The sequence below is a fragment of the Salarias fasciatus genome, chromosome 5 (assembly GCF_902148845.1).
Source record: "Salarias fasciatus chromosome 5, fSalaFa1.1, whole genome shotgun sequence".
Lineage (NCBI taxonomy): Eukaryota > Metazoa > Chordata > Actinopteri > Blenniiformes > Blenniidae > Salarias > Salarias fasciatus.
Window position 1 is genome coordinate 1724295 of NC_043749.1, and position 72089 is coordinate 1796383.

Below are 72089 nucleotides of genomic sequence, written 5' to 3' on the forward strand. Positions count from 1 at the left end.
TTGCAGTCAAATAAGAAATATAGGGTCATACAGGGAATATTCAGGAAAATAGTGTTCTTTTTTTTGATAAACCTTATTTAAAAATCATTGCATGTGTTTCTCATGTTTTTGTCAAATTCCTACAGAAATATATTCCAACAGAAACAGTTTTAAAAACAGAAAATATATTAACAAAAAAAATTATCTCTAAATATACATTTTAAATAGAAATCGTCAGTAAAAGAATTATTATTCTGTGATGAGTGTGAATCAGGAAGTAAAAGTAGTTTTGCAGAGTTTGTTTGTTTCACAGTCAGAGAGTGGTGTCTCTCTACAGTCAGAGGTTTTTGTACAGCGGCTCAATGAGTTTGTATCACTGTGGTACACGTTCGGTGGAGGAACCAGACTGGATGTTGGAAGTAAGTTGATTCTACTTTTAATACTAACAGATAAATATCTAAAATTCATACATTAAACCTTTTTTAAATGACTTGAGATGCGAAAGATGTGTTTTTCTTTATTTCACTGATGATGATCAAGTTTTAATCTCAATTGATTTCATGTAGTGGAGCTCAGATCTGTTCCACTTTAATTTTATCACCAGGAAAAATGTTTAATTTAGAAATTTACACCAGATTGAAATTGCTTCACAATTAAATTACAAATAAGAAAAGATGTTACAATATAAATTTATTCATTCAGAGACTGATGGCTGTGTAACACACTGTTTTAACTCTACCAGTCTCATGTTGAATGTGTTTTTAGACTGACCTATGTATTTATTGACAGTTTTGGTGCACTGGTCTGTCTTTGGACTGAGTTTTAGTTTACATGTTCACTGTTTGAAATGTGTTTGTGTTGTAATGTGTGCAGGCTTTATTCTTCTAGTTTTATTGAGAGTCTCTTCATCAAAGCTGGATTTGTTTTTAGTGCTATATAATGTTTCTACATTCTCTTTCTGTTACTCATTTAATATTCAGGTTAATTTACTAACATCTTTATCGACTCCTGTTTCATATTTTGCTCTCAATTAAATTGAAGAATTAAGCGTAATGTGAAGCTCATTTCGTTAAAGTTTCCTCTCATAAGTTATAAAGTGTAACTTTCTGATCACGTTGATGCAAATCTTTGCCAGTAAAGGTTGAGACATGTGCTTGTGTTCCTTCCAGTGTAGTTTGAGGTGTTTCAGGTCAAACTGTTGGATGATTCTCTCTGTGCTGATGTGCATGAGAGGCTTCTTAAAGGGAAGTGAAACAATGTGTGAGTGAGTGACTGCTGGAGCAGAAAAAGCATCTGGCAGCAACTTGTTGAAGGACAAAATGATGTGTGTCCCACTGAAGCTGTCCAGGTGTGTGCTGTTTGATTGACAGCTGGCTGCTCCCTGTCCTCTCATCTGATTGGTGTCTCCTAGGTGACAGGCCCCCCACCCTGACGGTGCTGCCCCCCTCCAGAGAGGAGCTGCAGCAGGGGAAGGCCACGCTCATGTGCCTGGCCAACAAGGGCTTCCCCTCAGGCTGGAGTCTGAGCTGGAAGGTGGAGGACAGCAGCAGCAGCAGCAGCTGGGAGGAGAGCAGGAGCCCCGGGGTGCTGCAGAAGGACGGCCTCTACAGCTGGAGCAGCACCCTGAGGCTCCCTGCAGACCAGTGGAGGAAGGTGGGCTCTGTGACCTGTGAGGCCACCCAGGGCTCCCAGACTCCCCTCAGAGAGACACTGAGGAGAGACCAGTGTTCCCAGTCCTGACCGGACTCACTGGGACTCTCACACTGCTTTGACTCTCACACTCATCTCACCTCTGTCATTCACTCTCTTTCACTTTCTTCTATCATCAAACCAAACTCTCTTCATCAATATTCATCTTCTTTCATCATGATTTTCTTCCAGCTTTGACAAAATAAACACTCTTTTCATGTCAACTCTTTGGTCTTGGATGAGTTTTTTCCAGCAATCAAATCATCATAACACCTTGTTTGGAGCAGAAATGTCACTTGATAGATATTCTCAGTATTCCACCTCTTGTTGCTGAATTACTTTCATATCAAACAGAGTTAAAACACACAGGTAGTGAAAAGCCCCTCAAATTGTCTATCGATGTGAATATTTTTGATGAAAAAGACGAGCAACAGCAGAGATTCAGAAGTTATTCACTTCTTTCGTGGAGCCAGTTTTTATGATTCACTAAAAACAGTTGGTTCTTCCACCTGCTCACAATTTTTTTTCTGCCAACAATGATTAAACAGCAAAACATGGAGGCCTCCTCTCCTGACACTGTCACCAATCAAATGAAGCTACAAAGTCATGTGACTGAAAACAAACTCCCCACAGAGTCAGGAAGAGAAAACACCAACAATAATTCCTGAGTGATTCTTTTTGTAGTGATGAGGATAAAATTCCTGCTGCAGCCTCACATTCAGTTCATCATGTTCTCCACTGATTTATATTCAGTGTTACAAGTAGTTTTTCTCAGTTTCCTCAAAGATCCGTCCTTTAACCTTCTGGCCTGCTTCATCCTGTTGAGGCTTCCTGGAGTCGATCCCAGTTGACTCTGAACTTTGAAGGCCAACAAGTCCTCCAACTCAAACCACCACAGTGATCATAAATTCATGTCTTAAGTTTGACCAGAAGGTACGTTTTAAAAGCATGCACCCCTTAGTGGCCATGTAAATAATGTCACAGACACCACAGACTGAGGGAGTTTTTTTTTTTTTTCTTTTTTCAGCGGAGCAACTTAATAGTTACATTTGACCACAAATACAGTTCTCTGCATTGAACAATGACTTCAGTTTGATTTTCAAATGGAACAAAATCTTTGAAATAGTTTTTGAAACAGATAAAAGGAAGAACCACAATGAAAAATATAGAATGGAAAAATCTCTGTGTTGAAATTTACACAACGCTTCTCCAGTTTCCACTGAGTTTACGGATGTGATCTACAGTTTTTTTTTGTTTCTATGTGCATTCCTACAACTCTCTCTGCAGAAGTATCACCCCACTGGTTGCTATGCTGGTTGCTAAGGACTCTGACCTTCGACCCTGAACGGAGTAGGTGTGTGTCATAAACTGGATTTTTTTTCTTTAGGTACGTAGTTCTGCTTTTTAACGAATGATATTTTTTCAACAAACACTCTTCTGTATATTCAATAACAGCTTGTCTTCTTATTTTCTAAATAATATTCAATTATTTGTTTCTGATTCAGTAGTCTATTCATACTGCTGGAACACACCGATTCCTCTTTTGTTGTAAATCAAGTAATAAATCAATCAATCTGTCTGCATTTATATATTATATCACAAAATTAAGATCATACCTTTTCAAAGGTTTTAATTGTATTTCTGAAGATTATGAAGTATTGATGCAACAACAACAAAACCAAAAATACAGGATGATTTATCATTTATTTTAAAAAAATGAAGAAATAGAGAAGCAGCTTTCACAGATCTGGTTTCAATTTTTACAGTGTGGGTTGAATACTGTGTGTGTGTGTGTGTGTGTGTGTGTGTGTGTGTGTGTGTGTGTGTGTGTGTGTGTGTGTGCGTGTCTGTGTGTGTGTACTCGTTTTTCTATCCTTGTGGGGACCAAATGTCTCCACAAGGATAGGATAACCTGGCACGATGTGTCTTTTGGGGACCTTTTTCCAGTCCTAATGAGGAGAAACAGTGTTTTCTTGACCATGTTGTTGTTACTGAGAAAAGTGAAAGTGCAAAAACATTTCTTTAGGGTCAGCCTTTGTTGCGGTTTGGGTTCGGGTAAGGGTCAGGGTTCGGAGTTCGGCATGAATTGGAGTCAATGGACGGTCCCCACAAGGATAGAAATACAAGACTGTGTGTGTGTGTGTGTGTGTGTGTGTGTGTGTGTGTGTGTGTGTGTTTTTGTGTGTGTGTGTGTGTGTGTGTGTGTGTGTGTGTGTGTTCATTAAGCAGCAGTCAGTTCAGTTTCTGTTCAGTTTGACTGAGGGAGGTTTTTGTACGACGGTTTTTCACTGTGTGAACGTGTACCCACCATGATCACTCTGACAGTAATAAACTGCAGCATCTTCAGCTTGAACTCCACTGATGGTCAGAGTGAAGTCAGAGTTTGATCCACTGCCTGTAAAACGACTTGGAATCCCTGAATCTCGATACTTGCTCCAGTAAATGAGCCTTTTAGGAGGCTGTCCATCTTTCTGTTGGTACCAGGCTAAATTGTGCTTCGTATTGTCATAAACATAGACATCCTGACTGATCCTACATGTGATGGTGATGGTTTGTCCCACAGCAGAGCTGACTGCTGCAGACTGAGTCACTGTGACCTGGCCTCTGGACTCTGAGGAGACACAGACAGAAAGAGAAAGCAGCCTCATGGTTTTGTGGGCTTCATTTCAGAGGGACGGATGTTCATAGAGGAGAGGAGTTGGATTCTCTGGACTTTACCTGTGAAGCAGCAGCAGAGGAGAGTCCAGATGAGGACGCAGATCACACTCATGTTTGTGATGAGGAGGATTTCTCTGTCTTCTGTTGTCCTGAAGGACAGCTGTCAGTCATCCAGTCTTCAACTGTCAGGACTATAAACTCTCCCAGAGCACTGGAGCATGGTGCTGCTGATGCAAACTGGCCCTCTATGGAAATGCTCTGACTGACTCCCTTTGCAGCCATGATCTGAATTGATGAACCTTGCTTCTGATTACCCCTCCCCCAAACTCTTGTTTACCTTTTCAAGACAAGGCGCTACAGATGACTGCCTGGGTGTCTCTCCGCCGCATCAAATTCCTTGTATGGGCAACTGTACTTGGCCAATAAAAATGATTCTGATTGTGATTCTAATTCTGTAACTTGGTTCACCAGTGATGTATTTCTGTTATCTTGGTTACAGTGTTCATTTCAAAGCAGTTTCATTCAATCTTAGAACAAACTGAAGGAAGTAGAAGTTTCTTCAGCTCCAGGCTGCAGGTGTCAGGATTCTGCTCTGGGAGGCTGCGGGCAGTCCCAGGCCGTTTCTCAATTCATAGTTCGCTAGTGCGTACTCGTGGACTTAGCAAGACCACACTTGTAAGTCGGACTCCGAGTCCAGACTTTTGACGAGGCGAGAACGCATCGAAGTTAATGCGCACTTGGAACCAGCGTACTTGATGGTGTCATCGTGTGTTTACAGCGCCAATATCTGATAGTTTTCATTCATTCATACATTAAAACATTGATCAAAAAGCAACATGAGATGAGTGTTTAAAGCAGGGCAGTGATCAGGAAGTATTCGAGGAGGAGAGTAATTGGTGTGGAACAAGTTTAGATCGCAAGTTGCTGCATTAAATATTGGAAAAAGGTTAAAATGACAGTACAGGATGATCTACACTGCAGAAAAATGTGGCAAAACTGCTTGTACCTATTTCTGTCACATAAATGCTGTGTGTAATACCGTGTTTTTCTTACTTCTAGCCTACCTACCCTCCCATACAGCTTTTCAATTACTGTTTTACTACTTGGAGCTAATCTCAGAAGAAAAGCAGGTGATCAGACATTTCTACAAATACAATTATTTTACTTTATTTTACTGCCTGTCATACCTGTGTGCCTTCTGTCATCCGTCTGCGCCGGTCTTCATGATGCACAGATTTACATGAGTCTGATATACACATCATTATCACTGTTCATTTCTCTCTTCATTAAATACATCAACGTTTTAAACTATTAAGCAAAGAGAGATGTTAATCATGAATATATGTCTAACAAAGTTTGGAGTTCAAGGAAAATGTATTAAACAAACTTCACCAGCACCTTCAAGAGTAAAAGCTAAAATAAGTGAAAACATCAGGAAAGTTTAAAAAAATGACATGTTTTTAAAAGTTCTGCAGTTCTTTCTTTTATTTACCAGGAACAACAACAATATGCACAGGTCAATGATATGCAATAAGGAGGTGATGTGACTCCAGTCTTCAGTGTTTCCTGGGAGAACAGATTCTACAGATTCTGCTCCAGGAAAAAGCTCCTGGATGGAGTGAGGAGCTTCGGTCTGGTTCCGGCAGGGTTCTGCTGGACCGTCCGCAGTGTTGTGGATGAGCTGATGAACATCATCTCAACAACTGTTAGAACAGAAACTCCAACCACCCAACCCACTTCAACCCCTGTGGCTGCCGATGCATCTGAGAAGAATAGCATACAAACCATAGATACCTTTTGGAGATTACGCCCGGTCAGGGGGAGACACATTTGTGTAGCATGTAACAGGACAAACAGGAATGACCGAGAGTGCGCACCGCGGTGGCCGCGAGTAGGCGAAGTGTGTCTGTGATTGGAAGTGTCCGAGCCGTGTGGATGAACGAGTGTCTGTGTTACCATGCTTCACTGTCGAGCAACCGAGTAGGCGAAGTGCGTTTGTTATTGGTAGTATGCCAGCAGTGTGGAAGAGTGAGTGCCTATGGTGTCATGTTTCACTGCGTAGCGAAGTTGGTTTCAGAAACGTGATATTGTTAGACGTGTGTTGGAATGAGAGCACCTAATAAAAGGGAAATACTGTGTTGTTTGAAGGATGTAAGGATGTAAAACAGTTCAGGAAACAAAATATGTTTAGAAAGAACAGAAAAAGGTTGGAATTGTACATTTTTATTTACTATTTTCTTTATTTTCTATTTTGTTTATTCTTTGTTTAATGCACATGCAGGCTTTTGTTTGCTTTCACGTAGCATTAGTATTTGATCTGTGTAGTTGAGGACCAGCACGAATAGCATTGGAAGCTGTGTTAGCGAGCTGTCTGCGTGATGCTGTGTTTCTGTGCTTTGCAGAATAAAAATGGATCCTCATGCCACCACACACTGAAGACTTCTTGTTGCCTTTGTCTAAGTGTGTAACAAATACTTTATTGAAAGTGCACAAACCTGAAACATGAACATGTTTTTTTGTTTCTGTTTCATTGGCTTTACAATACAGAAATTGGTGTATAACAGACAATGTATGAAATGCATACTGATGCACAGGGTTGGGGAGTAACGGATTACATGTAACGGCGTTACGTAATCAGGATACCAAAAAATTGTAACTGTAATCCGTTACAGTACGCCCAAAAAATATGTAATCTCATTACAGTTACTTCTGATAAAAACACGGATTACTGAGCGGGATTACTTTTGAAAATCAGACGGAATATACCAGCAACAACTGACATCCGCGCCGTATACAGACATTGTGACACTTTACAGCACCTTACAGTACTTTACGGCACAAACCGCCATATTGTAGATCTATAAAGAGTAGACACCGTACATATATAAATGATAGACGCCGCATCGACCGCTGTCTTGGAGCAGCCTCCCGCTCTACTGATATGTTTAACCGTGAATAAACAACCTGCGTTGCCACGGATTTTACCACCTGCTGCTGGATTCATGGCTGTTCCCAGGGAGAGAAACTCATTCTTTGGCTGGAAACGCAGACATTTTGTATTTAAGTCAGATGAGGCCCAGAACTTCTCTGTACAATGTAAATTCTGCCTCCAGCTGTGAAAATGCTCTCAACATCCAGGGACTCATCAAACCTGAAGACACATCTGCAGGTATGAAACACACCTGAACTCACAGTGAAGCTAAAGTGTTGTTATCCTGCTAACCTGTCAGGAACCTGCTGCTGAGAACCACAGCCTCACCAGGCTGAACTCAGAAGAATCTGATGGAGGCAATAATATCTTCAGCCTGGATGGAGGATTTATTGGAGACTACATGTTTCCTTCTGTCACTGAGGAATGAATCAACTCTGAACTCTTGAAAAAATACTTTGCATGGCATACTTGAACACAAAGCACTGCTCCTCACTGCAGCAGTACAGCTACACAGCAGACTGAGTATATAATATAAATGTGTGTTAACACTGTCAATGTGGCTCGTGGTGCTGCTGCTGGACTGTAGAGCTACTAGAGGAACACAGTCTGAACGGATGGTTCTGATCCTGAGTCAGAAAGAAAGAAAGTCAGATTCTCAGTAGGTTTAGAGGATGTCATGTTGTTGGTATTAATTGGAGCTGAACACACAGAGTTCAGCAGAGTTAAGAACACTCGGAGCATTTAGTGTTTTCTGTGTAGAGTTGTCAATACACTGTGAGGACGACACATTGTATTTGTCTTTATTTTTTATGTTTGCTGTTGAAGTGATCTTACAGTAACTAAAAGTAATCTGGTACGTTACTTTTTAATTGAAGTAATTAGAGTAAGTTACTGATTACATTTTTTGACAAGTAACTTGTAATTGTACTGGATTACAATTTAAAAGTAACCCTCCCAACCCTGCTGATGCATAACACCACATGCATATCAATACAGAAATAGCCAATTATACCACAGGAAAACAAAAAAATCCCCTTCGCAATAAGTAAACAAGAATATCTGCAAAATTCACATCAAGGAAAAAACAAAAACAATGTGCAATGTGCTGTAGAAACGCACAATGAAGATAAATGTGCATGTTTCATAATAAAAAAAAAATTGCCAAATATCACAGAAATAGTAACTATTTGCCATTCGCATGCCTCTTTCTAACAGCACTGTGCGGTTATGCTCAAAGATGTCTCCCAGCTGGATGATGCCTCAGTCACGTGTAACATATCGTTTGAAAGCTTGCGAGACGTAGAACGTCAACAAATTTTATTTAAACTCCCAAAATTAACGACAGGCCCACAAGATGGCGACAAGGGGCAGCACATCTAATTGAGGTGCATGACGCTCTTTCACTACTCCAGAGGGTTATGACGTTAGTTTTGGTCAGAGAAGAGCGCAGATAGATGGAAAATGACCACAAAACGGAAAGGAAATAAAACATGTTGTGTTTGTTGTGAATAGCTTTGAGATTTGTTGAAGAAGTGTGTGAGAAACATGCGATCTGAGGTGCTGGCTGTGAAATGTGAAGATCGGTTTTGGGTTTGTTTTGCCACTGACGGGAGCTGGTCGGCTCAGAGAATATCCTGCCTGGTATCATCTTAAAGTGTAGATTTTCTAGTTTCATTTGATATCCAATATGTTGGGGTGGGGCAGACGGATCTTGCGTTCTGTTGCGTTTTGTGTAGAGAGGTGCGGGTGAGAGGGGCGTGTCGAATCGTTGCATCTGGATTTTAAAGTTGTTGTAGTTTTAAAGTTTAAAACAAACACTCGGTCGTCAAAGTGCAGCTGAAGCATTCAGTTAGTGAGATTAAGGCTTCTGGTTTGAGACACAATTGAAAGAAAAAAATCCATGCAGCACTTTAGTTACTTTTTACACTTGGTGAAGTCGTGCACAGCTGTTGGTCTGTTGGGCCGAACGGGATAAATAAATGAATTAGTCGTGAATACATGACCCGGCGTTTTGTCCCCCCCTCGGAAAACATGACATGCGACGTCACTCCCAAATGCAAGAGAAAAATTTTCTCTTAGAAATTCACTTATACATATATTATGAGGCAGTAACACACAGTCACTTAGGAAACTAACTTTAATCAGATTACTGGTTTGGAAAGATGAACGCGTTAGATTGCTCGTTAGTGAGAGAAAGTAATCAGATTAAAATAACCCGTTAATTAGTAGTGCGTTAGTGACAACACTGACCATCACATACATCAAACACACAAAAATTTTCTTCACTATAGGCATTATTACAGACAGTTATTAATCCCCTCTAGAACGATATTAACGAGCCGTTGGAAAGTCGCTGGTGCATTACACATGCTAAATGCCATAACGGTGTACTGTATAAACTGATCAGGAGTGGAGGGATTTGGTCAAGGAGTATGTTTCTCACTTCGGGTGTGAGAGGTCCCGGGTTCAATTCTCGGACGAGCCCCCAATTATGTTACGTCCGCGGCTCTTAATAGAAGAGGTTTTGCATTCGTGTGGCTGAGCTGGAATGCAGGGCAGAGAGAGGGGGTCTGGGCAGCCTGGGGAGAGGAATGTGGGGAGGGATAGTTCAATTCAGCTGTGGTGATTGTTGATTATCTCTTCCTTCTCGTAGCTCTGAAAGGGAGAAACTCTGGGAAGGAGGTGTTCGGGTGATCTTGTTGGACTGATTTCTTTGTGAAGACTTGAGACCTTCTAGAATTCCTGGACAGATGAATAGATCCATGATGGTTTCTCTGAGTCTGTAATTGATTCATGGCTGGTGTGAATTAAGGTGATCTAGCTCCAGGGTTACATGTTCATGGTGCGACAGAGCAGGCCTGATCCCCGCCCCCCGACGTGCCTTTTGTTTGGTGCCTAATGACAGTAGTGATGGAACCGTCATGCTGAGTGACCACAGACTGCAGCCGGGCGGCCCGGCCTCGTCTCCATCCAGGTCAAACAGCCTGCTCACCCCCCCCATCACCTCTGATCCCAGGTGGTACCACATCAAATCTCATTTCAGAGCAGATCTGCTCTGTTTTCTCGATATGCATGTGTGTACGCTCACGTATACGTTAGCACGCTGGAAACAGGGAGGCCCACTGGCTAAGTGTGTCATTTTCGCTGGCCTGGAATCGTCTGGAGGGTTCATTGGAAACTTGTGCAGCTGGGTGTGTTTCTGGCTATTCGCTTGAACACATACCCCTCATTCAGAGATGGTGAGCAGCTCTGCCTATTAAAGGAGGATTGGAGGCAACATAAAACCCAGATGTTACGGGTGAAAGAGGTGATTGATGAATAAAAAGGATTATATAGCAAACTAAGGAACACCATAAACCGTGTCAAGACAGGCATTGCAAACGTTCACCTGAAAGTGATTCTCTGCATCAGTGAGGCGACCATCTTCAAAGTGACGCTTAACTTTTCTGGTCCTGGTTGACTCAAACTGTACGAGGGGGAACCGGAAAGAAACCGGACTGTGGTTATAACTTTTTATTTTTTTATTTTCACATTTAATCAAAACTGTCACCTTCAAAGTCCTCTCCTTCGGCTTGAATACAGCGCTGCAGCCGGGATTTCCATTGCTCGATACAGTCACCAGGCTGCTGCATAATGGTCTCTTTAAGAGCTTTCTTCGATTTTTTTTTCACCTCTTCTGCGTCATCAAATCTCCGCCCCTTCAGTGCCGTGTTCATTCTTGTGAAGAGACAGAAGTCGCAAGGTGCTAAATCGAGGGGATATGGCGGATGGAGCAGCAGGGCCATGCCGTTTTTCATCAGGAACTGTTTTACGCGCAGAGCCCTGTGCGTAAGACACTTCCCACTCTCCCACAGCGCCGGCCGCTTCAGCCTGACCGCCTCCCGGAGCGCCGCAGCAGTGCTGATCTTCCCAAACAGCCTCCATCGTCCTCCAGCTGCCTTTTCAGCTCCTGGCACATGTCCACGCCAGCCTGTTTCTGCTCCGTGGTTAAGAGGCGAGGGACCATTTCCGCATTTTTCGAAGAAGGGGGCGGGACTGCAGTAACATAAACACTGCCTGTAAGCTGCCTGTGTGTCTTTGGGAGGTGAAATTTTTCACAGTTATGCTTAAGGCTATGCTATAGCGACATATAACGGCCAAGAGTCTGAAATCATTCTTGTTTTAAATTTATAAACACAGTCTGGTTACTTTTACGGTTCCCCCTCGTATTTAACTTTCCTGTTTGGTAGCTGGAGCAAGAACATCAGACTTGGCCTCATCACCGTTCTCCCTGAACCCCGTCAAAACACTAACAGTGTTTTGCAGCAGAGTCGATGCTTTGAGGAAATCCTGCAATGAATGTGAGGCAGCATTTATACTTTCTAGAATCTTGGTTTGTATGTTGAGCAAGAAAATAAAGGAAAATCTGGTTCTGACATTCTTAAGCAGTCTTGCTTCATCATGCTCCTCTATGTTGTCACTGGTGAGGAATATTTAGATGAGGGCTTTCATAACGTCTCCATATCTGTGCTTCAACACAAAAACACTGTCATGTCAAAATCAATCTGCCCTCCATCAGTGATGTTGTGAAATGTTAATAAGTCATGCCACGTATCAGAAATGTTCACCCTCCACGACAATCCGAAGTCTGTTGTGAAAGGAAATACTGCTTTTCGTTCCATGGTGTACTGCAGTTCACCAGCACAGTGATCTGCAGACCTCAGAACTCAGAAAGTCAGTGTGAAAGGGGCAGAAAGGAACTTGGTCACCAGTTAACGTGGCGACCACTTGACATGAAACACCAGGCTCCCCCGGCTGTGTTACAATGGCACGTCTCACCTCAGCTCAGGAGAGATTTTTTTTTCTGAACAAGCCTCTTTCTATGAACCATGTCTTAAAAAAGGTGTTCAAATTAAGGCTGTCAATCGATTTAAATATTTAATGGCAATTATTCTCATGATTGTCCATTGTGAACACTCAGTTTTTCGCACATTGACAGCACTTTACTTTTACGCTAAATGGTGGCAAAGAAGACAAGCAGGAAAATGATATTATCTGGTGGTGACACTGGAATCACTCATAACAGAAAAAGGAGTGAGCAGCAGCATGTGGTCAGCTGTAAACACTGAGAGAGCCACAGAGAGATGTGTGGCAGAGGTGGAGAAGTGGCATGGCACCGTCAGATTCTGCCCCAGGTGGAGGCCAGCCTACACCCAAACCCACACCACTGTTCACCAAAACAGCCTCCATCTTTGGGACGGCCAGCGTGTTTGACAAAGTGTCCGAGCACTCTTTCTCCTCTGCTCCTCGACATAACAAAACATTTGTGAATGAAAATACAATAAAACCAAAAGTTCTTGAAAAAATGTAAACATAAACACTGATTTAGCTTTTTCCATTTTCATCCCAGTCAAACTGTGAACACGGGTCGAAGACAGATGACGCTTCAGACACATTCTGTGTTGTAAATCTCGGTCTCCTACTCTTTACATGCGAACGCATTGGAAGTGTGTTTCTAAATCTGCAATGTGGCCAGAGTTTTCAGGTTTTTTTTTTACATGTAGTTGAATTTACGTGTAAATGCAAGGGCCAAACAATTTCAAATGTCACCGTTTTCACTCATCTCTGGTGTCGTGTAATTGTATAGTACCGGCAAGAATTTAAAACTACTTTCAGCCCTGAATGTAACGTCATACATTGGAGCCTCTTGATGGCCTGTTTTGGGCTGCAGATCTCATATTTAACAAACCCGAATCTGTACGACCTGATCTGTGGAAGACTGCACTGACATGGAGGTACCTGCATGCTACAAGGACCAGAAGCAGGATGTGACCCTGGTTGGATTTCCAGTTCTTGAAAGGAGCAGGTTTTAACTTCTCCTCACATGAGCAGAGTTGGGTATGTAACGACAAGTAACGAGCGTTACAAGTAGTTAAATTACTTTTGATGGGAACGAGTAGTGTAACGGCGCTACTCCGTCTAGATTGGTAGTTAAACTAGCGTTACAAATGAAACGCGACGATCGTTGTTTTTACAATGACTGCAAATAGAGCAACCAAATTATTATTATTTAAGTGGAGTTCTTTTTATTACCACCAGTAGATGGAACGGTGGCCATACGAGCAACTACTCGCTATCTCTTCACGGTCAGGGCTGATGGAACCGTCAAAGTAAAATTGGTTACCTGATATAAATGTGTGCCCCACTGACAACACTGCACTCCCTCCTACTGTAAATGCCCCTTTTAAAGGAATACTCTGAAGATTAGGGACCCACGCCCTTTCCCTAACCCATTGACAAAGTTAGACAAGCTCATAAATACCTTTTTTGTGTCTCTGGTCCAGCGGCTGGTTCCCAGCTGTTAGCATCGTAGTTAGCTTAGCTCGAAGCTAAGCTGGAAGTCAATCAGAGCCGGACTACGAAAGTGGACAAAATCCTCCTTCCAGTGGTCCAGGGGACGGCGTATTAGCACGTGAAGTAAATCCGAATGGCTATAAAACATTTTAAAAGATGCGTTTTCTTTTCAATCAGTTAAAATAACGTTCTGATACACACAGATCTGGCAGTGCTCCGCGGAAGGATATACCAGAGCACAGCTCTGTGGAGCACTATGCAGTAACGAGTAGTGTAACTTCTTTACTATTTCGATGAAGTAATCAATTAGTGTAAGGCACTACTTTTTTCAAAAGTAATGAGTAACGGGTCACTCTTTACTTTTTTGAGTAACGGACCCCAACTCTGCACATGAGTGAGGTTTCGCCTTCAATGCAAACATTATTTTATGATCATTCTTATGATAGTTGAGAAAATTTCCACACAGTGTTGATGGAGGAACGCAGATGTTTTGCTGATATAATTGTGCATCCCGAAATAAAATACAATGAGCTAATATAATTCAATATCATATAAGTCAGAGGCAGAGTCTATTCCTGCCAGGAAATGATTCTTTATGATTATTCTATTGACACAATAACAGTGAGGATGATTACAAGAATAGACATGACCGTCCTGAAATCATGACCATCTGTGTGTCCCTGAACAAAACACTATAGTTTATCGTTACTTTTATTTAGAGACAATAAAACATGTTCTGCGATGGATCTGTTCTCACCCACAGTGAGCAGGGATTGGCTTCAACACCCTGAACAGGATTAAGAGAGATGGATGGATGGAAAACCCCAAATTCAGCATTTAAAACAGCAGACAAAGCACTCCCATGAATATTCCAACAATGAGAAAACTCATTTCAATGCTGTGAGTCTGTACATGTGTTCAGAGCCAAAGAACAACAGGCATTTAAAAACCAGAGTGAACAAGTATTAAAGAGTCAACTTTAATCAATTATTCTGTTGAACTGACGATGATCTGAAACTTGATCAGCCTCTGTAGATGTTCTAGAAATCTGATGACAGAAGCTGTTAAAGTGAATCAGATGAGTTTGTTTTGCTGTATGTTGTACTTCTCTAACGTGAAAATCAATATGATGAGAATCTGATGAGAAATGACAGAAAATGCAGCCTGGGTTATAAAGGAAATCATTTTCATGTGCTGAATGTGAGTTGTGACCTCACATGCAGAGAAGTGATCTATTTAAAGATATCCATAAGTGCAGTTTAAATAGAATAAGTCTGGTGTGTGTGTGTGTGTGTGTGTGTGTGTGTGTGTGTGTGTGTGTGTGTGTGTGTGTGTGTGTATGTGTGTAGTGAAGTGTATCAGTGAGCAGCAGTCAGTTCAGTTTCTGTTCAGTCTGACTGAGGGAGGTTTTTGTACGACAGTTTTTCACTGTGTGAACACCCACTGACTGTTGGGATAATGATAACTCTGACAGTAATAAACTGCAGCATCTTCAGCTTGAACTCCACTGATGGTCAGAGAGAAGTCAGAGTTTGATCCACTGCCTGTAAAACGATCTGGAGTCCCTGAATCTCGAGTGATAATGCTGTAAATAAGCCTTTTAGGAGGTTGTCCATCTTTCTGTTGGTACCAGGCTAAAGAGTCGGAGTTGTAGATGTCTTGACTGGTCCTACATGTGATGGTGACGGTTTGTCCCACAGCAGAGCTGACTGCTGCAGACTGAGTCACTGTGACCTGGCCTCTGGACTCTGAGGAGACACAGACAGAAAGAGAAAGCAGCCTCATGGTTTTGTGGGCTTCATTTCAGAGGGACGGATGTTCATAGAGGAGAGGAGTTGGATTCTCTGGACTTTACCTGTGAAGCAGCAGCAGAGGAGAGTCCAGATGAGGACGCAGATCACACTCATGTTTGTGATGAGGAGGATTTCTCTGTCTTCTGTTGTCCTGAAGGACAGCTGTCAGTCATCCAGTCTTCAACTGTCAGGACTATAAACTCTCCCAGAGCACTGGAGCATGGTGCTGCTGATGCAAAGTGGCTCTCTATGGAAATGCTCTGACTGACTCCAACAGGGACTTGGATCACTTTGATCAATGAGTGTCACACTGCAAGGTTATCTTAAATGAAACCTCTACTTTCATCATGTTGACTTGCATTAAATAAGACAATGTGGTGCTTCTTCGATGTTTTACTTGAAACTAGAACCATTCTACTTTGGACAACCATTATTTCACTGGGTTTTTGGAGAAAGTGTGATGAATGATGCCGCTTCTGCTCACTGTTTAGAGTTTGAAGTCTGAAGTACAAAGTTTTCTCCTTTCCCCTTTTGCAGTGAAACCTGTCTGTTCCATGGTTCACCAGTGATGTCTATCTGTTGACTTGGTTACAGTGTTCAGAGACGGAAGTGAAACATTTCAAGTCAGTTTCATTCAATCTTAGAACAAACTGGAGGAAATGGAAGCTTCTTCAGCTGCAGGCTGCAGGAGGGAGTTTGACTTCCTCAATAAAAGAGGAGGAGGACTTCCTGTCAGACTGGATTCTGCCTTGGAGGATATATTTCAATCTTTCAATCCTGTCTCAAAGCCACCTTTAGAGATGATGAAACAGCATCCTTGAATTAGTTACTCAGAAGAACAAATTTTATTCCTTATGACGTTTGTCAGGAACAGATTTTCATTGTGTTGTGGATCAGAATTACCCTGTTATTTGTTTTTTAAGATATCTTCTCATAAAAATTGGTGATCTATTTGGGGGGGGGACTGGGCCTGGACCTTGGCCTGGGCCTGGGCCCGCTGTTCTGCCTGCCCTTGGTGCCCGGTGGGGTCGGCCCCTGCCAGTCCTGGCTCTCTGGGGCCCGTGTCTGTCGGGGTTTCCAGCTGAGGACTTCCTCAGTCCCCTTCTGGACCGGTGCATGGATGTCTTCCATGGGGCTGGCTGGGATCTGAGCTCTGGGATCGCTGCCGATTGTCTGGACCTTGAGGGCCTTTCTGGCCTGCTTCTCATGTTCTCAGAGGTCAGAGGTCATATTTGCATGATCACGTTCATCTTTAATCACTCTGAACTCCTCATGTTCTGCATGTGGACTCAGTCACTGTGTTGGGAACGACAGCTGTCACTCGGTTTTCTCCGCTTTATTATCTCTTGGGCGGCAACAAAAGTAGCAGCAGTAGTGGAGTTTGGAGATGCAATCCACTTCCTAAATCTATCTTTAGGTTTCTCTAATTTCTCCAGAGGTTCTGCAATCGCACTTTTTCTCTCGCTCCCAACTGGTTGGACAGCTGCAATTTTCGCAAGTCTTCCCTGGAAATGTCTTTCCAAATTAGTCTTTTTGTTATTTGACAACTTCTCATTGCAAAGCAAACATGAAGGCATTCCTGCTGCACTGGCAATGAAAGCAAATGATTCAGTCCATTCTTCCTTGAATCCTCTGTTCTCATCAGTTGTTTTTCTCTTTTTCCCTTTGGGATCCATGACCCATGACACACCTGCTGGTTGATTTCCAACAGCCACCTGCCTGGCACCGTGGCACTGAAGTGTGTGTCGCAAATCTCCGTTGACAGAAATGTTGAAATGTAATATTTTTATACACATTTTGACAGTATTGCAAAATGTTCAGGATGTTTGCCCTCCTTCAGAAACCATATTAAAACAAAAAATATATATATATTCCCCCACCATTTTTTTCCAATTTCATACATCTCTGAAAAAGCTCCAGAGAGCCACAAGGAGGGCGCCAAAGAGCCACATGGGGCTCTGGAGCCGCGGGTTGCTGACCCCCTTCAGTCTGAGCCCAGTCCGGCCCCGTGGGCAAAGGCCCGGCCACCAGGTGTTCACATGCAGGCCCCAACCATTGATTGTATATAAAAGACAAATGAAACTTATGTGACGTCCCCCATGGCGTTCTGAAATCCCGTGTTGAGGATTTGAGCAGGACGTCTCCATACTGACAGCATGTGAAACCAGATGTAAATGTGATTGGTTCAGCCTGTCACGTGACCACATCACATGCACAGAGGAGGTGCTGTGATCGGGTTATTTATGCAAAAATTTAAAGGAGTGGTATTATGCAAAATCCACTTTTTTGAGCTTTGTATAATTCTATACTGCCATTTTCCCATGAAAAAGACACATGGAGTTGTTTCCCGAACCATTCATGCATATTTGAGCAATCCATTAAAGGGGCTGTATCATGCATTTTTAGCTAGTCCAAACCCGAGAAATGGCATTAAGATGGTAATAGTTTATTTTTGGCGCTAAGGAAAAGTAATTTTGTGTGAAATAAAATATTTTCTGGGGCTAATTCTGAAAGCCCGAAGAGAAAATGCTCTGTTTCACTGAAAATCCCGCCTCTCCCCCTGTGGACTTTGACTGACAGCGTACTTCAACCAATCAGTGCTTCAAAACAAATACACTGGCTGCCTTTAGCTCTTTAGCTTTAGCTTCTCTACACACAAAGACACGCGAAACCGTCTTTTTCTGTTAGAAACTCACCAAGCGCAGACCCTTCAGACTCTTGCTTGACTGTTGTTTTCAGACGATGGTTAAAGTTTATCTCCGTAATCAGAGTTAGATAAAAGCAGGCACGCTTATTGCCAAGGGCCTGCTGGAGGGGGGCTCAGGGGAGCCATCTTCTCCGTGTGATGTGAACGTGGGAAACAGAGCGTCTTCACGGGTGCGGGAGGGGCTGCCTCTCTGAGCAGCACAAACACCAGGTAAGCTCAAACACGCAGGCATGAAGGAAAAAAACACTTTGGGGGTGTTTTTGGTGAGGACATAACTGTATTACAAGGTTAACGCATACAAAAAGTGAATTTTGCATGATACAGCCCCTTCAATCTCCCCTGGCAGCCATTTTGAGCGCTGAAACGCTCGGTGCTGCACAGCTCTGCCCATAATGCACAGCTCCTCCTGCACAGCTCGCTCCCCCGCCCCTCTCCACTCTGGAGAATGCGCATGGAGATGAACACTCTGAGGGGGGCGTGTTGCCAAGGCGAGGAGATTCTTAAAGAGACAGGAACTCATTTCCAGTCGTTGAGGCAGCCTGATGCAGAGGCAAATTTGATTTAAGTTGTTTTTGACACATGCAGCTTTCACCATCTGACTTTGGACTCAGCATGAGTGTGCTGTAGATTGATGCTAAAGGGCTAAGGAACGCAGAATACACCCCCCCAACCCCCGCCCCCACCTTTAACTCAGAAAATAAAATCAACAGATGATTTATATGAAAATCAGAGTCTGGTGAAGCCAACACGGTTGTGAAAACTAGTGAAGGAGACCAGAACATGTTCTGAAACCGGGTGCTTTATGTCTATTTGCACTCTGAAAACAGTCATTTTCCAATGGGTTCCAATGAGACTCGGGCTCTTTTTGAAACCAACATCATCGCTCCCTACTGGAATTTCACCAGAATAGCAGCTTCTCTGCACTTCTACATTATCTTCACTTTGTACCAGTGGAGGCCCCAACCCCGGACCTGGCTCCAGGGTGGGGCCCCAGCTGCTCCATACCGGGCGACGTCATGATCCTTGTTTTAATTTTTCTCATTGGGGTTTTTGATCTGCTCTTAGTCTGGCCCGTCATCAGGACCTGTTTGCTCTGGGAGACTCAACCAGGGGCATCAAGCCCCCGACAAGATAGCTCCTGGGATCATGCAGGCACTCAAACTCTCCCATCACTTTAAGGTAGCTTTTCAGGGGGAGGCAGATGAACTTAATCAGGGATAAAATTCATTCAGAGCAACGTATCAGCGTAAAATATATTAACAGTAGTGCTGTCAGTTTTAAGCATTTGATCGCAATTAATCGTGATTAATTCATGGAGAGCTGTCAACAATTACCTTTTTTCAAGTTGAGATTAATCGCAATGAAGAATCTAATCCTCATAAATCAGTCCCAATGTCAGAAAAAAGACTATTATCCTCTCGTTCTTTTCTTTGACCCAATTGGCAGACCTCAATGGATTATTCGCGATTAATCCATTGACAGCACTAATTAACAGTAAATTTTGGTTTTCACATTAGCTGCTGTGCAAATTATGTAGGTTGTGAAATGTGAATGAAACAAAACAGTGTCAGAGCTGCTACAAAAAACTTTAATTAACTTTTATTAAAACTCAACACATTTGAACAATACAGGTTACACCAGCAGAACCTTCAGTCTTTTAATGTGCGACCTGTGAAATGCAAATATTTCACATCGATGAAGAGGACGTCACACAATGAAGTTTAGTTTTCTCTGAACAGAGTTTTGTGGAGACGGGGTTGTAATCTTTACTGCATGGTATTCTTGATGTGGAGCTTTAAACAACATGGAACAATCAATCAATCAATCAAACTTTATTTATGAAGCACTTTTCATATGAAAGAAACACAACACAAAGCACTTTGCAGCATTTAAAACCAAAATCAGGATATGATAAATAAAAACACAGCCACACCTTCACCACACAGAAATGTATAAACACAAACGCTGACTTACATTTGGGAGACGTGGCACTGAGGATCATGGGAAACACCACCATAGTATTGATATTAGCTTTGTTGTCTTTGGAATCCACATCTCAGTGTTTGAACAGAAGTTTAAAAGTTTTGTTTTATTGACAGACCTTTGATTGAAATAACTTTGTGAATGAGATCATTACTGTGTTTATTGGCATTGTCAAACTTATTGCAGTCAAAACAATGTTATATATTTCTAACTGAAACTACAGATTCAAATTCTTTTCTCATGTTTGATCTTCATGATGGAGTAAACGCTTTAAGGAGCTTTTTGAAGGAAGGTTCACGTTCTGTCAACCTGATCTCCACAAGAAGGCTTTTCAAAAGTGGAAAAACTTTTTCTAGATCACAACTGGATATTACATTTATCCATTTAGAGATGGACTGGAGCTGGAGGAAACATGACATCTGATTGATTGTAAAGATGGAAAGAAGTTTAAGTCAAAGATGACAGTGAGGTTTCTGACTGATAGTTTGGTGTTTGTGTCAGGGAGGACAGAGGCTTTGTCTGTGGGGGTGGTGGGATTTGAGGGACCAAACAGGAGGATTTCAGATTTGCATTGATGGAATGGGAGAATATTTTGGGCCAGGTTCCTTTTATCCAAAAATGCTTTGAAAAAGGAACAATCACTTGCAACACATGCTGGTGTGTACACTGTGTGGGCGCCGGATTGTGTGTTCAGTGAAGTGTATCAGTGAGCAGCAGTCAGTTCAGTTTCTGTTCAGTCTGACTGAGGGAGGTTTTTGTACGACGGTTTTTCACTGTGTGAACACATATTGACTGTTGATATAATGATAATGATAACTCTGACAGTAATAAACTGCAGCATCTTCAGCTTGAACTCCACTGATGGTCAGAGAGAAGTCAGAGTTTGATCCACTGCCTGTAAAACGACCTGGAGTCCCTGAATCTCGAGTGCTGGTGCTGTAAATGAGCCTTTTAGGAGGTTGTCCATCTTTCTGTTGGTACCAGGCTAAAGAGTCGGAGTTGTAGACATCCTGACTGGTCCTACATGTGATGGTGACGGTTTGTCCCACAGCAGAGCTGACTGCTGCAGACTGAGTCACTGTGACCTGGCCTCTGGACTCTGAGGAGACACAGACAGAAAGAGAAAGCAGCCTCATGGTTTTGTGGGCTTCATTTCAGAGGGACGGATGTTCATAGAGGAGAGGAGTTGGATTCTCTGGACTTTACCTGTGAAGCAGCAGCAGAGGAGAGTCCAGATGAGGACGCAGATCACACTCATGTTTGTGATGAGGAGGATTTCTCTGTCTTCTGTTGTCCTGAAGGACAGCTGTCAGTCATCCAGTCTTCAACTGTCAGGACTATAAACTCTCCCAGAGCACTGGAGCATGGTGCTGCTGATGCAAAGTGGCTCTCTATGGAAATGCTCTGACTGACTCCAGCAGGGACTTGGATCACTTTCATCAATCATTTTCACTTTGGACTCCAATTTTTGTGGGAAAATTAAGGAGATGGGTTTTCTGTTTTGATAAATATAATATAAAAATCATGACATGTGTGTCTATAAATGTCAAATTTCTATTGAAATACATTCCAATAAAATTATTTTACAAAATACAAAATAAATTTTGAAAACTTCTGTCTAAATATACATACAAAATTGCACAAAGTCAGTAAAAGAATTGGTCTGTTGAGTTTCAATCAGGACGTAAAAGTAGTTCTGCAGAGTTTGTTTGTTTCACAGTCAGAGAGTGGTGTCTCTCCACAGTCAGAGGTTTTTGTACAGCGGCTCAATGAGTTTGTATCACTGTGGTACACGTTCGGTGGAGGAACCAGACTGGATGTTGGAAGTAAGTTGATTCTACTTTTAATACTGACAGATAAATATATCAAATGCTGACATTAAACCTTGCTTTGCATGATTTGAAAGATGTTTTTATGTTTTGTCATGATAATTATTTTACTGATGAAGTTTGAATCTTCCCTGGTTTCGTGTGGTATAGTTCTGACCTGTTCCAGGAAAACATGTTATTTTGAAATTTGTGCTGGATTAAATGTCATCAGGGTTATTTGTCACAAAATTTATATTGTGACTCTCTAAATTTTCTCAGTCAGAGACTGATGGCTGCGTAACACACTGTTTTAACTCTACCAGTCTCATGTTGAATGTCAGTTTACATGTCCACTGTTTGAAATGTGTTTGTGTTGTAATGTGTGCAGGCTTTATTCTTCTAGTTTTATTGAGAGTCTCTTTATCAAAGCTGGATTAATTCTTGGTGCTATACAATGTTTCTGCATTTTGTCTCTGTTACTCATTTAATGTTCAGGTAACTTTATTGTTAAATAGAAATATTGCTGATAAATGTGTTTGAAAATGAACTATAAACTATAACACACACAACATTTTATCGACTGCTGTTTCAAATTTTGCTCTAAATTAAATTGAAGCATGAATCGTGATGTGAAGCTCATGTTGTTAAAATTTGCTCTCATAAGTCATAAAGTGTAACTTTCTGATCACGTTGATGCAAATCTTTGCCAGTAAAGGTTGAGACATGTGCTTGTGTTCCTTCCAGTGTAGTTTGAGGTGTTTCAGGTCAAACTGTTGGATGATTCTCTCTGTGCTGATGTGCATGAGAGGCTTGTTAAAGGGAAGTGAAACAATGTGTGAGTGAGTGACTGCTGGAGCAGAAAAAGCATCTGGCAGCAACTTGTTGAAGGACAAAATGATGTGTGTCCCACTGAAGCTGTCCAGGTGTGTGCTGTTTGATTGACAGCTGGCTGCTCCCTGTCCTCTCATCTGATTGGTGTCTCCTAGGTGACAGGCCCCCCACCCTGACGGTGCTGCCCCCCTCCAGAGAGGAGCTGCAGCAGGGGAAGGCCACGCTCATGTGCCTGGCCAACAAGGGCTTCCCCTCAGGCTGGAGTCTGAGCTGGAAGGTGGAGGACAGCAGCAGCAGCAGCAGCTGGGAGGAGAGCAGGAGCCCCGGGGTGCTGCAGAAGGACGGCCTCTACAGCTGGAGCAGCACCCTGAGGCTCCCTGCAGACCAGTGGAGGAAGGTGGGCTCTGTGACCTGTGAGGCCACCCAGGGCTCCCAGACTCCCCTCAGAGAGACACTGAGGAGAGACCAGTGTTCCCAGTCCTGACCGGACTCACTGGGACTCTCACACTGCTTTGACTCTCACACTCATCTCACCTCTGTCATTCACTCTCTTTCACTTTCTTCTATCATCAAACCAAACTCTCTTCATCAATATTCATCTTCTTTCATCATGACTTTCTTCCAGCTTTGACAAAATAAACTCTCTTTTCATGTCAACTCTTTGGTCTTGGATGACTTTTTCCAGCAATCAAATCATCATAACACCTTGTTTGGAGCAGAAATGTCACTTGATAGATATTCTCAGTGTTCCAGCTCTTGTTACTGAATTACTTTCACATCAGACAGACTCAAAAACACAGTCAATCAGAGGAAGCTGTGTCCTTCATTCAAGATGAACAAATGTCCTTCACTTTTCTTGATACCAATAAATGCTGATTTAGATAATTGTGTTAAAATTAAATTAGTTGCTGTGAAGTGTGCGAAAACCTCCAAATGGTAACTGAACCTCAGATAGATGAGTGTGAATTATATAAAGTTAAAAACCACATCATCACGATACATATTGATTGTTATTGAAGTTAATTACGTTGAAATTTCTGCCTTTTCCCCATTGATATCAGGTTCATGAATACTCTGTAAAACTACAGTGTAATTTAAAATTCTGGTCACACTTTATAAGAACTATACGCTGTTAAGCATTAGTTGTTCTACATTCAAACAGAAAATAATAAAACAAATTCTGACTACTACTCAACAATATTATAGGTTCTTCGCACTTGTGAGAGACATATAGAGCACTTTCAGTTCAAGGTAAAATTCAAAGGTGAGATTCATTTTGTGCATGTTGTGTGTAATTTACATTTCTTTCTCAAAGTCACTTGATACTGTTGTCAAAGAAATGTTATTAGTAAATGCTCCAACAATTGGTTACTTGCTTCTTCTTCTTCTTCTTCTTCTGACAGATAGATAGATAGATAGATAGATAGATAGATAGATAACAACAAATGACAAACAGAGATTCAAACACTGAGACATCCTCTGTTAGAGTTAAAAGTATTTCTTTTCTTTTTTTATTTGGTGTTTTTACAGGCACACAGTCTTTAACAAGATGTGGAAATGTATCATGAATGTCCCATTTTCATCAGTCAGCCAGAAATAGGCAAAAACACCACAGGGTACCTGTTCTCTTCCACCACCGCCACCCACACACAACAACAACAATACAGTCTGACGATGCTTCACTACACTCAGACTGTCACGTAAACTCAAGTTTGAACCAGATGTGAGAAATATGTGAAGCAGTGTGTTAAAAATCAGTTCTAAAGGCTTTTTCACCACACAAGAATTACTAGCCAACTACTTTTTGACACATCACTGAAATCATTTCGCAGAAGAGTTCAGCACCACGGACAGCGACCACATCATTTTGAAAACAATCAAACAGCCTGATGTACCAACACAGGTCAGCACCATGGACAGCAACATCAATCACCTGAAAGCACAGTATGCAAATATGTTAACATTTTATAAAATCACTGCAGCTCACAAGTTAAGTTAATACAAATTCCATATAAAATAGATCGGCTCACCAACATTATGAGTGCACACATATGCATGGTGCTCAGCAAAGTCGGCCAAAATGCACTGTATGTCCATCACCCTGGCTGACTCATTTTTAGTGGACAAAATTGCAAGTCCACTTCGTCTCTCATGCTCCTCAAGTGGTTTCCAGTCAATTTTAATTTGAAGAATGTGTGATAAAAGGTTGCAGCAGTGACTGGGATAATCAAAAATAAAAGAAGGATGAGTAAACCTCATCAGCAGTTGACGCTATGGCTGGGTGACTCACAATTTTGATTTGCGATCTGGTCCTTGAAGCAGGCTCGAAAAAAAAGCAGCTGGCCAGGGAAGCTATGGCCAAAGTCCTGATCTGCTGGGCAGCTCGGACATGAGCATTCTCCTGTGCTTGCTGCAGAGTGTTGGGTTGAATTGCCTTAAACATCTTTGCAGTTCTGTTTAAGCTGGTGAATCTTTGGGACAGTAGCTGGATGATTGTTACGTCCGCTTCTCTTAAAGGAGGACTGGAAGCAACATAAAACCCAGATGTTACAGGTGAAAGAGGTGTTTTACAAAAAAGGATTACATAGCAAACTGAGGAACACCATAAATCAAAAATAACACAAAACGAAGAAACACAAGACTACACCCAAAAATGATCCCTGACTAATTAACCAAAACAACACAAAACCACCGGCTATTCTAATACAATCCAGTTCAGCTCACAGAACCAAGCAAGTAATCACTAACGCCGAGCCAGACGAGTGGGGAACAACAGGCTACTGCTCAGACACAGCCGCTCCCAGAATGATCCTCCCACCAGTCTTTTGAAGGGGAGGCTCCTCCCGTGGCCGCTTGTGACTGCAGGCTGCCGTGTCTTCCCCAATGCTCTGGTGCTCCAGTCAATAATCCAGTCCTGGACAACCTGTAGGTGCAACAGAGGGAGAGATCCCAGCCACACACACACACACACACACACACACACACACACACACACACACACACACACACACACACACACACACACACACACACACCACACACACACACACACACACACACACACACACACACACACAACCATAACGGCAGCAGCCGTAACACCCCTCCCCTTGAATTAACAACCACTGGTTGTTACACACACACAAAAAAAAGAACAATCACAACGCAGAGTGTTTTTTTTTTTCTTCAAAGCCTGGATAGGGCATCAGCCAAAACATTTTTTTTACCTCTTTTGTGCCGTATTACTCGGTTGACATCCTGCACAATCAGTGCCGAGAGCATCAGCCATTGGTTATGGTTGTAGATGCGCGCAAGGAACCTGAGTGGGTCATGATCTGTGAAGACGACAACTGGGGATGCACATTTTAAATTTTTTCTATGACCGATAACTGATGCCCTTTAACTGGTTAATGACCGTTAACCGATAGGATTTAAGGCCCATCCATGCTTCACATGTCCGCGTGGTTGTGCATTGCGCATTGGTCTGCGCGGACCGATTTGCGGACGTCCGCGCAGCAGCCAGAATTTGTGACCGCATTGCGCAGGTCGCGCCGGTATACGCATGCGCCACAGCACCACAGCAAACAAAACAAGACAGTAAAAGTGATGGCAGACAGAGCTACAGCCTGATGGCTCGACACAGAGACAGCCAGAGTGAAAAACTCGTGGACGGAGACAGCAGACTCTGTCTGGAGGGAGGAGAAGTTTTGCCGACAGAAGTGAAAGTGTCTAATCGCTTGGGCGCCGCCCCGCAATTCAGACGTAAAAAAAGGCAAATTAACTTCAATATTAAATGATAACGTACTGACAATGTATGCGCTCAGTTTTCCCTAAATAATCTGTAATAAAGGAGCAGATAAACAGTCTGTAGTGCTGGAAAAGCTTCATGAGGATGTGTGGATCAGTGCGCCTGCATGGAACGCGCACAGCTGAGCCCAGAATGCAGCACGGGAGAAAGCACGTGCACATCGGTGGAGCGCCGAGGCTCCAAAGCGGACGCGGATGTTGGAAGCATGGACGAGCCTTTAAATGCCCTGTTGAGTGGTTACATGCTGCCACTCCGACTTTCCGACATTCTGACACACCACCATTTCGATATATCACCATTCCGAAATACCTCTATTCTGACACGGAAATGTGCGTAACTCCGAGTGAGTGACTGACTCGGCGCAGTCCGGTGCTTAACTGCAGATTTACAATGACAGCAAATACTCATCTAAAATGTAAAAAACGCTACAAGATTTAGATATAATTAGCACGATAGGCTTTAATCATCTCCTATTGCTTTTTAAATGATGTCGAGGGCGAGCGTGCTGGTGATTTGTGTTCTGATTAATTTCCAAAATAAAGTTTTAGCTTCTGAAATCCGATTTTTAAACAGTTCTGATGGAGCTTAATGTTTATCTGGATGATGTGGCTTCATACCGAACCATTTCACTGTAAATCTGGACGACCGGCGGCGAGTACGGAGATAAAAATTAATATTGAATGTAAAGCCGGTTTTGTGCCACATGCGTAAATGCACACAAAGATACACACCCTCCCCTACTGTAAAACATGAAGGCTACTGGAATTAATCAGTGATTTAGGTGTCATCTGCAGCGCTGTCGTTGATATCTGTAATATAATGCCAGCGTGCATGAAGATGCACATTCTCTGTGGAGAGCTCCGCTCCAGCTGGAGCTTAACAAAAAAAAAAAAAAAAATGATAGTATTAATCAGTCAAAGTTCCTGTTATCGGTTAACGGTTAAACGGTTAACCATGTGCATCCTTAACGACAACTGGCAAGGGACTGGACCCAACATACACCTCAAAATGATGTAGTGCCAACAGCAGAGCAAGGGCCTCCTTTTCAATGGTGGAGTAATTTACCTGGTGCCTGTTGAACTTTCTTGAAAAGTAGCACACCGGATGATCAACTCCACTGGCATCCTCCAGGAGCAGGACGGCCCCGGATCCAACGGCACTTGCGTCGACCTTAAAGCTAGGGTTGGCGATCCTGGAAAACTAGCATGTAGCACGAATGTAGCATCTCCCAAGGCTCCGCCCAGCTCCCACCCCATTGGAGGAGCTCCGTTGGGAGCGGAGACGCAGAGACGTTCCGCGCGCGCGCACTTCCGCGTCCAGTGCGTTCCTGGCGTAACCTGTCCTCAGCGCTTCGTTTCTTCGTTTTTCTTTATTTGAACTATGCCAAGTTATGGCGCACTCACCGGTAAGTAAAGCCCCAAACATTCTTCTCCGTCCTTCTACGCGCGCACTGAATCAGGGTCAGTGCACGCCATTGACATGTACGCGCAGGGGGCAGGTCGAACGGCGAAGGGATTTGATTGGTTTAAAAAAAGGTGTCCCGTCAAGACGATTGGTTGCTGTTTTTCCCGTTTTACTCCTGCTGTAGATAGCGGATATTTTCCAAACTACTTTAAGAACACGCTATGAATTGCTTCCCATCGGGTCATAAAGATCATTTTAACCAGTATTTAAAAAAATGTATCTCATTCAAATCGCCAACCCTAGCTTTAAACGGACGAGCAACATCAGGAGCAGCAAGCACAGAAGCGTGACTGAGGAGAGCACTGATCCTATCAAATGCATGCTGGCACTCTTGGGTCCACACAAAGTCAACCGTGGGACTGAGAAGGTTGATCAGAGGCTGCACAACTGAAGAAAAGTTTCTGCAAAATTTCCTTTAATATCCAGCCATACCTAGGAAACTTCTCAGGGACCTACGGGTGGAGGGAATGGGTAATTCCTCAATGGCAGCTATTTTGGCTGCCAGGGGTCGCACCTGACCTTGACCCACCTGCCGGCCTCGATAGAGAACTTGTAGCCTTTCCAATCTCGCATTTTGCCAAGTTTAAGGTGAGTGATGCGTCAGCAAGGCGGCGAAATACTTTTTTCTCGGACCTGCAGGCCCAGGCCCACTCCAGTGTGACCTCCCCCATTTGTATGTCTGACTGTTTGCTGTCCTGTTGCTGTGTGTCTGTCTGTTTGTCTTGTGTGTTGCTGCAGACAGTGACGTGATCAGAATAAATGAAATCATTCCATTTTAGTAATAAGTTTTTCTATTTTTTTCAGTTGCTTTATTATTATTTTATATATAATTTTTCACATTTTAATTTCCGATACAGTACTATATATAGTACCTTTCGGTTTGAAAGTGACAGCATCTAGTGTTTTTCACAGCCCAGTAAAAATGACTCAACACAGACTCCTCCTGGCCAAGCAGAGAAGCTGCACAAGTAACTTACCCTTGCGCTGTATTACAGTAAAGGCCACACCCTCTCCGGAAGGCACAGCGCTGCTCTGCCTTTATCTGTCATCTCGGCTGTGTTCGAAACCGCACACTTACCTACTACTCATACTAACTTATTGAGTATGCAGTGTGTTTACACTGGCAGTATGCGATTTTGAGTATGTGAGAAGTTCCCGGATGCATACTGCATTCGCCAGAAATGTTGAGTAGACATCGTGTGTTCACTACTCATACTGAAATTGCCCAAGATGCAACGCGACGGACAGCGGTTGCGCCAGACAGAGCTTGCGCTGCCTGGCAGCCAGCGGGTGTGATCGGGGGGGCTGGCCCCGCGATCTGGGTCCGGCCCCGGAGGGTGTGAGAAACTCTGCGCTCGCCGGCAGGCCCGCCGCTGGGGTGCCACGCCGCACTGAGGGGCCCGGGGGTCCGCCGCCGGACCTCCGGAACCGACTCGGTACAATGCCCAGGGCGGGCCCGCTCCATAGGACCGCTGGGTGAGACCGCGCTTCTCGGTCCCGCTGCCGAGCGGGTCGACGGGGAGCCGGTCGGAGTGGCGGTGGCGGCCGGCGGCGTGATCCATGGTCGCCCGCCGCCAAAGCCCGACCGAGCCTGGAGGCTGGGCCGCCGGGTTGGAGGACCCAACTGCCACGGCGCAGAGCGCCGTGCCGAGCGGGGGGCCCCCCGTGGCGGGTCCGGGGTTTGTGTGTGCTCTGCTTCTCTGCCTGCTCCTCTGCTTCTCTGACACCTCGTGCTGGAGCCGCTCACTGCGGCTGGCTCACATATCGCCGAATTCGTCCGAACAAAATCATAAACGGTTGGTATTTGGACAAATAAACGACATAGTCGGCCTCTAAACGACCACTTTGTCGCCTAATTTTAAAAAAAATTGCGATGAAGTTGTACATTTGAAGAGTTTAGAGCTAAAGTGAAATCAGCTTTAGCAGGTCGATTTCGGCTCGGGGAGGAGTGCAATGCATTATGGGTTATTATGTAGTATGCTGTAGTGTAAACGCTTTGCATACTGCTTGATGGACTGAGTAAGCAGGGGAACACCAGGCTGTGTTACAATGGCACGTCTCACCTCAGCTCAGGAGAGATTTTTTTTTTTCTGAACAAGCCTATTTTTTTCAACCATGTCTGAAAAAAAAGTGTTCAAATTAAGGCTGTCAATCGATTAAAATATTTAATGGCGATTATTCTCTTGATTTTCCATTGTGAACTCTCAGTTTTTCGCACATTGACAGCACTTTACTTTTACGCTAAATGGTGGCAGAGAAGACAAGCAGGAAAGTGATATTATCTGGTGGTGACACTGGAATCACTCATAACAGAAAAAGGAGTGAGCAGCAGCATGTGGTCAGCTGTAAACACTGAGAGAGCCACAGAGAGATGTGTGGCAGAGGTGGAGAAGAAGTGGCATGGCACCGTCAGATTCTGCTCCAGGTGGAGGCCAGCCTACACCCAAACCCACACCACTGTTCACCAAAACAGCCTCCATCTTTGGGACGGCCAGCGTGTTTGACAAAGTGTCCGAGCACTCTTTCTCCTCTGCTCCTCGACATAACAGAACATTTGTGAATGAAAATACAATAAAACCAAAAGTTCTTGAAAAAATGTAAACATAAACACTGATTTAGCTTTTTCCATTTTCATCCCAGTCAAACTGTGAACACGGGTCGTAGACAGCTGACGCTTCAGACACATTCTGTGTTGTAAATCTCGGTCTCCCACTCTTTACATGCGAACGCATTGGAAGTGTGTTTCTAAATCTGCAATGTGGCCAGAGTTTTCAGATATTTTTTTTTCTTTTTTTACATGTCGTTGAATTTACATGTAAATGCAAGGGCCAAACAATTTCAAATGTCACCGTTTTCACTCATCTCTGGTGTCGTGTAATTGTATAGTACCGGCAAGAATTTAAAACTACTTTCAGCCCTGAATGTAACGTCATACATTGGAGAATCTTGACGGCCGGTTTTGGGCTGCGGATCTCATATTTAACAAACCCGAATCTGTATGACCTGATCTGTGGAAGACTGCACTGACATGGAGGTACCTGCATGCTACAAGGACCAGAAGCAGGATGTGACCCTGGTTGGATTTCCAGTTCTTAAAGGAGCAGGTTTTAACTTCTCCTCACATGAGCAGAGTTGGGTAACGACAAGTAACGAGCGTTACAAGTAGTTAAATTGCTTTTGATGGGAATGAGTAGTGTAACGGCGCTACTCCTTCTAGATTGGTAGTTAAACTAGTGTTACAAATGAAACGCTAGGATCGTTATTTTTACAATGACTGCAAATAGAGCAACCAAAATATTATTATTTAAGCACAGTTCTTTTTATTACCACCAGTAGATGGAACGGTGGCCATACGAGCAGCTACTCGCTATCTCTTCCGGGGTCAGGGCTGATGGAACCGTCAAAGTAAAATTGGTTACCTGATATAAATTTGTGCCCCACTGACAACACTGCACTCCCTCCTACTGTAAATGCCCCTTTTAAAGGAATACTCCGAAGATTAGGGACCCACGCCCTTTCCCTAACCCATTGACAAAGTTAGACAAGCTCAGAAATACCTTTTTTTGTGTCTCTGGTCCAGCGGCTGGTTCCCAGCTGTTAGCATCGTAGTTAGCTTAGCTCGAAGCTAAGCTGGAAGTCAATCAGAGCCGGACTACGAAAGTGGACAAAATCCTCCTTCCAGTGGTCCAGGGGATGGCGTATTAGCACGTGAAGTAAATCCGAATGGCTATAAAACATTTTAAAAGACGCGTTTTCTTTTCAATCAGTTAAAATAACGTTCTGATACACACAGATCTGGCAGTGCTCCGCGGAAGGATATACCGGAGCACAGCTCTGTGGAGCACGATGCAGTAACGAGTAGTGTAACTTCTTTACTATTTCGATGGAGTAATCAATTAGTGTAAGGCACTACTTTTTTCAAAAGTAATGAGTAACGGGTCACTCTTTACTTTTTTGAGTAACGGACCCCAACTCTGCACATGAGTGAGGTTTCGCCTTCAATGCAAACATTATTTTATGATCATTCTTATGATAGTTGAGAAAATTTCCACACAGTGTTGATGGAGGAACACAGATGTTTTGCTGATATAATTGTGCATCCCGAAATAAAATACAATGAGCTAATATAATTCAATATCATATAAGTCAGAGGCAGAGTCTATTCCTGCCAGGAAATGATTCTTTATGATTATTCTATTGACACAATAACAGTGAGGATGATTACAAGAATAGACATGACCGTCCTGAAATCATGACCATCTGTGTGTCCCTGAACAAAACACTATAGTTTATCGTTACTTTTATTTAGAGACAATAAAACATGTTCTGCGATGGATCTGTTCTCACCCACAGTGAGCAGGGATTGGCTTCAACACCCTGAACAGGATTAAGAGAGATGGATGGATGGAAAACCCCAAATTCAGCATGTAAAACAGCAGACAAAGCACTCCCATGAATATTCCAACAATGAGAAAACTCATTTCAATGCTGTGAGTCTGTACATGTGTTCAGAGCCAAAGAACAACAGGCATTTAAAAACCAGAGTGAACGAGTAATAAAGAGTCAACTTTAATCAACTATTCTGTTGAACTGAAGATGATCTGAAACTTGATCAGCCTCTGTAGATGTTCTAGAAATTTGATGACAGAAGCTGTTAAAGTGAATCAGATGAGTTTGTTTTGCTGTATGTTGTACTTCTCTAACGTGAAAATCAATATGATGAGAATCTGATTAGAAATGACAGAAAATGCAGCCTGGGTTATAAATGAAATCATTTTCATGTGCTGAATGTGAATTGTGACCTCACATGCAGAGAAGTGATCTATTTAAAGATATCCATAAGTGCAGTTTAAATAGAATAATTCTGGTGTGTGTGTGTGTGTGTGTGTGTGTGTGTGTGTGTGTTCAGTGAAGTGTATCAGTGAGCAGCAGTCAGTTCAGTTTCTGTTCAGTCTGACTGAGGGAGGTTTTTGTACGACAGTTTTTCACTGTGTGAACACCCACTGACTGTTGGGATAATGAACACTCTGACAGTAATAAACTGCAGCATCTTCAGCTTGAACTCCACTGATGGTCAGAGTGAAGTCAGAGTTTGATCCACTGCCTGTAAAACGATCCGGAGTCCCTGAATCTCGAGTGCTGGTGTAGTAAATGAGCCTTTTAGGAGGTTGTCCATCTTTCTGTTGGTACCAGGCTAAAGAGCTGGAGCTGTAGATGTTTTGACTGGTCCTACATGTGATGGTGACGGTTTGTCCCACAGCAGAGCTGACTGCTGCAGACTGAGTCACTGTGACCTGGCCTCTGGACTCTGAGGAGACACAGACAGAAAGAGAAAGCAGCCTCATGGTTTTGTGGGCTTCATTTCAGAGGGACGGATGTTCATAGAGGAGAGGAGTTGGATTCTCTGGACTTTACCTGTGAAGCAGCAGCAGAGGAGAGTCCAGATGAGGACGCAGATCACACTCATGTTTGTGATGAGGAGGATTTCTCTGTCTTCTGTTGTCCTGAAGGACAGCTGTCAGTCATCCAGTCTTCAACTGTCAGGACTATAAACTCTCCCAGAGCACTGGAGCATGGTGCTGCTGATGCAAAGTGGCTCTCTATGGAAATGCTCTGACTGACTCCAGCAGGGACTTGGATCACTTTAATCAATCATTTTCACTCTGGACACTCTGGAATTTTTTGTGGGAATATTAAGGAGATTGGTTTTCTGTTTTGATAAATATAATATTAAAATCACGACATGTGCTTCTCATAATTTCAAATTTCTATTGAAATACATTCCAATAAAATTATTTTACAAAATACAAAATACATTTTGAAAACTTCTGTCTAAATATACATACAAAATTGCACAAAGTCAGTAAAAGAATTGGTCTGTTGAGTTTCAATCAGGACGTAAAAGTAGTTCTGCAGAGTTTGTTTGTTTCACAGTCAGAGAGTGGTGTCTCTCTACAGTCAGAGGTTTTTGTACAGCGGCTCAATGAGTTTGTATCACTGTGGTACACGTTCGGTGGAGGAACCAGACTGGATGTTGGAAGTAAGTTGATTCTACTTTTAATACTGACAGCTGAATGTCTCAAGTTCATACATTAAACCTTGTTTTGAATTATTTGAGATGAGAAAGATATGTTTGTTTTTCCAGTATAATTATTTTAGTGATCAAGTTTTAATCTTCCCTGATTTCATTTAGCTCAGATCTGTTCCACATTGATTTTATCATTTTCATTTTATTTTATTTTACATTTTATCATTTTAATTTTTTTATCATTTTTCATTATCATAAATTTATAATTTAAAAATTGACACCAAATTGAATTTTTGTTAGGATTAATTACAAAAAAAGAAAGATGTAGTGACTCTTTAAATGTGTTCAGTCAGAGACTGATGGCTGTTTAACACACTGTTTTAACTCTACCAGTCTCATGTTGAATGTGTTTTCAGACTGACCTGTGTATTTATTGACAGTTTTGGTGCACTGGTCTGTCTTTGGACTGAGTTTTAGTTTACATGTCCACTGTTTGAAATGTGTTTGTGTTGTAATGTGTGCAGGCTTTATTCTTCTAGTTTTATTGAGAGTCTCTTCATCAAAGCTGGATTTATTCTTGGTGCTTTACAATGTTTCTACATTCTGTTTCTGTTGTTCATTTAATGTTCAGGTTAATTTACTGTTAAATAGAAATATTGCTGATAAATGTGTTTGAAAATGAACTATAAACTATAACACACACAACATCTTTATTGACTGCTGTTTCAAATTTTGCTCTAAATTAAATTGAAGCATTAATTGTGATTTGAAGCTCATGTTGTTGAAGTTTCCCCTCATAAGTCATAAAGTGTAACTTTCTGATCACGTTGATGCAAATCTTTGCCAGTAAAGGTTGAGACATGTGCTTGTGTTCCTTCCAGTGTAGTTTGAGGTGTTTCAGGTCAAACTGTTGGATGATTCTCTCTGTGCTGATGTGCATGAGAGGCTTCTTAAAGGGAAGTGAAACAATGTGTGAGTGAGTGACTGCTGGAGCAGAAAAAGCTTCTGGCAGCAACTTGTTGAAGGACAAAATGATGTGTGTCCCACTGAAGCTGTCCAGGTGTGTGCTGTTTGATTGACAGCTGGCTGCTCCCTGTCCTCTCATCTGATTGGTGTCTCCTAGGTGACAGGCCCCCCACCCTGACGGTGCTGCCCCCCTCCAGAGAGGAGCTGCAGCAGGGGAAGGCCACGCTCATGTGCCTGGCCAACAAGGGCTTCCCCTCAGGCTGGAGTCTGAGCTGGAAGGTGGAGGACAGCAGCAGCAGCAGCAGCTGGGAGGAGAGCAGGAGCCCCGGGGTGCTGCAGAAGGACGGCCTCTACAGCTGGAGCAGCACCCTGAGGCTCCCTGCAGACCAGTGGAGGAAGGTGGGCTCTGTGACCTGTGAGGCCACCCAGGGCTCCCAGACTCCCCTCAGAGAGACACTGAGGAGAGACCAGTGTTCCCAGTCCTGACCGGACTCACTGGGACTCTCACACTGCTTTGACTCTCACACTCATCTCACCTCTGTCATTCACTCTCTTTCACTTTCTTCTATCATCAAACCAAACTCTCTTCATCAATATTCATCTTCTTTCATCATGATTTTCTTTCAGCTTTGACAAAATAAACACTCTTTTCATGTCAACTCTTTGGTCTTGGATGAGTTTTTTCCAGCAATCAAATCATCATAACACCTTGTTTGGAGCAGAAATGTCACTTGATAGATATTCTCAGTATTCCACCTCTTGTTGTTGAATTACTTTCATATCAAACAAATGAAAAAGAAGAATAAAATGATGACCAGCAGAGACTCAGAACAGTTATTCTGATCTATCTTGACATTTGTCACAGTGGTTGGTAGGGATGGGACGAGATCTCGTGTCACAAGATCTCGCGAGATCGCAATGCCGCGAGATCGAATGCCGCGAGATTAAGTACGTTTATATAAAGGCAAAAACTCTTTACTAACTGGAATATTGACGGAATGATACATTACATGGCGCACAGCCATATAAACACGTGCAAAACCCTGAATGTGCTCATATTCATATTTAAAAACCCGGTCGAAAAGGACATGAAATACTGTTCTGCGCATGTTCTATCCGCAAGGAATCTTGGTCTTTTGAGTACACAAACTACTTGTGATACAGTTTAATTGATACGACGTAAAGAAAATGTGCGGAAACGATCGTTCAGTTCTTCTCTTTTATTGAAAAAATGGTGCATCGCATCAATGAACATTTTACCACGTCTTACCGGCTCACACTCTTTTTCTAACAACATGCACAGAGAGCCTGCAGCGGCTGCGGCGCCCTTCCTCCTCTGTGGTGTCTGTGTAATATAAGGTTGAACATGCAAACAGCACACCTAGTGGCATGAAGTACAAATGCAGTCATGGCGTCGTCTGTGCGCCGCGGTTTGAATGGGAATAGGGGAACTCGGCGGCCGCCTGGGGCGCTGTGTAGAGCGGAGGGCAACGTGGCCGTACAAGGGGCACTCCGACCAGAAACTCCATGCTCCGACGCTGCACGTAAGTACCACGCTGCCCCCCGCCCCCAGTCTCGTGTCGTCTCGATCTCGTGGACTCAATCTCGCGAGACATCTCGTCCCGTGAAATTTGTGTCTCGTCCCACCCCTAGTGGTTGGTGATGTTTGGGTAGATTTCAGTGAACCTCCAGGACGCCAGTGGTCGGCCGCCAGGGAAAGATTCCCTTCTCTACATCAATAGACGTGAAGACGAGCGGCTGACGTCCAGGAGTGAACACACAGTCAGTCAGTGAAATGGCCCTCAAACTGGCTATAGATGTGATAATTCTGATGAAAAAGACGACCAACAGCAGAAATTTAAAATAGTTGTTCAGCTCTAAAAGCAGCTAAACATTAAAATAAATAGTTCAAAATTCTGAAATAAGGCTCAGTTGATCCTACCGTGATTTTGGGACTATAAGGCTCACTGGATTAATAGGCGCACAGTCAATGGAATGGCTTTTATTAAAAAAACAAATTCATATATGGGGTGCACCACATTTTAAGGCGCATAGGATGTATAGAATAGTATGAGCGAAATACATATTGGCAGTCTAGGTGGTTACATTCTCGGTTGAAATGTGTGAGTAAAGCGACATATCAGAGCGAGTTTGACTAATGATTGCTTCTCTTCACGGATGTGCAGCTCAGAGCGGCCACGATCATTCCAAACTGGTATTTTCCCTGACAAAATGAAAACAGCAAAAGTTATTCCTATATACAAAAATGGAGACAAACAATCACTCAGCAATTACAGACCAATTTCACTACTCCCTCAATTTTCCAAAATCCTAGAAAAGCTGTTTATGAATAGGTTGGACAGCTTTATAAATAAGTACCATCTGCTAAGTAATCATCAATATGGTTTTAGAGCTAAAAGGTCAACATCAATGGCAGTAATCGAACTTATTGAGAGCATTTCAAATGCAACTGACAATTCAGAATTCACAGTTGGTGTGTTTATAGACTTAAGAAAAGCATTTGACACCATCCATCACCAGACATTACTCAATAAAATGAGCAGATATGGAATAAGGGGTAATGCACTTGCATGGCTCAAGAGTTACCTTACTGACAGAACGCAATACGTGCATCTAAATGGAGTAGACTCCGATACCAAACTGATCACATATGGTATTCCACAAGGTTCAGTTCTCGACCCCAAGCTTTTCATACTATACATAAATGATATCTGTGATGCTCTGCAAAATGTCAATTGTGTCCTATTTGCTGATGATACAAGTCTGTATGCCTCCGGTCCAGATCTTGAACAGCTCTTGCATGCAGTAGAAAACGATCTAAACATTCTTAAAAAATGGTTTGATATAAATCAATTATCATTGAATACAAATAAAACAAATTTTATCATATTTGGGAACAAATTGATCAAAATCCCAATTAAACTATCCATTAATGACAAGGCTATTGAACAAATAAACCAAACTAAATTTCTAGGAGTCATAATAGATAACAAACTAAATTGGAAGGCCCATATCGACCATTTAAAAAGAAAAATATCTAAAATAATAGCTATCTTACATAAAGCAAAACATTTTGTTAATAAAAAATCACTCCACACACTATACTGCTCTCTGTTATTGCCATATCTTACATATTGTGTGGAAGTGTGGGGGCACACGTATAAATCAATAATTCATCCGATCTTCATTCTACAAAAAAAGCAATAAGAATTATCAATCATAGCGACTATCATGCTCCGACAAATCCACTTTTCATTAATAACCGACTTCTCAAATTAGATGATTTAACAAACTTAAACACAGCACTTATAATGTATAAAGCATACCACAATACTCTCCCAGACTGCATGCAAGACTTGTTCAAGCAAAGAGAGACCAGATACAATCTGAGGGGCACCGCAATATTCAACAAAATAAATGCAAGAACAAATACCAAAGGAAATACTACTTCAGTTAAAGGGGTACATCTCTGGAACACCCTAGACAATGAACTAAAAAGAGCAAAGTCTTTGAATACATTCAAAAAATTATACAAAACAAGGGTTATTGACAAATATATTACCCTGTAATAGCTAATACACAGAACATCATATACCCTGCATGATTTACAACCTAGCTACATTTTTTTTCTTTTCTTTCTTTCTTTCTTTCTTTTCCTTCTCCTTTTTAAACTTACAATTAGTTTTTTTATTTATTTTTTTTTTCTCTCCTCTTTTTTGTTAATCATCAATTAATGAACTTATTTACTTACTAATTTCTTATTTATTATTCTGGTTTTTTTGTTTTTTTTTGTTTTTTTCCCCATTTCTGCTTATGATTTACATTGAGCATTATTTTTAGCAGCCTCAGCAAGGGGGAGAACGAAAGAAAAAGGAGGAAAATTGGACAGAAAAGGAGGATAGGGAAATGATAGGGAAATGAATAATGGAAGCGAGAGTAGAATAAAAAGGATAGGAAGAAATAATGCAATAAAGCAATAATGGACAGGAACAAATGGAAAATACATCACTCCCTTTGTTATCTTCTATTTGGACTATTTCTTGTTGACTTCGGTTTGACTTCTGTATAATGTCTTTTCTTTTTGTTTTTTTGTTTTTTTGTTTGTTTTCTTCTCATACAGCGGTAAGATAAAGGTGGGCAAAATAAGCTTCGGCTTCAGCCCTACACCCTCTTCGGTCATCAACAAGTTAACCATGTATGGATGTACGCATACACATGTACATATGTATGCATATATGACCATGTATGTATGTATGTGTGTATGTGTGTGTGTATATATAGATATGTACACATACATGTATTGCTTGCTATGTATTTCTTATTATTTATTTATTTCTTATTATTTATTTAATTTTTTGTTGTGCTTCATGACCGAATAAAAAAAAAAAAATAAAAAAAAAAACTTGCTTGGTCACCGGGGTTCAGCCAGCTGCGGTCTCCTGAGTGAAGTGCCCCACCGAACAGCCGCTCCGGCATCCCGGCTGGTTGGCTGCCGGGCGGGAGCCACCTGTTGTCGGAGTCGCAGCGTGCAGGCTGCCGCCCGGCGTCCAGCCACTTCCCACGTCGGCCGGCTGTGCAGCCACGTGCCGTGCCCCGCGGTTGGGAGAGTGGAGGACAATTGAGTGATTATGGTGACTGACAGGTTGGAGGTGGAGAATGTGCCTGAAGCTTCTGTTTGAACTAGCTAGCTGAGCAGCTTAGTAAGCAGGGGTTGTTTGCTCATGTGATCAGGGTGATTACTGTAATTCCCGCAAAAAAGGCGCATCGAATTATAAGGCGCTCTGTTGGATTTTGAGAAAATTACAGGCTTTTACGTGCACCTTATATTGCGGGAAATATGGTATATTGATTTCCCAGTGCAATTTTATCGAAATCAATGAAGTCTGCCGTTCATTAGAAAGCCTGTGGAAACAACAATGTTTTAAACCCTGATTTAAAAGAGGCGAGTGTGTCAGCAGTCCTCAGGCATTCAGGAAGTTTGTTCTACAAGTGAGGAGCAGAGGAACTGAAAGCTGCTTCACCTTATTTCTTCGGACTCTGAGAAGACTCAGTAAACCTCTTCCTGAGGACCTCAGAGGTCTGGATGGTTCATGTTCTACCAGGAAATCTGAGATGGATTTAGGCTCCAGATCATTTCAAGCAGTCAGATTTTGATGTCAATCCTTGGACTCAGTGCAGAGCCTGGAGCTCAGGTGTGGTGTGCTGCATTCTGGATGAGCTGTAGCTGCCTGACATTCATTCATTTTCAGCCGCTTTATCCCTTTCACGGTCACGGGTGGCTGGAGCCAATCCCAGCTGCTGTGGGCGAAGGCGGGGTACACCCTGGACAGTTCGCCAGTCTGTCGCAGGGCTGACATATATAGACAAACAACCATTCACTCACACATTCATACCGAGGGGCAATTTAGGGTGATCAATTAACCTACCATGCACTTCACCGTGGGAGGAAGCCGGAGTACCCGGAGGGAACCCACGCACACACGGGGAGAACATGCAAACTCCACACAGAAAGGCCCCAAGCCCCAGCCGGTATTTGAACCCAGGACCTTCTTCCTGTGAGGCAAGAGCGCTAACCACTGCGCCACCGTGCAGCCCAACCTGTAAACACAGCATTACAATAATCCAGTCTACTGAAAATAAAAGCATGAACAAGCTTTTCTGAATCTTGTTTGGTCAGAAATCCTTTAATTCTTTTCATATTATTTCAGATGATAATGAGATGATTTTATTGTCTTAATGTTCTTCCTGAATTTCATTTCTGAATCAAAAGTTAAACTCAGATTTCTGCCTTGATTTAATGTCTTCACTGACATGGAGTCAAGATAATCACTGACCTTTGACATTTCTCCTTTTTTGCTGAAAACAATGACCCTGCTTTTCTTCTGGTGAAGTTATAAAAGGTCCTGACACCTGCATGTCATGGTTCTTTTCTTGTCTCGTGTGTTTTGGTGGTAATCTGACTCTCTCTCTTGTTTCAGCAGTGGCGTAACTGGGATGTATTCCACATTGGTTTTCATATGTGTCAAAGGGGCCCGCATGTTTGGCACGCCGCATTGCACACAAGAATAGAGGACATAAAAAAAGCCAAAAAAGGGCAGTAAATAAGAATTATAATAATAATAATAATAATAATAATAATAATAATATTGCGCATGTTCTATCCGCAAGGAATCGGGTCTTTTGAGTACAGGAACTACTTGTGATACAGCTTAACTGCTACTAAGTAAATAAAATGTGCATAAACAATCTTTGAGTTTGTCTCTTTCACTGAAAAAAACGGTGCATGCATCATTTAACACATCACCATATCCTACTGGCTTTTTCTCACAACATGCAGAGAGAGCCTGCACTTCAGGGGCCCTTCTTCTTCTGTGGTGTCTGTGTAAAATAAGGTTGAACATGCAAACAGCACGCCTAGTGGCATGAAGTGCAAATGCAGTCATGGCCCCATTAGGTCGGTTCCCGACGTGTCAGTGTAAATTATACGGGGGATTTCAAGTTGTGTTGCTGATATCCGCCGTCTGTCGGGGCCCCCTCCAGCTCGGGGCCCTATGTGCAGCGGCGCCTCTGGTCGGAGAGAAGCAGCTGCTGCACTCATTCCGACTCGGATTTAAAGGTGCCTTAAGGAGTTTACACGTTTTATGCGAAACAGCGCCCCCTGCAGGCCTTGGGCGTAATGCAGCTTAGTGAAAAACTCGTCCCTGTGGCTCCCGTGCACGGAAGAGGGGAACTCCTTCTTCACTCGTTTAGAAGCGCTCAAGTAAGATTTAAGTTTCTTTTACCTGGTGGAGTCTGTGTGGAGTTGTGGCAGTGCTAGAAGCCAGTCTTTTCTTACTTTCTGGAAGATCCTGCTCAGTTGTTGCTCACTGAGCATCTGGCAGAGTCATGGCGGACAAAATTAAACCTAGCCAGCCGGAGCGCGCATTACGTCATTCCTTTCAAATTCTCCCCCAAAAAATGCTGGTGCCGGACCGGCACTGCAACTTTCAAGTGACAATTTTGCGCTGTTAGAGGTTCTTGTAATGAATATGTCAGGGCACATTGTACACATCATTAAAAATGTGTAACATATTTATGGTGGAAAATAAGTATTTTTAAGGTTGTAAAACTCCTTAATGCACCTTTAAACAAAGAAACAAAAATCCTCGGCAGTGGATTTCACCACAAGAGGGCCCGTGGGTTTTCATAACCCACCAACCCTACGTAAATTACGCCTCTGTGTTTCAGGCTCCTCTGCTCATCCTCATGTCTGAATGCTGCTCTCTGTCCTGATGTCTTTCACCTGTGTCTCAGTGTGTGAAGGGACTCCTTGTGTGTGAGGCTTCTGGGATTTTTGGACTTGGTTCCTGCACTGCAGACTCACTGAAGCTGTTGTGAACTGTTACCAGGATGAAAAACAGAAAAAAAAAGTGATGTACATTTAATGATTTCTAAAATATCATTTGGAAATTTAAACCAAATAAGTGAATCTCACTTTGGGTCAAATCTTAAATTTCAGTGATGAAAAAATCTTGTACTCCATCAGTGTTCAGTTCATTAAAAAAACTTTCAAAAATGTTGCTTCTCGTCATGTTAATTGTGATTATTATGACTTCTGGTGCTGAAACATCTGATCTTTTTAAATATATTCATCTTGATATGAATATGTTCAGTTTATGTGGAATAACTGTATTTGTGAGTGTGTGTGTGTGTGTGTGTGTGTGTGTGTGTGTGTGTGTGTGTGTGTGTGTGTGTGTGTGTGTGTGTGTGTGTGTGTGTGTGTGTGTGTTCAGTGAAGTGTATCAGTGAGCAGCAGTCACTTCAGTTTCTGTTCAGTTTGACTGAGGGAGGTTTTTGTACGACGGTTTTTCACTGTGTGAACACACCCCCACTGTGAGCACTCTGACAGTAATAAACTGCAGCATCTTCAGCTTGAACTCCACTGATGGTCAGAGTGAAGTCAGAGTTTGATCCACTGCCTGTAAAACGATCTGGAATCCCTGAATCTCGAGTGCTGGCGTAGTAAATGAGCCTTTTAGGAGGTTGTCCATCTTTCTGTTGGTACCAGGCTAAACAGTGCTGACTGTTATAAACATAGACATTCTGACTGGTCCTACATGTGATGGTGACGGTTTGTCCCACAGCAGAGCTGACTGCTGCAGACTGAGTCACTGTGACCTGGCCTCTGGACTCTGAGGAGACACAGACAGAAAGAGAAAGCAGCCTCATGGTTTTGTGGGCTTCATTTCAGAGGGACGGATGTTCATAGAGGAGAGGAGTTGGATTCTCTGGACTTTACCTGTGAAGCAGCAGCAGAGGAGAGTCCAGATGAGGACGCAGATCACACTCATGTTTGTGATGAGGAGGATTTCTCTGTCTTCTGTTGTCCTGAAGGACAGCTGTCAGTCATCCAGTCTTCAACTGTCAGGACTATAAACTCTCCCAGAGCACTGGAGCATGGTGCTGCTGATGCAAAGTGGCTCTCTATGGAAATGCTCTGACTGACTCCAGCAGGGACTTGGATCACTTTAATAAACCATTTTCGATTTGCAGTCAAATAGGGAATATAGGGTCATACAGGGAATATTCAGGAAAATAGTGTTCTTTTTTTGATAAACCTTATTTAAAAATCATTGCATGTGTTTCTCATGTTTTTGTCAAATTCCTATAGAAATACATTCCAACAGAAACAGTTTTAAAAACAGAAAATATATTAACAAAAAAATTATCTCTAAATATACATTTTAAATAGAAATCGTCAGTAAAAGAATTATTATTCTGTGATGAGTGTGAGTCAGGAAGTAAAAGTAGTTTTGCAGAGTTTGTTTGTTTCACAGTCAGAGAGTGGTGTCTCTCTACAGTCAGAGGTTTTTGTACAGCGGCTCAATGAGTTTGTATCACTGTGGTACACGTTCGGTGGAGGAACCAGACTGGATGTTGGAAGTAAGTTGATTCTACTTTTAATACTGACAGATATTTCAAATTCATACATTAAACCTTTTTTAAATGACTTGAGATGCGAAAGATGTGTTTTTCTTTATTTCACTGATGATGATCAAGTTTTAATGTCAATTGATTTCATGTAGTCGAGCTCATATCTGTTCCACTTTGATTTTATCACCAGGAAAAATGTTTAATTTAGAAATTTACACCAGATTGAAATTGCTTCACGATTAAATAACAAATAAGAAAAGATGTTACAATATAAATTTATTCAGTCAGAGACTGATGGCTGTGTAACACACTGTTTTAACTCTACCAGTCTCATGTTGAATGTGTTTTTAGACTGACCTGTGTATTTATTGACAGTTTTGGTGAACTGGTCTGTCTTTGGACTGAGTTTTAGTTTACATGTCCACTGTTTGAAATGTGTTTGTGTTGTAATGTGTGCAGGCTTTATTCTTCTGGTTTTATTGAGAGTCTCTTCATCAAAGCTGGATTTATTTTTCGTGCTATATAATGTTTCTACATTCTCTTTCTGTTACTCATTTAATATTCAGGTTAATTTACTAACATCTTTATCGACTCCTGTTTCATATTTTGCTCTCAATTAAATTGAAGAATTAATCGTAATGTGAAGCTCATTTCGTGAAAGTTTCCTCTCATAAGTTATAAAGTGTAACTTTCTGATAACGTTGATGCAAATCTTTGCCAGTAAAGGTTGAGACATGTGCTTGTGTTCCTTCCAGTGTAGTTTGAGGTGTTTCAGGTCAAACTGTTGGATGATTCTCTCTGTGCTGATGTGCATGAGAGGCTTCTTCAAGGGAAGTGAAACAATGTGTGAGTGAGTGACTGCTGGAGCAGAAAAAGCTTCTGGCAGCAACTTGTTGAAGGACAAAATGATGTGTGTCCCACTGAAGCTGTCCAGGTGTGTGCTGTTTGATTGACAGCTGGCTGCTCCCTGTCCTCTAATCTGATTGGTGTCTCCTAGGTGACAGGCGCCCCACCCTGACGGTGCTGCCCCCCTCCAGAGAGGAGCTGCAGCAGGGGAAGGCCACGCTCATGTGCCTGGCCAACAAGGGCTTCCCCTCAGGCTGGAGTCTGAGCTGGAAGGTGGAGGACAGCAGCAGCAGCAGCAGCTGGGAGGAGAGCAGGAGCCCCGGGGTGCTGCAGAAGGACGGCCTCTACAGCTGGAGCAGCACCCTGAGGCTCCCTGCAGACCAGTGGAGGAAGGTGGGCTCTGTGACCTGTGAGGCCACCCAGGGCTCCCAGACTCCCCTCAGAGAGACACTGAGGAGAGACCAGTGTTCCCAGTCCTGACCGGACTCACTGGGACTCTCACACTGCTTTGACTCTCACACTCATCTCACCTCTGTCATTCACTCTCTTTCACTTTCTTCTATCATCAAACCAAACTCTCTTCATCAATATTCATCTTCTTCCATCATGACTTTCTTCCAGCTTTGACAAAATAAACACTCTTCTCATATCAACTCTTTGGTCTTGGATGAGTTTTTTCCAGCAATCAAATCATCATAACACCTTGTTTGGAGCAGAAATGTCACTTGATAGATATTCTCAGTGTTCCACCTCTTGTTGCTGAATTACTTTCATATCAAACCGACTCAAAACACACAGTCAGCCAGAGGAAGCTGTGTCCTTCATTCAAGATGAACAAATGTCCTTCCCTTTTCTTTAAATAAATAAATGCTGATTCAGATGATTGTAAGATTAAATTAGTTGCTCTGAAGTGTGAGCAAAACTCCAAATGGTGACTGAGTCTCAGATAGATGAGTGTGAATTGTATAAAGTTAAAAACAACATCATAAGTATCCAGGCTGATTTCATTACTGCTTCTTGTATTTAATGATAGTGAAGCTTCTGTGTCTTCCCAGTTGATATCAGGGTAATAAATACTCTGAAAGACGACAGTGGCATTTAAAATTCCTTGTTCTGTATTCAAACAGAAAATAATAAAGCCAATCCTTAATGTTATTCAACAATATTCCAGGTTCTTTGTACATCTGAGAAACATCAAGAACCTTTTAAGTTTAAAGTTAAACTCAACAATAACATTTGTGTGAACGTTGCTTGGTACTATGTTCACAAGTGAGAGTCACTTTTTGCATTTTGTGTGTATTTAACATTTCTTTGTGAACGTCACTTGAGACTATTGTTGAGGACATTTTCAGAATAAATGCACCATCAGTTTGTTCCTTGCTTCTTCAGATAGATAGATAGATAGATAGATAGATAGATAGATAGATAGATAGATAGATAGATAGATAGATAGATAAAGAAAAATAAATCTGGAATAAACATGAAAAGAAAAAGGAATCACTTCAGGTTTAATCATCTATATACACTGTCTGCGTGTTTCAAAGCTGGACTGAAAGACTTTTTCAGGTCAGGACTCAGTCACTCAGCAGGCCACCCCACACACACACATGTTCACACCTACAGCTATATGCAAGGACACACACACACACACACACACACACACACACACACACACACACACACACACACACTCGGATAATGCTCTTAATAGTGTGTTTTTGGCTGGTTAAAAAAAGGAAGTATGTCCTCCAATATAAACATAATCGTCACATGGACACACCATATGAATCCAGCATTCTTCCATTTCACATCTGGGTATAAACTACACAGTGAATCATTAGCAGTCCACTGCAGCCCTTCTGTCTCTCTGTACACCACTGGGACTTCTAACAACATGTACCCCGTTATCAGTGTTGGGAGGGTTACTTTTAAAATGTATTCCCCTGCAGATTACATGTCCTAAAATGAAATCTGCAATTTCTTCCCTTGGATTACTCAAGTAATGCATTCTATATGTTTTTGGATTACTTTATGTTTACTTCAAATCAGTGTAGCATAGTTTCCCAAACCTTTTGTGCTCATGGCACAGTAAAGGACTGTCAGCTTTACTGTGGAACTGTAGTTCCTCCATACAATCAAAGAGAAGTAGCCAAACGTAAAGAAAAAAAGTATTTGTACAACAATGAAATGTATGTCAGATCTGTTCAAGTTTACCGAAATGAGGAACATCTGTGATCCAAGCCTCATGAAAAGGGGAGCAGGTTGACTTCCAGTGAAGCTGAAACAGGAAGTCATGTTAAAAAGGCCACAAGGTCTGCTCTGATTTTGTGGAGGGACAATTTTTGGAACAGGTCAGTGCAGGGCAGGTGGGGGTCCCTTAAATCCAATCAAGATTATGTGGTTGAACAATAAGAAGTTTGGACCAAATGTGTTAAATATGTGAAGCAGTGTGTTGAAAATCAATTTTGAAGGCTTTTGTCACCACACGAGCATTACTAGCCAACTACTTTTTGGCACAAGACTGAAATCATTTCGCAGAAGAGTTCAGCACCACGGACAGCGACCACGTCGTTTTGAAATCAAATGGCCTGATATACCAACACAGGTCAGCACCATGGACAGCAACAGCAATCACTTCACAGCACAGTACGCTAATATGGGAATGTTTTGTAAAATTACCGCAGCCCACAAGATACATTTTGACAAATTGCATATAAAGTGGATCTACTCACCATCATTATGAGTGCACACTTAGGCATGGTGCTCAGCAAAGTTGTCCAAAATGCACTGAAATGACAGATTAACTTGTGTATTCAATTCATTGGATTACTGAATACCTAGCTTTATGATCCAGACAGCCAATAACCGCTGTGTGCCATGTACGCTGTGTTGTCCATAATCTCTTCACAAAAGACACACATACAATGGTCTTATTCTGAACACCTCTAAGACGAAGGAGATGATCATTGACTTTGGCAGGAAGCCTCTCATCAACCTGTCATCATTGACGGAGAGAGTATTGAGGTTGTTCACACCTATAAATACTTGGGTGTGCACCTTGACCACAAACTGGACTGGTCAGAGCAGCTCGGGCCCTGTATAAGAAAGGACAGAGCAGGCTGTTTTTCCTGAGGAGACTTAAATCCTTTGACGTGTGTGGTGACATGCTGTACATTTTCTACCAGTCTGTTGTTGCAAGTGCTGTTTTCTTTGGGGTTGTCTGTTGGGGTGGCAGTATGACAAAAAGAGACAGCAATCGGCTGGACAGACTGATCAGGAGGTGTGTGTCTGTGATGGGGAGGAAGGTGGACTCTGTTGGAGCAGTCTTGGAGAGGAGGATGAGGGCCCTAATGCAGAGTATCTTGAGGAACTCCAAACATCCACTGCACGACACAGTCGCAGCTCAAAAAAGTGAGCGGAGTAACAGGCTCCTGTCATTGCGCTGCAGAACTGAGCGCTTCAAGAGGTCGTTCATCCCCTCAGCAATCAGGCTGTTTAACAGATGTGCCTGAGCCGAACTAAGTACACTACGAGCACTTTTATTTATTGTACTGTTGTCATTTGCGTGTGAATGATTTGTGCGCTGCTGGACACCGGAATTTCTCCCTTGGGAGATTAATAAAGTTTTATCTATCTATCTATCTATCTATCTACATACCTTCAGTGTTGTACAACAAAAACTTAAAAGGCTCCAGAATTACTTCTTTTTTCACATCATCAATATCCAGGGTGGCGTCAAAGAAGTTTGCCAGTTGCTGCACAGCCTCCTCAGTGTATGATGTGTCGTCCATGTTCAAAACGTCAGGCATCTCCACCCCAACTGAAAACAGTTGTGGGTTAGCCTGCACCCATTCTGCTGCTTTCTTTCAGTGAGCCACAAGGGCCATCATACTGGTCTAAAGAAAAATAAGCATCAATTGTTGTCAAGACATGAAAGGTCAACTCACAGAATTTAACAACATGAAGTGGAGATCAGGCCTTCCTCTTCTTCAGTTGATTCCACCCCTGCACAACTGGATCAGCTGTTTGTTGACAACTTTTCTTCCTCTCTTCAACCTTAAAAGTATGATGTTGCATTAGATAAAACCAAAAGTCAGAAAATCAGTTCATAAAACTTGTCCGGGGTTGTGAAACCTGACATAACACTGACTGAAAACAACAAATAATTATTGAGACAAAATGACCTCTGTCATGTCATCCAATTTTCACTTCAGGCAAAAAAATGGTGGCACCTCACCTGCCAGAAGGACTTTTGACTTATCTGTCCAAAGAGCCAAACATGTTGCCTATGTTGACTATAATAGAAGGCAAAAAGGGTGAAACAATTAAAATCACACGTGCTGCCCTGAAATTAGGCAGTTCTGGCAACAAGTATGAGAATGGAAAGACAGCAAGACGGATGACATTTCAATGTGCAAATCATCAATCATGTCAGTTCAATCAGTTCATCAAATTATGGCATTCTACATTCCAAGATCAAAGTTTTTGATGAACATGACACACCGCCATTTTTGCAGGGTTGGCATGTCTGCCTACAAAAACATACAGACATATTATTTCATATAAATCAAAAAAGCAATGAAGTAACTTTTTTGAATGAGCAGGTGAACAGTGTGCACAAAAACACTGACAAGTGCACTACACTTACCTTTAAATAAAATGCCACTTTTTTATGTGCCGCTACGTGGCTCTGCAACTTGAACAATTTTGCAAAATTGAACTTCAGGCACAGTGGACAGTGAAACTGTGCGCATGTCCTGCAGCATTCATTATTGGGTGTGGCGTCCACTCTGATAATTCAAATATGCATCAGCAAGAGAAATTATGCTGTGATCCACCACCCATGGGTCACCCCTGAGCTGAAAGTCCTCCTGAACCTAAAGAAAAAGGCTTTCATCTCAGGGGATAGAGAGGAGCAGAGCAGAGTCCAGCATGAGCTCCAGTGGAGGATCAGGTGGGCCAAGAAGGACTATGGCAGGAGGCTGGAGGAGCATCTGGCCCAGAACAACGCTTGGGATGTGTGGAGAGGACTTAAAGGGGCCGTATCATGCAAAATGCACGTTTTGTATGTTTTAACCTTGTTATATAGTTATGTACTGACCAAAAACACCCCCAAAGCATTTTTTTCCTTCGTGCCTGTGTGTTTGAGCTTTCCTCGTGTTTCTGCTGCTCAGAGAGGCAGCCCCTCCCGCACCCGTGAAAACGCTCTATTTCCCACATTCACGTCACACGGTGAAGATGGCTCCCCTGAGCCCCCCTCCTGCAGGCCCTCGGCAATCAGCGTTGCTGCTTTTTTCTAACTCTGATTACGGAGATAAACTTTAACCATCACTCAAGCAGGAGCAAGAGTCTGAAGGGTCTGCGCTTGGTGAGTTTCTCACAGGAAAAGACGTTTTCGCGTGTCTTTGTGTGTAGAGAAGCTAGAGCTAAAGAGCTAAAGCTAGCCAGCGTATTTGTTTTGAAGCGCTGATTGGCTGAAGTACGCTGTCAGTCAAAGTCCACATGGGGAGAGGCGGGATTTCAGTGAAACAGTGCGTTTTCTCTTCCGGGTTTCAGAATTAGCCCCAGAAAATCTTTTATTTCACACAAAATGACTTTTCCTTCATGCCAAAAATAAACTATTACCATGTTAATGCCATTTCTAGGGTTTGGTCTCGCTATAAAAGCATGATACAGCCCCTTCAAGAACATCTGTGGATTTGGGCAGAGTGCCAGAGGGGCAGCCGATGGAGAACAGTGTTGGGCGGATGATTGAAACTGTTTTTTTTAACAGATTTGATTCTCCCCCAACCTCCCTCACACCCTGCTCCTCCCCTCTATTCACACTTCTCCTGCCCAGGTGACACTTCCCCCCTCCCTGGGCCACAGTCAGTTTCACCAGACTGCTGTTGCCCCTCACTGTCTCCAGCACCAGCCCCCCCCCCCCCCCCCCCCCCCCCCCCTTCACATCAGATCAGGTGAGGAGAGAGCTGAGGCGACTGAAGCACAGGAAATCTGCAGGACCAGACAGCATCTGTCCCAGGCTGCTGAGGACCTGTTGGACCAGCTCTGCCAGGTTCTCTGCCACCTCTGCAACCTGAGCCTCAGCCTGGAGACGGTCCCTGTCCTTTGGAAGACCTCCTGTGTGGTCCCTGTTCCCAAAACGGCGCACACCAAGGAACCGGCCCACTACAGACCTGTGGTCCTGACCTCCCCCTCATGAAGACCATGTAGCGATTCCTCCTGGTCCACCTCCGATCCGTGGTGAACTCCTCACTGGACCTGCTGCAGTTTGCCCACAGGCCCAACATCGGGGTGGAAGACGCCGTCATCTACCTGCTGCAGCGGGCACTCACCCACCTGGAGACCGCCGGCAGTGCTGTGAGGGTCAATGTTCTTCGACTTCTCCAGTGCCTTCAGAGGCGGGGGGTGCCAACAGGCAAACCAAGCATTTGCCTGGGGCCCCGGCTTTTAGGGGCGCCCTGAGAGACCTTGTGCCCCAAGTGCTAATACTGTACATGTACTGCACAGAAACGACAACAATGGGCATTTTCGATGCAATTATGAAACAACGACGTAGGAAACCCCCTTGGGGGGGCCCCGCACGGCAATATCTGTCTTCAGTGCTGTCTGCAATCAGCGCAAGCCACAAGGGTTTTTTTTGTATAATGTAATTATTCAGGGCCGACTCTGGGCATAGGCGAACAAGGCGGCCGCCTAGGGCACAGTGTACAGGGGGGTCGCCGTGGCCGTACACATGGGTGCTCCCCCGCTCCGGCGCTTGGTGTGACCACTGCACTGCACCCCCCGCTGTGACGCTCTGTGTGAGAGCAGCCCCCCCCCCCCCCCCCCCCCCCCCCCCACAATCCAATGGCGGTACTTGTGAGCCCCCCTCTCTGTACACCCCCCCGCCCGTTGAATGTGGGTGCCCGTAACAGGCTTATCTGGGTTCGCATAAGACACCCGGGCCAGCTCAGTAATTATTGATAAGTCAGGGCTTTCAAGGACTTCTGTTGTGCTCACCTCACTTGAGAACCCCTAATCTGACTCCTTTCAGTCATGAACATCATACGAGGAGAAAACAGCTCATAAGAGGGGAAAAAGCAAAAGCTGGAGTGTAATAGCTTCAGTGTTACATGTAAAGGCTCTGAAATCTGGAATGAGCTTGATAAATCCATCCAAGAATCCAGAAGTCTACATGTATTTAAAAAGATACTGAAAACAGAATTACTTCAGAAATATGTGTGACCCAAACCCCAGGTGGCTGATGAACATTATTACACTGTCTAAAGCCCTATAATAATAATAATAATAATAATAATAATACTAATAATAATAATACATTTTATTTCAAAGCACCTTTCAAGGTACTCAAGGACACGTTATAAGATTAAAACAATGATAAGAACAATAATAACGATAAATAAAGTAAAATCATAAGTAGCAAAACACAGCAAATGATGATGTGAGGAGATGTGAGTAGTGGGTAAGAGCTAAGTGGAGTATGCAGATCTGAACAGATGGGTTTTGAGTCTGGACTTGAAGAGGGGTAGAGTTCCAGAGCGGATAACAGTCAGGTCGGCACCAATCCAAGTCGGCCCTGGCCAACTCGGCACCGCCCCCGGGATACAGTCAAGTCGGCATCAAAGCCAAGTCGGCATCTAGCCAAGTCAGCATCAAGCCAGTCAGCATCAAGCCAGTCGGCCTCGCGGGGGGGCTCTCAAGTGGCCGAGTTGGTCGGTGCCGACTTGACTGTAAGCTGCTTACCAACTCAGCCAAAAGCCTCTTTTTTTTTTTAATCACGATGCCGGCTGCGGCGCGACGATTTGCACAGTTTTTTGACGATCTGTTTGAACCGAGTAGCTTAGCTACAAACGCTTAGCGGCTGTTTGGTCATGTGACCGGTCCCCAAGGCAGTCTGGGAATCGCAGTGCAACGATGCCGGCTGCAGCGGGACGATTTGCAGTTTTTTTTGTGCCGGCTGCACCGCTTCTCCTCACGTAGCAGGCGGTAGACTGGAGGACAAACTGTGTGATTATGGTGACTGACAGGTTAGAGGTGGATAATGTACCTGGAGCTTCATGTTTGACTTTCTGTTTAAAACGAGTAGCTTAGCTATGAGCGCGCAGCGCGAGCGGCTGTCTGGTCATGTGACCAGATTATGTGACCAGGCAGTGTTTGATCAATCCAGTCGCCTTTCATTATAATTATAACTGTGAAAATCCTGGAGCTGATGCCGGCTGCAGTGCAACGATTTGTGCAGTTTTATAATTATAATGCAGGCGACTGGACTTGAAAATTTTTGTGGTTTTGAAACCTTGACTTTTTCATACCATGGTATACCTTAAAACCGGTAACCGGCCCATGCCTGTCTGTGTTGATCTACTCTGAAAAGGAAAACGCTGGGTTTTCAGTTACACAACAGCTGATTTGAGTTGGATTACTCAACTTCAAGTAGTTTCACCTGGAATTTAGCACGTGCACGACAACTATAAAAAGCCAGCATTAATGGAGCACCGATTTGACGAGTCACCATGGCAACAGAGAAGCGGAGAGCGACATGTGGAAGCTGGAACACATTTTTTGAAAAAAATGCAACACCGCTGCAGCAGCGAAGGAGAAGGAGATGCCGTGGCAGAAAATTGCTTCCCGTGTCAATGCGTAAGTTTAAATATAGTCCTTTATGTCAGAATATTATTGAATATTAAATATTATTACAGGGAAACTGTTTGAATGGTCAACAATTAAAGTATTTCATTTAGTTGTAATGCCGCGGGGAAGAAGCACACATGGCAGCAGCTAAAACTGAAATATAAAAGCATTGTTCAAAAGACCTCAGCATAATCTCATTGAGGTGCATCATTTTAAGCATGTTTAACATTGTAAAGTATCATAAATACTAAGTGGCTGATGGACTGTGCAGTTGTTTTATGTCACACATCATATTATGTTTGATAATTAATCATATTTAATCTAATATTATTATCTATTATTTGAGTATAATATTTTAAAAATGTTATTGATACAAATATTTATTTTGTCTTTCATGTCCTTTTCTTCTTTTGGCCCAGATTGTGAAGGTTCTATCTGCCTGCTGGAGCCCCTTCATGCTACAACCACCCTGAAACTGTCAGAAGGAAATACTCAGAATATTTTTGCCAAATGTTAGTTTGGAAAAATATACGCAAATATACTGAAAGATGTTATTTATCTCGGGTGAGGAGGATGAAACCGTGTCTGCTGCCTTCACAGAGGATCCAGAAAGTCATATCGAGGTACGTTACTGATTGTTCTCTTCCCATTAAAATTCTGAATACTCCTGTGGAACATAGAGCTTGACATTTAGCCGACACTGAAATATTCAACATTGTCATCCTTTTTAACAGATCATGGCTGGTCAGCAGCAGGATGGTCCCTCAACTTCCACATCACAGATCAAACTGTGAGATGGATGTTCAGTAAACACCAGAGGTTCATTTCATTCAATTCATGTCCAGCTGGATAATTTAATGTCCTCTATGTATTCCCAGTTACCAGTCAAAGGAATTCTACAAAATCCACTTACTTAACAAGACAGAGAAATCCCTTAAAGAACAGCAGTATCTGGACCTCCAGATGAAGAAGACAAAATTGGAAATTGAGATACTGGAGCACAAGTTGCAGGTGGGTTCATGGTCACAGGTGAATTATGTTCAATATTGGAACATGAACTAAACCCTTTATTTATTTATTTATTTATTTGTAGGAAAAAAAGAAGACAAAATGAAATGTGTGTCATGTCTTTTATTTGCTGTGGTGGTAATGATGTGGTGATTTAAACTCCAAAGTGCTCTGCGTCTCCAGTGTTATATAAAAAAACTCCCATTTGCGAAGAACAGCGCAACACACAATATCTGCTGGGATGTGAGTGCGCAACTACGTTTGGTTATGTTGCAAATGTATGGACGGATAAGATTGTGAAATGTAGCGTATGGATTGAGACGTGACGCGGTACCGTTCAAAAAGATAACTGTCCGGAAACGCCAAAACATCTATGCGCGGTCTGTAAATAACCTCCCAACGAATATTCAGTTCACGCTGCAGTAATGCCGCTCCTTCATCTGCAGGATCGCTGATAGAAGGACATGACATTTTGACAGCTACACAAAAACTCGCCAGCTGACTGAAAGAATGTGGAAATGGAACGGCGCGTGTGGCTGAAAGGGGGCGGAGCCAGAGAGAAACTTCAGGGTTGACTGAGAAAAACCTGCTTCCGACCAGGTTAGAGTCACGGAGTGTGTTACTGCGGTAACACACTCCGTAAGTTACCTCTCCTAGTGGAACAGGCTGGAGTTACTCCTCTCTCTCGGGTTTGAGTTCTCTCCTTTTGTGTAATGGAAATCTCAGCGTTTCCCTCATTTCCGGGTCATTCAACACAGAGTTTTCTTAAAACCTGCTTGGTGAAATAGACCCCAGATTTTTGATGGAGACACTCGAGTTGACGACCCCTGGCTTTCATCTCTCTGAGCTCAGGGGTGTGCCAGGGGGCGGAGGAGGAGAAAGAGACCTGAGGGGTTTTGACTGGGGTGAGAGAGTTGAGAATGTCCTGTAGGCTATTGTTGTAGAAGATGACGTTAGGGGACAAGGTAGACAGGTGGGTGAGGAGGGTGGAAAATTCATTTAAAAAATTACAGTTTGGCTTGGGGGGCGGTAAACAGTGGCAATTAAAGTGGGAGAGGGACCAGGCAACTTAAAGCAGAACTATGCAACTTTTTTACCTCAATAAATGTGTTTCGGAATCCCTGTGGGGGTAAACAAAGCCTTGTTACGGGTGATTCGCTTGTCCCTTCACTCCCCCCGGGGTCTGTGTCCTGAAAACAGCGCTTGCAATTTCAGAGGAGTGGACCCGACTACATCTCACGAGAACAAACCTGCTTTACAGCACTCATACGGGAGTACAAGTGGAAAAGCTGTTGGAGTGCGATATCTGTCATTGTGTTGAAATAGACGATCTTTGCATGATGTGTTGATTGGTTCTAATTTCCGTTTGGTAACTCAAAAATAATGAGGAGTGGTACCTCCTCTGGTAGAAGTGAGCGCGAGTGAGTTCGCTGCACTGAGCTGAAAGCATGTCTCCGAGTGTGTTTGTTTTCCAGTAAGTTTGAGTGTGCGAGGCAGGCATGTCTACGACAGAGGAAGTAACCGGAGGAAGTTCCCGGGCAGCGCGGGGAACTGCCGCTGCAGAAGATTTAACAAAAGCGCGTAAAACAAACATGAAACTCTCGCTAGCGTTAGCAACGCCACCCTTAGATGCTCACGAATGGCAGAACCAAAAAGACAGAAAAAAACCTTTGTCTAATGAGCGGAAAAAAAGGAAACGGGAGTGGGACGCTCTCTGCACGCGGGGGTGGGGTTGGGGGAGGGGGGGTGATGCGGAGAACGTTTACGACAGTGAGCTTTCACAGGAGACCAGTAGGGGGAGCGCTAAAGCAAATCTTGCATAGTTCTCCTTTAAAAACCAGACATTCAAATGAGGTGAGTGGAGGCACGGACACGGGGAGAACTTTCCACTTCTCGCAATAAAGTATCGCGATACCACCTCCGCGTCCGTAGCCACGGGGACGGCAGACATAAACAAAGCCAGGCGGAGCGGATTCGTTAAGTTGAGTGTAGTCGTTAGGCTGTTGCCATGTTTCAGTTAAACAGAAAAAGTCCAGCGAGTCCAGTGAGGATGTCCTGGATGAAATGACCCTTGCTCGTGAGTGAGCGGATGTTTAGCAGACCATGTTGACTGTGGTGTCGTGCCTGACAGCTGAGTTAGCTGACCGGGCTAATCCGGCTAACGCGCTGTGATCGACAGTCCAGCTGGTGGTTTTGGGACGACGGCGAGAAGTGGACCAGAAGGATTTTATGGCTGCAGAGTTGTCATGATGGAAGTGCCTGCGAGACCCACGGTGGATATATTTACGGCATGGAAGAAGAGCGATGTCCTGGTATTGGTGCAGCACAGGTGGTGAGGGCTGAGGCAGGTGAGAGCGGATCCAGTGGAGCTCTGCTGCGGTGTGCTGGAATAATCCTGCCACGGATGATGGCAGGATTGCAGAAACAACCACATACATGTGGACCAAAGATAAAAATTGCTGACCCACATGATGACGGGACGTACAGCAGTGCCGGGAGTGGAGCTTCGACAGGTGGGCAATTGTTTGCCGAGGCAGAAGGCACAGACGAAACAAAAGACGCGATAAAAAAAAAAGAAAACACTTAAAGGTGAGTTTGTTGACACTCAAAGAAGTGGAGTCAATTGTCCATTCGGCCTGCAAAACAACCAGTCCGTCTAATCAGTCCATCGAAAAAAAAAAAAAAAACACACACATTGAAAGTGCCGGAGAGCAGCGGCAGCAAGATGTGCCAGCGTCCACTCACCCGGAAGAACATTATGTTTATTATAATATTTTGTTTATTAAGATGCTGCCTTAATATTGTACATTTAAAGAATATGTTTGCACTAAAAAGCAATACTGAAAAGAATATACATTGTAATATACTGTACATGAATTGTAATTGTAACTTGTCTGACCTATGAGTTTGTATGCAAGGTTTGTAAGTATTTTTTTCTTTTCTTTTCTTTTTTTTCTAATGGATGTGGGATTCAATTTGTGTGATACTTAAAGGTGCATTGAGGAGTTTTACAACCTTAAAAATACTTATTTTCCACCATAAATATGTTACACATTTTTAATGATGTGTACAATGTGCCCTCATATATTCATTACAAGTACCTCTAACAGCGCTGAACTGTCACTTGAAAGTTGCAGTGCCGGTCCGGCACCAGCAATTTTTTTTGGGAGAATTTGAAAGGAATGACGTAATGCGCGCTCCGGCTTGTTAAGTTTCGCTTTGTCCGCCATTACTCCGCCAGATGCTTAGTGAGCAACAACTGAGCAGGATCTTCCAGAAAGTAAGAAAAGACTGGCTTCTGGCACTGCCACAACTCCAGCACAGACTCCACCTGGTAAAAGAAACTTACATTTCACTTGAGCGCTACTAAACGAGCGAGGAAGGAGTTCCCCTCTTCCGTGCACGTGAGCCCCAGGGACGAGTTTTACACTAAGCTGCATTATGCCCAAGGCCTGCAGGGGGCGCTGTTTCGCATAAAATGTGCAAACTCCTTATTGCACCTTTAAATGTGAAGGGGTGGATTTAATAAGTTCTTCGAACTTCTACCTGCTCCTTTTTGAGCACAGTGCAAATATTACTTCATAAACGGACAACTGCTGCTATTGTTGTTGCGCAAATAAAGAGACTGATTGATTGATTGATTGATTGATTGATTGATTGATTGATTGATTGAATGAATCTCATCTATTACATTAGGGGTTCTCATAGTTTTTCAGTATACATATGTGCATATAGAAATTTTGTGCAAAAAAAACAAACAATTTTTTTTGGTGTGCACATGGGGTGGGGGCCTGATGAATTTCATGCCTGGAGCCCCCAAGGACCCTTACCCCACCATTGAGCGCCTTCAACACCACCAGGCTGCAGGGGGAGCTGGAGGACGCGGGAGTGGACGGACACGTGGCTGCCTGGACCATCAACTGCCTCCCTGACCGTCCACAGTACGTGCTTCTGCTCGGCTGTGAGTCAGAGGTGGTGGTCTTCAGCATGGGGGCGCCACAGGGCACCGTCCTCTCACCTTTCCCTCTTCACCACATTCACCTTGGACTTCACCGACAACACGGACAGCTGCCGGACTCCGCCATTGTAGGCTGTGTATCGGAGGGGGACCAGATGGAGCACCGGTCGGTCATCACTGACTTTGTGGACTGATGTGAGGAAAACCTCCTGTGCTTGAACACCAGTAAGACGAAGCAGATGGTGATCGACTTCAGGAGGAGGACACTTCCACACCCAGCAGTGAACATCCAGGGGGAGGACATTGAAACAGTGAACAGTTTCAAGTACCTGGGTGTTCACCTCAACAGTCACCTGGACTGGTCCCACAACATCAACGCTCTGTGCAAGAAAGGCCAGAGTCGCCTCCACCTTCAGAGGAGACTCAGGTCCAGGTACATACAGTGAGTTAGATCTTCCTGTTTTTAGCTTTCTATTATCAATCTACTACGATTTACATGATTACTTGTTCTATTGCACCTTTCATTTCATTATTTTTTGCACCTCCCTGTGTGTTCTATGAGCCTGATGCACGGGTAAATTTCTCCACAGTGAGATTCATAAAGTATTCTATTCTATTCTATTCTGTTCTATTCTATTCTATTCTATTCTATTCTATTCTATTCTATTCTATTCTGTTCTATTCTATTCTATTCTATTCTAATGTGTATTATGATTGCTATGACCTTTGGTACAAAAAAGTCCAAACAATTTAACATATTCATATTGATTTAATATGTTCAGTTGGCGTGGAATAATTGTAGTGTGTGCATACGTGTGTGTCTGTGTATGTGTGTGTCCGTTAAGGAAGAGTTTAAAGATTTCAAGAGTCGGTGGAGATTCGGTGCAAAGACTGCGCAGCAAGGATTCAGGAGAGGGGAGAGGTGCTGATGGAGGTTGTTATTTTTATTTGAATAAAAAAATAACAATTCATATGTTTGGTTGTGTATATGAAATGAATGTAACGTGTGTGTGTGTGTGTGTGTGTGTGTGTGAGTGCGTGCGTGCGTGCGTGCGTGCGTGTGTGCGTGCGTGCGTGTGTTCAGTGAAGTGTATCAGTGAGCAGCAGTCAGTTCAGTTTCTGTTCAGTCTGACTGAGGGAGGTTTTTGTACGACGGTTTTTCACTGTGTGAACACAGCTTGACTGTTCAACCAGTGATAACTCTGACAGTAATAAACTGCAGCATCTTCAGCTTGAACTCCACTGATGGTCAGAGTGAAGTCAGAGTTTGATCCACTGCCTGTAAAACGATCTGGAATCCCTGAATCTCGATAGTTGCTCCAGTAAATGAGCCTTTTAGGAGGTTGTCCATCTTTCTGTTGGTACCAGGCTAAATAGTGTGTACTGCCAGAAGCGTAAACGTTCTGACTGGTCCTACATGTGATGGTGACGGTTTGTCCCACAGCAGAGCTGACTGCTGCAGACTGAGTCACTGTGACCTGGCCTCTGGACTCTGAGGAGACACAGACAGAAAGAGAAAGCAGCCTCATGGTTTTGTGGGCTTCATTTCAGAGGGACGGATGTTCATAGAGGAGAGGAGTTGGATTCTCTGGACTTTACCTGTGAAGCAGCAGCAGAGGAGAGTCCAGATGAGGACGCAGATCACACCCATCTTTGTGATGAGGAGGATTTCTCTGTCTTCTGTTGTCCTGAAGGACAGCTGTCAGTCATCCAGTCTTCAACTGTCAGGACTATAAACTCTCCCAGAGCACTGGAGCATGGTGCTGCTGATGCAAAGTGGCTCTCTATGGAAATGCTCTGACTGACTCCAACAGGGACTTGGATCACTTTAATCAATGAGTGTCACACGACATGGTTATCATAAATGAAACCTCTAATTCATCATGTCACTGGGCTTTCGAAGAAAATGTAATAAAAAAAAAAGGATGGGCCCTTCTGTTCATGATTTAAAATTTGAAGTCTGAAGTACAAAGTTTTCTCCTTTTCCCTTTTGCAGTGAAACCTGTCTGTTCCATGGTTCACCAGTGATGTCTATCTGTTGTCTTGGTTACAGTGTTCAGAGACGGAAGTGAAACATTTCAAAAAAGTTTCATTCAATCTTAAAACAAACTACAGAACGTGGAAGCTTCTTCAGCTGCAGGCTGCAGGAGGGAGTTTGACTTCCCCAATAAAAGAGGAGGAGGACTTCCTGTCAGATTGGACTCTCACCTGGAAGATATACTTCAATCTTTCAACCCTGTCTCCACAAAACTACCTTTGGACAAAACTGAACTGCATTTTTGAACACGTTGCTCAGAAGAAGGAATTTTATTCCTTTTGACGTTTATCTGTGATGGATTTTCATTGGGTTGGTTAAAACGGATTGTGCTTTTCCTTGACCATGTTCATGGAGGGGTACAGTCAAGTCGGCACCAATTCAAGTCGGCCCTGGCCAACTCGGCGCCGCCCCTGGGATACAGTCAAGTCGGTACCGAGTTAATTCGGCACCTACTGAAGTCGGTCTTGCGGTGGGGGGCCCTCAAGTGGCCGAGTTGGTCGGTGCCGACTTGACTGTAAGCTCCTTACCAACTCGACCAAAAGCCAAGGCCTGGTCACATGATGTGGTCACATGACCAAGCTACTTGGTTCAAACAGAACGTCAAACATGAAGGTCCAGGCACATGATCCACCTCTAACCTGTCAGTCACCATAATCACACAGTTTGTCCTCCAGTCTCCCGCCTGCTATGTGAGGAGAAGCGGCGCAGCCGGCACGAAAAAAACTGTGCAAATCGTTGCGCCGCAGCCGGCATCATTGCACTACGATTCCCAGACTGCCTTGGGAACCAGTCACATGACCAGACAGCCGCTAAGCGCTGCGCACTCGTAGCTAAGCTACTCAGTTCAAACAGAACGCCAAACATGAAGCTCCAGGTACATTATCCACCTCTAACCTGTCAGTCACCATAATCACACAGTTTGTCCTCCAGTCTCCCAACCGGGCAGCACGGCGCACTGCACAGCTCAGCCGGCCGCCCGGCCGCCGCCACATGGGAAGCAGCGGTGCAGCCGGCACGAAAATACTGTGCAAATCGGGATAAAAAGAGGCTTTGGGCTGAGTTGGTAAGCAGCTTACAGTCAAGTCGGCACCGACCAAGTCGGCCACTTGAGAGCCCCCCCCGCGAGGCCGACTTGGCCAGGTGCCGACTTCACTAGGTGCATCCTGGCTGTATCCCGGGGGCGGTGTTGAGTTGGCCAGGGCCAACTTGGATTGCTGCTGACTTGACTGTAATCCGTTCATGGATTGCTGTTTCCATATTAATTATTACTGTATGTTGTATTTTATTTTGAGTCATACTAAGTTTCAACATGATAAATACCATAAACAGTAAAGCCTCGGTAGCAACATATGTCTTACGTGACAACAATGCTTGTTTTCGACGCCGAGTTGGTTGAGGACCGACTTGACCTGCCCCAAGTGCACTTATGGACACCCCTGTGCTCGAACATGGGTGTAAACATACAGTTTAGTTTTCTCTGAACGTAGTTTTGTGGAGACAGGGTTAAATTTTTTACTGCATGTTATTCTTGATGTGGAGCTTTTTACAACATGGAACAATCAACCAATCAATCAATCAATCAAAATTTATTCATGAAGAACTTTTCTCATGAAAGATCACACAAAGGGCTCTACAGCATTTAAAACAAAAATTAATGTATAATAACAGAAAACACAGCCACATCTTCACCACACACAAATGTGTACACACAAACACACAGACTCCCCCGTTCATGGCTTACATTTGGGAGACATGGCACTGAGGATCATGGGAAACACCACCAATAGTATTGATATTAGCTTTGTTGTCTTTGGAATCCACATCCCAGTGTTTGAACAGAGGTTAAAAAGTCTTGTTGAACTGACAGTCCTTTGATTGAAATCACTTTGTGAATGAGATTATTACTGTGAAAATACTGAAAGCTGAATTTCATGATGCATTTTGATTCAAATGTGTTCATTGGCTCTTTCAAACTTGTTGCAGTCAAACAGTGGTAGCTTGGTCAAACTGAAACTTTGTATACATAGATTCAGAGTCTTTTCTCATGTTTGATCTTCATGATGTAGTAAATGTTTTGAGGAGCTTTTTGAAGGAAGGTTCACGTTCTGTCAACCTGATCTCCACAAGAAGGCTTTTCAAAAGCAGAAAACCTTTTTCTAGATCACAACTGGATATTACATTTATCCATTTAGAGATGGACTGGAGCTGGAGGAAACATGACATCTGATTGATTGTAAAGATGGAAAGGCATGTTTAAGTCAAAGATGACAGTGAGGTTTCTGACTGAGAGGTTGATGTTTGTGTCAGGGAGGACAGAGGCTTTGTCTATGGGGGTGGTGGGATTTGAGGGACCAAACAGGAGGATTTCAGATTTGGATTTATTGAATGGGAGAACATTTTTTGCCATCCAGATTAAAGATACGGGCACTTTTATCCAAAAATGCTTTGGAAAAAAGAATAACTTGCAACACATGCTGGTGTGTACACTGTGTGAGAGCTGGATTGTGTGTTCAGTGAAGTGTATCAGTGAGCAGCAGTCAGTTCAGTTTCTGTTCAGTCTGACTGAGGGAGGTTTTTGTACGACGGTTTTTCACTGTGTGAACACATATTGACTGTTGATAGAATGATAACTCTGACAGTAATAAACTGCAGAATCTTCAGCTTGAACTCCACTGATGGTCAGAGTGAAGTCAGAGTTTGATCCACTGCCTGTAAAACGATCCGGAGTCCCTGATTCTCGAGTGCTGATGCTGTAAATGAGCCTTTTAGGAGGTTGTCCATCTTTCTGTTGGAACCAGGCTGAGCTGCCGGTATTCTGACTGGTCCTACATGTGATGGTGACGGTTTGTCCCACAGCAGAGCTGACTGCTGCAGACTGAGTCACTGTGACCTGGCCTCTGGACTCTGAGGAGACACAGACAGAAAGAGAAAGCAGCCTCATGGTTTTGTGGGCTTCATTTCAGAGGGACGGATGTTCATAGAGGAGAGGAGTTGGATTCTCTGGACTTTACCTGTGAAGCAGCAGCAGAGGAGAGTCCAGATGAGGACGCAGATCACACTCATGTTTGTGATGAGGAGGATTTCTCTGTCTTCTGTTGTCCTGAAGGACAGCTGTCAGTCATCCAGTCTTCAACTGTCAGGACTATAAACTCTCCCAGAGCACTGGAGCATGGTGCTGCTGATGCAAAGTGGCTCTCTATGGAAATGCTCTGACTGACTCCCTTTGCAGCCATGATCTGAATTGATGAACCTTGCTTCTGATTACCCTTCCCCCAAACTCTTGTTTACCTTTTCAAGACAAGGCGCTACAGATGACTGCCTGGGTGTCTCTCTGCCGCATCAAATTCCTTGTATGGGCAACTGTACTTGGCCAATAAAAATGATTCTGATTGTGATTCTAATTCTGTAACATGGTTCACCAGTGATGTATTTCTGTTATCTTGGTTACAGTGTTCATTTCAAAGCAGTTTCATTCAATCTTAGAACTAACTGAAGGAAGTAGAAGTTTCTTCAGCTCCAGGCTGCAGGTGTCAGGATTCTGCTCTGGGAGACTGCGGGCAGTCCCAGGCCGTTTCTCAATTCATAGTTCGCTAGTGCGTACTCGTGGACTTAGCAAGACCACACTTGTAAGTCGGACTCCGAGTCCAGACTTTTGACGAGGCGAGAACGCATCGAAGTTAATGCGCACTTGGAACCAGCGTACTTGATGGTGTCATCGTGTGTTTACAGCGCCAATATCTGATAGTTTTCATTCATTCATACATTAAAACATTGATCAAAAAGCAACATGAGATGAGTGTTTAAAGCAGGGCGGTGATCAGGAAGTATTAGAGGAAGAGAGTAGTTGGTGTGGAACAAGTTTAGATCGCAAGTTGCTGCATTAAATATTGGTAAAAGGTTAAAATGACAGTACAGGATGATCTACACTGCAGAAAAATGTGGCAAAACTGCTTGTACCTATTTCTGTCACATAAATGCTGTGTGTAATACAGTGTTTTTCTTACTTCTAGCCTACCTACCCTGCTATACAGCTTTTCAATTACTGTTTTACTACTTGGAGCTAATCTCAGAAGAAAAGCAGGTGATCAGACATTTCTACAAATACAATTATTTTACTTTGTTTTACTGCCTGTCATACCTGTGTGCCTTCTGTCATCCGTCTGCGCCGGTCTTCATGATGCACTGATTTACATGAGTCTGATATACACATCATTATCACTGTTCATTTCTCTCTTCATTAAATACATCAATGTTTTAAACTATTAAGCAAAGAGAGATGTTAATAATGAATATATGTCTAACAAAGTTAGGAGTTCAAGGAAATGTATTAAACAAACTTCAGCAGAACCTTCAAGAGTAAAAGCTAAAATAAGTGAAAACATCAGGAAAGTTTAAAAGAATGACATGTTTTTAAAAGTTCTGCAGTTCTTTCTTTTATTTACGAGGAACAACAACAATATGCACAGGTCAATGATATGCAATAAGGAGGTGATGTGACTCCAGTCTTCAGTGTTTCCTGGGAGAACAGATTCTACAGATTCTGATCCAGTAAAAAGCTCCTGGATGGAGTGAGGAGCTTCGGTCTGGTTCCGGCAGGGTTCTGCTGAACCATCCGCAGTGTTGTGGATGAGCTGATGAGCATCATCTCAACAACTGTTAGAACAGAAACTCCAACCACCCAACCCACTTCAACCCCTGTGGCTGCCGATGCATCTGAGAAGAATAGCATACAAACCATAGATACCTTTTGGAGATTACGCCCAATCAGGGGGAGACACAATTGTGTAGCATGTAACATTACAAACAGGAATGACCCCCACCCCCCCCACCCCACCCCCCTTATCGACTACAGTTGTGTGAGGATCCCAGCGGACCGTTTGCTGGGGAAGTCTGCTTAAAGTTGATAACCATCACCAGTGTTGTCACAGATTACTTGAAAAGGTAATCCAATTAGTGATTACTGATTTTTCATCAAAAAAGTAATCTAGTTACTTTGCAGATTACTTCAATATCAAAGTAACTAAGTTACTTTAAAAGTAACTTAGGTACTTTTTATCGATTTCCTCCCTTTGCTGCCTCAACATAAGAATGACAACTGGTTGTTTAAATAATATGTGGGACACATGAACATATAATGGAACATATAAACTGTTTGAGTTCATGCATTCAATTTCATTTTTCAGTCTATTTAATTTAATAACAGTTACACTATATGTTGTTAAAACTGTCTTGTTGATGATGTTTAGTTTCAGAAGTTGATAACAGCTTAGGATAATTCAGACACTGCAAACACGGGACAAATTACAGATAATGCAGAAAACAGTAACACATTAAAGGTGCTGTGGGCAGGATTACCTTCACAAGATGGCGATTTGAAAACCGGACTCGTGCCCACCTCGGGGTGCCGAGCGGAGCCGGCAGTGTCACGGCCGCATAAGCCGGCGGGTTGATTCACCTGTGACCTTTTCACGGCAGTCCTGGGGTCAAAGCCTTTTTTTAAGAATTACAGTAGAAACAGACAGTGTCCTCCGTGGAGTTTTGATGATGTTATGTCCGATGAAGCAGGTAAATATGCGGGCCTGGACTTTCTCATGTGCGTTCATGAGAAACAGAGCTTTCGACCTCGACCAATCAGGATAGAGCCTCAGGGGCTCTTCTGATTGGTCGAAGATACCGGGAGCGGTTGTGAATCCTTTTCAGCTCAGAACAGAGACAGATGGAAACGCTGTGCCCTCGCAGTAGTGCAATTATGCTACACTCCTAAAGGATTATCAATGGATACTCTAACATTTAATCCAAAGAAAACACAGAAAAATTAGCATTGACTAGCAAAGTCCTGCCAACAGCACCTTTAAACAGACAATAGTCGGCATAGCTATGTGTAATGTGCGGCACAGAAGCGGGCAGCTATCTTGGGGTCCTGTGTAGTTGAGGACCAGCACGAATAGCATTGGAAGCTGTGTTAGCGAGCTGTCTGCGTGATGCTGTGTTTCTGTGCTTTGCAGGTGAGTATTGATGGGCCAGAACGAGTATAAATGGGTGCAAAGGACATGAGAATGTGGCTGTGATGGAAGTATGTGTTTGTCACTGTCATATCTGATATAATTCCGGCGAGAGTGCGCACCGCGGTGACCGCGAGTAGGCGAAGTGTGTCTGTGATTGGTAGTGTCTGAGCCGTGTGGATGAACGAGTGTCTGTTTCACCATGCTTCACTGTCGAGCAACCAAGTAGGCGAAGTGCGTTTGTTATTGGTAGTATGCCAGCAGTGTGGAAGAGTGAGTGCCTGTGGTGTCATGTTTCACTGCGTAGCGAAGTTGGTTTCAGAAACGTTATATTGTTAGACGTGTGTCAGGATGAGAGCACCTAATAAAAGGGAAATACTGTGTTGTTTGAAGGATGTAAGGATGTAAAACAGTTCAGGAAACAAAATATGTTTAGAAAGAACAGAAAAAGGTTGGAATTGTACATTTTTATTTACTATTTTCTTTATTTTCTATTTTGTTTATTCTTTGTTTAATGCACATGCAGGCTTTTGTTTGCTTTCACGTAGCATTGGTATTTGATCTGTGTAGTTGAGGACCAGCACGAATAGCATTGGAAGCTGTGTTAGCGAGCTGTCTGCGTGATGCTGTGTTTCTGTGCTTTGCAGAATAAAAATGGATCCTCATGCCACCACACACTGAAGACTTCTTGTTGCCTTTGTCTAAGTGTGTAACAAATACTTTATTGAAAGTGCACGAACTTGAAACATGAACATGTTTTTTTGTTTCTGTTTCATTGGCTTTACAATACAGAAATTGGTGTATAACAGACAATGTATGAAATGCATACTGATGCACAGGGTTGGGGAGTAACGGATTACATGTAACGGCGTTACGTAATCAGGATACAAAAAAATTGTAACTGTAATCCGTTACAGTACGCCCAAAAAATATGTAATCTCGTTACAGTTACTTCTGATAAAAACACGGATTACTGAGCGGGATTACTTTTGAAAATCAGACGGAATATACCAGCAACAACAGACATCCGCGCCGTATACAGACATTGTGACACTTTACAGCACCTTACAGTACTTTACGGCACAAACCGCCATATTGTAGATCTATAAACAATAGACACCGTACATATATAAATGATAGACGCCGCATCGACCGCTGTCTTGGAGCAGTCTCCTGCTCTACTGATATGTTTAACCGTGAATAAACAACCTGCGTTGCCACGGATTTTACCACCTGCTGCTGGATTCATGGCTGTTCCCAGGGAGAGAAACTCATTCTTTGGCTGGAAACGTAGACATTTTGTATTTAAGTCAGATGAGGCCCAGAACTTCTCTGTACAACGCAAATTCTGCCTCCAGCTGTGAAAATGCTCTCAACATCCAGGGACTCATCAAACCTGAAGACACATCTGCAGGTATGAAACACACCTGAACTCACAGTGAAGCTAAAGTGTTCTTAGCCTGCTAACCTGTCAGTAACCTGCTGCTGAGAACCACAGCCTCACCAGGCTGAACTCAGAAGAATCTGATGGAGGCAATAATATCTTCAGCCTGGATGGAGGATTTATTGGAGACTGGATGTTTCCTTCTGTCACTGAGGAATGAATCAACTCTGAACTCTTGAAAAAATACTCTGCATGGCATACTTGAACACAAAGCACTGCTCCTCACTGCAGCAGTACAGCTACACAGCAGACTGAGTATATAATATAAATGTGTGTTAACACTGTCAATGTGGCTCGTGGTGCTGCTGCTGGACTGTAGAGCTACTGGAGAAACACAGTCTGAACGGTTCTGATCCTGAGTCAGAAAGAAAGAAAATCAGATTCTCAGTAGGTTTAGAGGATGTCATGTTGTTGGTATTAATTGGAGCTGAACACACAGAGTTCAGCAGAGTTCAGAACACTCGGAGCATTTAGTGTTTTCTGTGTAGAGTTGTCAATACACTGTGAGGACGACACATTGTATTTGTCTTTATTTTTTATGTTTGCTGTTGAAGTGATCTTACAGTAACTAAAAGTAATCTGGTACGTTACTTTTTAATTGAAGTAATTAGAGTAAGTTACTGATTACATTTTTTGACAAGTAACTTGTAATTGTACTGGATTACAATTTAAAAGTAACCCTCCCAACCCTGCTGATGCATAACACCACAAGCATATCAATACAGAAATAGCCAATTATATCACAGGAAAACAAAAACATCCCCTTTGCAATATGTAAACAATAATATCTGCAAAATTCACATCAAGGAAAAAACAAAAACAATGTGCAATGTGCTGTAGAAACGCACAATGAAGATAAATGTGCATGTTTCATAATAAAAAAAAAATTGCCAAATATCACAGAAATAGTAACTATTTGCCATTCGCATGCCTCTTTCTAACAGCACTGTGCGGTTATGCTCAAAGATGTCTCCCAGCTGGATGATGCCTCAGTCACGTGTAACATATCGTTTGAAAGCTTGCGAGACGTAGAACGTCAACAAATTTTATTTAAACTCCCAAAATTAACGACAGGCCCACAAGATGGCCACAAGGGGCAGCACATCTAATTGAGGTGCATGACGCTCTTTCACTACTCCAGAGGGTTATGACGTTAGTTTTGGTCAGAGAAGAGCGCAGATAGATGGAAAATGACCACAAAACGGAAAGGAAATAAAACATGTTGTGTTTGTTGTGAATAGCTTTGAGATTTGTTGAAGAAATGTGTGAGAAACATGCGATCTGAGGTGCTGGCTGTGAAATGTGAAGATCGGTTTTGGGTTTGTTTTGCCACTGACGGGAGCTGGTCGGCTCAGAGAATATCCTGCCTGGTATCATCTTAAAGTGTAGATTTTCTAGTTTCATTTGATATCCAATATGTTGGGGTGGGGCAGACGGATCTTGCGTTCTGTTGCGTTTTGTGTAGAGAGGTGCGGATGAGGGGGGCATGTCGAATCGTTGCATCTGGATTTTAAAGTTGTTGTAGTTTTAAAGTTTAAAACAAACACTCGGTCGTCAAAGTGCAGCTGAAGCATTCAGTTAGTGAGATTAAGGCTTCTGGTTTGAGACACAATTGAAAGAAAAAAATCCATGCAGCACTTTAGTTACTTTTTACATTTGGTGAAGTCGTGCACAGCTGTTGGTCTGTTGGGCCGAACGGGTTAAATAAATGAATTAGTCGTGAATACATGACCCGGCGTTTTGTCCTCCCCTGGGAAAACATGACATGCGACGTCACTCCCAAATGCAAGAGAAAAATTTTCTCTTAGAAATTCACTTATACATATATTATGAGGCAGTAACACACAGTCACTTAGGAAACTAACTTTAATCAGATTACTGGTTTGGAAAGATGAACGCGTTAGACTGCTCGTTAGTGAGAGAAAGTAATCAGATGTAAATAACCCGTTAATTAGTAGTGCGTTAGTGACAACACTGACCATCACATACATCAAACACACAAAAATTTTCTTCACTATAGGCATTATTACAGACAGTTATTAATCCCCTCTAGAACGATATTAACGAGCCGTTGGAAAGTCGCTGGTGCATTACACATGCTAAATGCCATAACGGTGTACTGTATAAACTGATCAGGAGTGGAGGGATTTGGTCAAGGAGCATGTTTCTCACTTCGGGTGTGAGAGGTCCCGGGTTCAATTCTCGGACGAGCCCCCAATTATGTTACGTCCGCGGCTCTTAATAGAAGAGGTTTTGCATTCGTGTGGCTGAGCTGGAATGCAGGGCAGAGAGAGGGTCTGGGCAGCCTGGGGAGAGGAATGTGGGGAGGGATAGTTCAATTCAGCTGTGGTGATTGTTGATTATCTCTTCCTTCTCGTAGCTCTGAAAGGGAGAAACTCTGGGAAGGAGGTGTTCGGGTGATCTTGTTGGACTGATTTCTTTGTGAAGACTTGAGACCTTCTAGAATTCCTGGACAGATGAATAGATCCATGATGGTTTCTCTGAGTCTGTAATTGATTCATAGCTGGTGTGAATTAAGGTGATCCAGCTCCAGGGTTACATGTTCATGGTGCGACAGAGCAGGCCTGATCCCCGCCCCCCGACGTGCCTTTTGTTTGGTGCCTAATGACAGTAGTGATGGAACCGTCATGCTGAGTGACCACAGACTGCAGCCGGGCGGCCCGGCCTCGTCTCCATCCAGGTCAAACAGCCTGCTCACCCCCCCCATCACCTCTGATCCCAGGTGGTACCACATCAAATCTCATTTCAGAGCAGATCTGCTCTGTTTTCTCGATATGCATGTGTGTACGCTCACGTATACGTTAGCACGCTGGAAACAGGGAGGCCCGCTGGCTAAGTGTGTCATTTTCCCTGGCCTGGAATCGTCTGGAGGGTTCATTGGAAACTTGTGCAGCTGGGTGTGTTTCTGGCTATTCGCTTGAACACATACCCCTCATTCAGAGACGGTGAGCAGCTCTGCCTATTAAAGGAGGATTGGAGGCAACATAAAACCCAGATGTTACGGGTGAAAGAGGTGATTGATGAATAAAAAGGATTATATAGCAAACTTAGGAACACCATAAACCGTGTCAAGACAGGCATTGCAAACGTTCACCTGAAAGTGATTCTCTGCATCAGTGAGGCGACCATCTTCAAAGTGACGCTTAACTTTTCTGGTCCTGGTTGACTCAAACTGTACGAGGGGGAACCGGAAAGAAACCGGACTGTGGTTATAACTTTTTATTTTTTTATTTTCACATTTAATCAAAACTGTCACCTTCAAAGTCCTCTCCTTCGGCTTGAATACAGCGCTGCAGCCGGGATTTCCATTGCTCGATACAGTCACCAGGCTGCTGCATAATGGTCTCTTTAAAGCAACACCAAGGAACTTTCAGTTTTTGTTGATTTTGGCGGCGCCAGTGGACAATAGCGGTAGTGTTTTGCCTGACCGAATACTACAGTTCCCATGAGGACTAGCGCGTGGCGTCGTAAAATGCTGCTCCCGGTGGCGTGCTGTCGGACTGAACTCACCTTCATTTGTTTTCAGTGGCTGTGTGAAGGACGGATAGCGACGAGGTCATGAATCTGATGGATAAACAATGTTCTATCATGATGTGACGCATGCCGTAAAGCAGTCCGCACATTTGGAGTTTTTCAGTGTGCAGGGTTCCTACCACCCTCCTCACAGCTGCTCAGTCCAAGTGGAAGCAATACTGATGACCTCAGGCCGTGACAGAGGGGTCATCAACTAGCTGTAAGTCGAAGCATCGTCACAAAAGATATTAAAATGTTTTATTAAGGTTGAAAAGTCCCTTAGTGTAGGTTTAAGAGCTTTCTTCGATTTTTTTTTCACCTCTTCTGCGTCATCAAATCTCCGCCCCTTCAGTTCCGTGTTCATTCTTGTGAAGAGACAGAAGTCGCAAGGTGCTAAATCGAGGGGATACGGCGGATGGAGCAGCAGGGCCATGCCGTTTTTCATCAGGAACTGTTTTACACGCAGAGCCCTGTGCGTAAGACACTTCCCAGTCTCCCACAGCGCCGGCCGCTTCAGCCTGACCGCCTCCCGGAGCGCCGCAGCAGTGCTGATCTTCCCAAACAGCCTCCATCGTCCTCCAGCTGCCTTTTCAGCTCCTGGCACATGTCTACGCCAGCCTGTTTCTTGCTCCGTGGTTAAGAGGCGAGGGACCATTTCCGCATTTTTCGAAGAAGGGGGCGGGACTGCAGTAACATAAACACTGCCTGTAAGCTG

General features: G+C 43.2%; 6 gene segments (V, D, J or C); 4 read left to right on the top strand and 2 right to left on the bottom strand.

The window, feature by feature from the left end:
- The first annotated feature begins 223 nt into the window (after positions 1 to 223).
- On the top strand, positions 224 to 1797 carry LOC115389301 (Ig kappa-b4 chain C region-like). The segment is given in 2 exon segments: positions 224 to 398; positions 1391 to 1797. Coding segments are annotated over 2 exon segments (489 nt in total).
- A 19047-nt stretch (positions 1798 to 20844) lies between these two features.
- LOC115387953 (Ig kappa chain V region 3381-like) lies at positions 20845 to 21345 on the bottom strand. The segment is given in 2 exon segments: positions 20845 to 21173; positions 21281 to 21345. Coding segments are annotated over 2 exon segments (381 nt in total).
- A 253-nt stretch (positions 21346 to 21598) lies between these two features.
- On the top strand, positions 21599 to 23370 carry LOC115387954 (Ig kappa-b4 chain C region-like). The segment is given in 3 exon segments: positions 21599 to 21607; positions 21756 to 21900; positions 22869 to 23370. Coding segments are annotated over 3 exon segments (483 nt in total).
- A 10432-nt stretch (positions 23371 to 33802) lies between these two features.
- LOC115387955 (Ig kappa-b4 chain C region-like) lies at positions 33803 to 35562 on the top strand (the record flags this gene model as incomplete). The annotated part of the segment is given in 2 exon segments: positions 33803 to 34025; positions 35137 to 35562. Coding segments are annotated over 2 exon segments (552 nt in total), but the record flags the coding sequence as incomplete, so codon positions are not given.
- Positions 35563 to 42848: 7286 nt separating this feature from the next.
- LOC115387957 (Ig kappa chain V region 3381-like) lies at positions 42849 to 43381 on the bottom strand. The segment is given in 2 exon segments: positions 42849 to 43171; positions 43279 to 43381. Coding segments are annotated over 2 exon segments (375 nt in total).
- Positions 43382 to 43660: 279 nt separating this feature from the next.
- On the top strand, positions 43661 to 45388 carry LOC115389302 (Ig kappa-b4 chain C region-like). The segment is given in 2 exon segments: positions 43661 to 43922; positions 44911 to 45388. Coding segments are annotated over 2 exon segments (489 nt in total).
- Positions 45389 to 72089: the final 26701 nt, after the last annotated feature.